This window comes from Geospiza fortis, unplaced genomic scaffold (genome assembly GCF_000277835.1).
Source record: "Geospiza fortis unplaced genomic scaffold, GeoFor_1.0 scaffold394, whole genome shotgun sequence".
Lineage (NCBI taxonomy): Eukaryota > Metazoa > Chordata > Aves > Passeriformes > Thraupidae > Geospiza > Geospiza fortis.
The window spans coordinates 61,318-122,439 of NW_005054509.1; the positions used below are offsets into that span (position 1 = coordinate 61,318).

The 61,122-nt window shown below is 41.1% G+C and overlaps 1 protein-coding gene across 1 annotated transcript; it reads left to right on the forward strand.

Annotated features, from left to right (window-relative positions):
- Window positions 1-28,965: 28,965 nt before the first annotated feature.
- BICD2 (BICD cargo adaptor 2) lies at window positions 28,966-50,030 on the forward strand. Its single transcript, XM_005428853.3, has 8 exons — window positions 28,966-28,971; window positions 29,059-29,271; window positions 32,160-32,312; window positions 35,098-35,550; window positions 36,531-37,550; window positions 38,620-38,771; window positions 44,624-44,834; window positions 47,957-50,030. Exons 1-8 carry the CDS (start codon window positions 28,966-28,968, stop codon window positions 47,960-47,962), a joined length of 2,214 nt encoding a protein of 737 aa, XP_005428910.2. The 3' UTR covers window positions 47,963-50,030.
- Window positions 50,031-61,122: the final 11,092 nt, after the last annotated feature.

Below are 61,122 nucleotides of genomic sequence, written 5' to 3' on the forward strand. Positions count from 1 at the left end.
TGAATATAGGTGGATTTGACCCGTGCAAATCGTATCCAGTCGGACTTAGCTTTAATTTATTCAGTTGGAGATGGATTTGAAGTAAAATCAGAATACAGTATTTCAAAGGAAAAATAAATGCTTGTAAGTGACTGGTACAAAATCAGCTGAATTGGTGAATGCCCTCCCTTCCTGCTTACTATATATCTTTTGGTCTTGTAAAAAAAGCTTTATTTTGCTTTTATTGGATTAAACAAGTATAAGCAAAGAGATTAATTACTTTGAATACATGTCTATAAACTTTTTAACTAATTATGCAAGCTGAACGGATATGCTGCTGTTCCTAAAGCCACTTGAGACCAGCACAGTTACAGCAGCATACCAGAGCAGAAACTTGGAAGGCAAGGGCAGAGGCAGTTGTAGAGTTGAGCTCAAGGGAGAGAGAAGTCAGTAAACCTAGTTGTTTGGTGGAATGTGAGACAGCGTGGAGAGGTTATGGGACTGGCCCAACCTCATTCAGCAAGGCACTGCCTGACACACCAGTGGGAGCCAGGATGCCTCCATCACAGGTAGTGCTTTAGTCACTGGGCTGTGCTATGTGTGTTTGGGCATTACATGTTTTGACTTGCAGATGGAAAAAAGCTTGATGATACTGTCTTTTTATTCGTTTAGGGCTGTAACAATTGAGAAGCTTGTAAAAGCGTTTAAAAAGAAAAAAAAAAGGCAGAATCAGCAATGATTCACTCTTTTTGCTTTTAACATTTTGAAGGATTTGCTTTGTGTGTTCATGTCCTGCTCTAATTAAGTCAAAACCTGGGAAGCAGACAATTCTGGGAACAGCTTGAGGGCTCTGATAGACTACTCAGGGAAAGAGCATTGCTACTCTAGCTTTCTTGTGATGCTGTGCAGGAATCTGGTTTGCTGTAGATCTTGTAAACCTTTAGCAGATGTATGAAGCATGTGCTTGGAGAAGGAATTTATCATTGTTGCTGTTTTATGCAACTTCTTGTTTTTCCCACACTCAGTTAGAGGAACGCTGCATATGAGACTTCCTACGTGTCATGCTCCAACCTAAAGGGACTCCACCTTGGCTTACTTAAGTTGTTCTTGGGGAGTGTGGGAGATTGATGTGAAACCAGAACAGTATTGCTTTCCATCTCTTGCTTCTTAACCGTGACTTCATGCAGCCTTTTAAGGTATAGCCCTTTTAGTCTCTATAGAGCTTACTTTGTTCATCTGTGTTGAGAGAGCTAAGCGGCACAAGGCCATGTTAGGCAGGGTGCGGGGCAAGCATGCGGTGGTTTTCTGTCCTGCTGGGTATTGTAGGTTTGGATATGCTTTAATTAGTTTAATATTATTAATAACTCCTGTATCATGGCCCTATTCATACCATAGGTAAATGGGTTCAGAGCGTAGGAACTTTATGATACAGTTTGTTGAAAGTACAGGCTTTTCTGCTGTAGTCATCAGATCTTTCTGGCCAGATTCTCCTCCTTGCCACCCAGTCCCCAATGTGTCAGAAGTTCAGAGCCTTAACCTCCACTGTTGTATCCCTTTGGTAAGTGTGAATGGCGTTGTCAGAGCGGTATTCCGTTTGGTAAAGGTGTCTGTGTACTCTCAGTATTTGCAATCCAAGTTGTCCTGGTGAAAATGGGGAGCTGCTCTGTCCTTGCCGTGCTGAACCTCCACACCAACCCCTTTTTAACAGGGGTCAGGTTTTCTCTAAGTTTGTTCTTTTACTTGTGTGTGTGCTGACTTGATCTCATATATCTTTTAAGGTACTTTCTGCTGCATTTCTTCTGTCATTTTATTTGACAGAACAAAACTGAAATACAAACTGTCTTCCAAGGAAGACTTACTGTTATTTGCAGTACCACCTTTGCTTTTGTAAAAAGGAATTAATTTCAAACTGTAGTAAAGATTATGATAAATGTTTTCCCTAGTTCAGAGAAATAAGATACTGGTTTTCTTGTAGTAAAATACTACATTGTGTTGTGAACATATAATTTTATTCATTTTTTGCTCCCTCTAGGAGATGAAGTAACTTAAGTTTTTTCTTTAGGCTTTGTTTCAGCTGGTAAGTCACCCTGCAAGCCTTTGTGATATTGCCAATTATATAAATGACAGGGCCGACTACATGCCTGAGCAGAGACTCTTTTCTTACGTGTATGATACATATGAGCACACCTTTGAGCACTCCAGCTCACAAAGTGATTGTCTGAGGATTCAGTTATTGCTTTCCTGATGATTTGTGGGGGAATGTGGCGTGGAAAGTTTGCTTGAAAAAGAAGTTATCGGCTTTGCTCAGTACTTCAGGGTTGCTTTGAGATGTCAGATTCATAACCAGCTACTAGCTCAGTTATGAAACTGGCTGCTGTCCAAAGCTCCTTTCTGATTAAGAGGTTTTCTTGTATTGGGGATTGTAGAATTATGTTTAAACCCTTGGAAAACATGGGTGTTATGATTAATTGTTTCTGTAACAATGCAAAAATTCATAAGTGGACTATGTCTATCCTTAAAGTCTAAAAGCGTATGTTAATGTGTCACAGTTAGCGTAACATAGATGGTTTGTGGTTTTTAAGGGGGGAACAAGCTTACAAGAATACTGACAATGATCTCCACAGGACTCTTAATTTCTTTGTGTGGTAACAGTGGCCCTTGTTTCTGGTTTTTGCTTTTAAGAATCATGTATTGACTTTAATGCCATTTTATGACTTCTCTGTAGGTGATACCTGGTTAATCTTGCAAGCTGACTTTAAAAAAACCACTCAGATAAGACCTTGCTGTTTCATTTCCCATGAAGCCCAGGTGGGGTGTATGATGAAGCTGAGGTGATGTGTCCCAGGCTGTAATATTTCTGCTGTTTGAGTTTATCTTGAGGTGGGCTGTAGAAGATCTCTGATCGCTGACAGAAGTTTTGCTTAATTGACTTACAGATGTACTAGTTAATTTGGTACGTTATATTTCATCCAGGCTGGTTTAACATTTCATTATGTTACATTTTATTAATGTAACGTTTAACTGTGCTTCTTCAGAAGTGAAGGAGAAATCATTACCTTTCCTGTCTACCTCATGTAGTGCTGTGTACCTTGTAGACAGACATTGTAAACTGCTTGCTGAAGTAGCAGTGATTTTCCCCGCTGGATTTATCCAGTGCATTTTGCCAGTTTGTACTGCTGTGCTCATTTTGTGTGTAAGAACATAAAGGCAAAGAGGGAAGAAACAGCTAGGCTAAAGGTACCCAACAAACTCATGACAGGCTGGGATTAGACCCTCTGTGCACATGAATCAATGCTGGATTGACCAAGTCTTTGTATTTAATTGTGGTAAATAATGATGTTCAGTTTCAGTACGTCTAAGCTTCAGGTACACATCTGCAGCCTCTTCCTATTAAATATTCAGGTGATATAATGATTCCTGCTGAAAGGAAAGGATGTTAATATTTTTGAGATTGCCTGTAACTTTGCAGCGCTGTTAAAATCAAAGGATTTAATAAAATAAATGTTTACTTAAATAGGCCAGTTTAGGTGAAATTTAATTCTGGTTATACAGATGTAAATTTGGAGTGGGAAACGTACAACTGCAAATTGAATTTAGGAAACGGAAAGCAAATTTGCACATATTAAGTGAAAATGGTTATGCTTTAGTGAATCTGTCTTGGGGACTTAGTGATGATTGTTACTTGGACTTCAACACCTGCCACGCTTGAAATGTTAGAACACAATTGCTGTCTCTACTGTCAAATCAGACTGAAAGCTATGGGTGGGGTAAGCAAAATATTCCTGTGTAAATTAAGCCTCTTATATTTTGATAAATCATAGTTGCTTTATGTGAAGAATAGCACCCCTGATATTAATCTGATGTTTGCAGTGATATAGACACTTAGTACCATGTTTTGGAAAAGCTACTTTTCTCACATATCCTTATTTAGGAAGAAACCAAAATTTAGGAAGAAACCAAAATGTGAAAAATTAAATGTTCCAATTCTTCCTGGTGTACTAGAAATAGTAACCTGTAATGTTTCATGTTACTAAATTTATTTTCTTTGCTGTTGTTCTTTGAACTGCCTTTCTTAAAAATAAGAAATAATATTTTTGAAATTATGATTTCAGATTATTTTATGAAATTGCTGGATGTTCTTCTTGGTCTTTTCCTGATAAAATTAACTATACCTTATGTATTAGAACAACCATAAGTATTTGGATGAATAGTAAGGAACTTTTAAAACTTATTTTAAAAACCTCCATGTTTCTGCAGAAGTGGTTTTCCCTAAATTGCTCTCAGCTGTAGTCTCAGCTGAGAGCTGGGTCTTGGGGAAAAGTCATGTTTTACTTTTGGTTTGTGGTGCTTGTCTGTGACTTGGCCCAAAATGAGGTCTGTCCCTGACCGCTAGTAGACATTAGATAATTTGTTTCTAAGTTTCTTCATTAAGTTTAACCCGAGGTTTTGATGTTTGTCAGCAGTTGTGCAATTTGCTGCCTGTTTTTTCCCTGGAGGAGTGGCAGCACGGAGTGTTTGCTGTCCGGTGGAGGGGATATAGTAAAACTATGGTGTGGAACTGTGCCAAATTTTCTTTGTTAATTTTCTTTCTTTTGGTTTTGTTCTTAAATTAGGTCAGTACCCCAGTTTGGGTCACAGGCACGTCGTATGTGGCTGTGCAGGTACCACCTCACCTAGAGTGTGTTAAAGCGGCAGCAAACAAGGAATGAGAGGAGCAGCTTCAGCTAGTCTTTCTGCTGGGCTTGGCGGCGAAGCTGCTGCCTTAACACCACAGACAGCAGCTGCACAGTGAGCGGGATCTGTCTGGCCTGGCTGCTGGGAATTAGCAGTCCTGGGGATACTGCAGTGGCAGTGTTGTTCAGGCTGGTGGCTTTGGTTGAGGTCTCTCCTGGGATATAGTCTCTCTTGTAGCATTTCTTGTATTTGCACAAATAAATTGTTCGTTAGAGCCTTGCATTTGGCATCCTTCAATATGCAGTCTGTGAGGATACCTGGGAGCTGGGGCTTGAAGGTGGGATGGGAGGCTGCCTGGGTGTTCAAAGAACAGGGGCAGACCATCTATGCATACGAAACACTAGACCAAATGCTGCACGCTTGTGGCTTCTCTGCACAGGCGCTGCAGGGGAAGATTCCTTCCAAGCAGTATTGCTGAGGACTGGAGTAAACTCAGAGGGCTTCCAACACCCCTGAAGCGGAAGTTTGTGCAACTGCTGATGTGGCAGATGTCCTGCCTGGAAACTGAAAGTCTTAAACCTAGAGTCACTGGTGTTTCATCACATGGGCTGTTGCAGTTTCCTCATTTCAAATCTTGATTCATCCTTTCAAAATCTACGGAAACATGCTTGCTAGTTTCAGGGGTATTAATACCCAATATATCCCTTTGACTTAATACCCAAAATATCCCTTTGACCAGACTTTCTTCTAGTCTGCAAGATAATTCTAATGATTTGGAGAATTGCCTGATTTTACTAGGAGGAGGCTGGAGGGTGGGAACAGCAGTTCTCAAGTCAATGCACTGCCCCCAGACTTAATAAGTTCACAATTTCCTCTTTCACTCTATGGTATGTAAGCTTGTGACTAATCTGTAGCAGCTTCGGACTGTAAAATGGCTTCCAGAGGGTGATGCATACTCCAGGCATTCATTTGCTTGCTTTCTCTGCTTTTGGCAGACTGCAGAGAATTGTTTGTTCAGATTTGGTAACCCAGCAACAGAGGAATATAGTGTGAGTTTGAAATATGGTCTACAAAACCTCAGCAGAGGGAAATGACATAGATCAACTTTGCCATACAAATGAATGGAGGACCCTCCATTTCAGGGAAGAACCAAAGTTTCAGGTATAATAGCTGTAAACTGTGGCTTTTTTTCTTTGTTTCCTCATTCTCCAGCTCATCTTCCTTCCTTCCTTCTACCTCCTACTTTCCTCCCCCTCTCTTCTCAGCTGTTTTCTGGCTGAAATATACACCAGGCAGCGGATGTCAGGCTCACCTCACTTTGCAGTGGGGACTAACCTGAGGAGTCTTCTAAAAGGTGTAGTCTGTGTTGCCCACAGACAGGTTTGCCACTGGGGCTCTGGGCAAGCAGGGATATGGGACTAATTTGGAGTGTTCGGCACCAGTGTAGTTGAAGCTCAGTGTGGGAATGGATATCGATTCTCTGCAGTCCTGTGTCCATGTTTGGAAAGCAGCTGTGCCATACGAGGTCCTATACAGCTCTCGCTGAAACAAGTGGTATGTCTGGTGGGGTGCTGAGTCGTGCTGGATGGCCCAGACTCTGCAGCATGCTGCAGTCCTTGGTCTCCTTAAATGATTTTTTTTCATGCCTCAGTTGTTGCCAATGTGCAGTGTGGGGCTTGGCAAGCTCCCAGCATGGTGCAGAGTGCTGTGCTGTAGGCAGTGAGACAGTATTTGGTAAGTTCATTAGGAAGACCTTCTGCATGTTCAGTGTCAGTGCTGTACAGAACTGGGCCTGTAGCTCAGTTCTGGCTCCAAGGCAGAGAAGTATACTGACCTAATACCATAACTGGGATCCAGCCTGCCCAAATCAAACAAGATTCATTGCTTCCTGTGCACAGAGAATTTGCTATATCTGGTTTTCCAAGGTCAGAATCCACTGTATTTTCTGATGATGAAGAATGGTGTTTGTTTGGAGCTTGTTCTGTTGTATGAATGGGTAATTCTAAACCAGAAGGGATTTTCTCGCATCTTGCTGCACAAGGCTGTGTGTGTTTTGAGGGAGAAATTAGGTTGTGATGCCCAAAGTGGCTGCTGCATGACATATCTGTAGTCCACTCGGCCCTCTAGCTCTTGGAAGCTGTGGGTGAAACTTCTCACCAATGTGATACTAGGGAGGAAATGAAAAATGCATTTTCAAGCAATCAATATATAATTATTTAGTGGTTTTCTACGATGTCATTTGGAGAGAGCATTTGGCCTCTGAAATAGGAATTGGCTATTGTTGGATGAGTGTGACTGTCCCCAACAGGTCACAAGCAGTAACAAGCGTGTCATGTAGCATGTGCCCCCATCTTTGGTATATACTATCAAACACAGAAAGGTCATCTTGCCAAAACATTCTTCTCTAATAAATACAGGTCTCCGATTCAGCAGAAATCATCCAGCAGCAGTCTAGATTTGAATTTTTCTCTGGCTCAGTATAATACAATAGCTTTATGAGACTTGTATCCATGTGAATAAAAGCTTCTGTCTTACTTGTGTCTTGGTTCACTGTGGTCAACAGCTGTGCAAAGCAATTCCACTTGGCTCCCTTTTGGGAATGCTCTCAGGAAGTATATGGTTTTAACTAAGAAATGGCTAGCCAGCCTCACATGAAAGTTTGATTTTGCAGACAGATAAGTCAAGTGTGTCAGTGGTGGAGAGTGGATGTTGGTCTTACACCAGATTTGCCTGTTAATAGCTTGGTGTTCTCTTGCTCAAGGTGGTTTATTGGGGCAAGCATGCTGGGTGCTGTGATGGTGAGCAGCAGAGATGGGATGTTCCCTGGGAAAGTGCCACACTGCAGCATGTAGCTGACTTAGAAAGTGATGAGAGATTGTATTTTTTGAGTGAGATTCATGTTACAGTGCTTGGCATAGATGAAAAGGGTTCAGGATGTGCTGATGAGGAGCATCTGCTGGTAGGAAGGTTCATATGGATGCACTAGACACTTCTGGCTCTTGGTGCAGTTTACAGGGTTGAGTATAACATCTGCTTCCACCTGAAGCTCAGGTTGCCTTTCAGACGCATTTGACTCGGAGACAAAATGCAAAATAGAAGGCATTTTTGCAAGTTTCTTCTTTAGAGGTTATTGATTCCTCATTTTTTTTGCATGTATGTTTTATACTAATTGAGTCCAATTCAGGAAGCTTCTTAAAGGTGGGCTGAAGCCGAGTATCCAAACTATTGCCTGGGAAACAGGACCACTTGCATTTAATGGCTAAATTAGAGCAGTGTTTAGGAAGCAGGATTGTTTTAAAACATTTCCCCCTCCCCACAGTGGATACAAAAAAGTCTTGTTCTGAGATCGTTCAGTAATCATAGAAATATTTTAAGAACAGATTTGAGTCACTTGGAAGAAATCAAGCTGAGGAGTTGTTCAGCTCTAGCCTCCAGTATTATTTGTGTTGCTACAGAGCAGTCCATAAAAACTAAAGACTGAGCACATACATTAGTAACCACAAACACAATGTACCATATGTAACTTATTTTCTATTCTTTGCCCATAGGCTATGTGGCCTTCATCTTGGGAGTCACTGAAATCCCAACTGGACAATGTCCTGAGCATGCTTTTAGTGGTGACCCTGCTTTTAAGCAGGAAGGTTGGAGTATATAACGTTCAAGGGCTCCCTTCCAGTCTTCAGTATCTACAGTTCTGTTACTTTGTTGCTTACATATGTATGTTTTTTACATACTGTACTTTAAAATATGCCCCATAGTTTAATTCTGAAGTTTGAACTAATTTGTATTGTTCATCCCCTCCTGCTCTATTTAGTCAGTGAATACACACTGAAGGATTGAGTAGCTGAATCTGCATCTTACCAAGTGGAGCACGTGAGATATATTAGTTGTGTGTCTGGACTTCAGGAGGGCTGACAGAATGCTGTCTACTGTGATACTTGCGGTATTACCCCTTAGGAAAGGAATGCAGAGAAGAGTTAATCATCTGTCATTGTCAGGTATTTCATGGGTTTTATAGTTTTATTCGTGCATGTAGACTTCTGCAGTGATCCTATTAATCACTCTGATGTTTGGCAGTTTTGAAGCCCTCCCTTCACCTCTGCATGTATTCTGCACCATTAAATTCTCTATACTTGTATACTGCTAATGTAACTCCTTAAACAATGTGAATGAATTGTGCTTACCTTTAACTTCTGTGGGGTTCTGGAGTGGGGAAAATCCTGTATTTCAGGACTAATTTTCATTCATGTGAGCTGTATCACTTTTCTGTCCTTCAGGGTTCACAGTGGAGGTAAGCATAGTAGTGAATTGGAGTAAAACCATAGCTGGGACTCTTCATGGCTTGACTGAGGCTTAAGTACATACCTTATGATCTCTTCTTTCTGAAATCTGGGAGGGTTTTAGGAATTAGAGAGGGCCTCTGAGGGCTGGGTTGTAGACTTTTTGTCAAGGCTGCTGGGATAGTCGACTTGAGCATTGTCTGTCCTGGAAGTGTGGAGGAAAACTTTCCCATTGAAATGTTCTGTTTTACAGGCTCTCATGGAAAGGAAGAGTGCAGCTTTCCTAGCAGTGTTATGTTTCAGACAGCTTTTCCATCTGAGCACTTAATAATAAATCAGCTTACTCTTATTTTCTCTCTGTAGAAGGAGACAGGGAGAAATGCCTACTTATTTCACTTGGGAAACAGGTAGAAGCCAAACAATAAGAGTGCAGTAAAGGAATTTTGTGGGACAGAGCGGCTCTTACATGCAGACTCACACACACACACATATATATATATACACACATAAAAAATAGCTACTCCACTGGTTTGTAGCTGGTTGTTCTAATGTAGCCTGTGTGGCCAAGTGCCCTAAAATATAAATGCCTTATTGGGACTGAAGCAAATGGACCCTTTTAATGTGACACAAAGTCCATTAACATTAAAATTAATCTGATGTTCCCTTTTACCTCCCTATTGTTAGGGTTTTTGGGGAGGATAGTAAGGCATAAATTCCTTTCATGCTCCTCAGTGTGAGAGACTACAGCTGGGGAGCATCTTGGAATCTGGCTCATCCAGGGAGGCTTTTGGGGCTGGTGAAGCCTCTGTGGGGCATCCATTTGTTTTTAAGGTTCTTGGCTCTGGGAGTTGTGAGGACAGGCCTTAAAGAGCATTTATCAGCCCTGTGATCTGCCGCTCTCAATGTAGCTGTGTATGCTCTTTTTCCCATAATAGACCTGAAAGAGCATTAAGGTTGACACTGTATGTGTGCTTTATGAGAAACGTATTTTCTTGTTTTATTATCATTGTTCTCTGTGGCAGGGGTCATCTCCATAGAAAGTGATTAATTTGATGAAAGTATTTTTCTTGCCCTGAGCTCCATTTGTTGCCTGGTACCACGCTGTGCTAGTCATGTGTTAGTTTTGTCTTACTGCACATAACATTAGGCTTTGTAATCAAGAATGTGGCCTTAATCTTCAGTAGGCATTGCTCAACAAGGGAACAGAATCTCCATGAGATGTGGAGTTCATGCAGATCCAAGTTTTATTGCATTGCCTCTTAGTTCAATGAGTCTCTAAAGCTAGATTTTACTTCTAAAGGATTCTAGAGCTATCAGGAACAGCCTAGTACTTGGTGTCTGTGTACCCAGGAATGCTCTCCAGTGTTCAGGCTTAGGTTGTTTAACTCTTGAATTGTTTAACTTCTCGTGTTTTAAGAACTGTCTTAATGCTGCCTTTGGTGCTGCAGCAGAGTGTAGTTTGTAGTGTTTTGCTGTTGGATTACTGATCTAGTGTCTTGAAATTTCAGGTCTGTAGATAATAGGTATATGTCTGTTTCTCTTTGTTTTTGTAGTGCAGAAGACTGCAGTAATAATGGAGAAGTTATGTTTGAGGAATTTGAATAACATCTGTGTGGATGGCTAGGGTTCCTCTTACTCAATCTCTTTCATTTTTTCTTTAACTTTGTGGCCTTCATGTGCCTAAAACTAGTGTCTGTTTATAATGCAACAAATCAACTTGCTGAAATTCAACTCCAAATATGAAATGAACTCCTGGAAAGACAAAATTCTTCCTTGTATTCTTAAAAAGTAACACTGGTCTGCTTCAGTGTGTCATAGAGTACGAGATGCAACTCTCAGTTCTATGTTCTGATCCGAATTTTATTTTGGATTAATTATGCTTTAGACATCAGTCCTGTATGGATGTATCCAGTGTTTCATATGAGAATGAGCAGCAAGGGTAGCAGTGACAGTGAATGCAAAGTGTAATAATGTCCAAGGATAACTAATAATATACTCTTGAGTTTTTTCTGAGGTGTTCTTGAGTGCAATGCTGGGCTACTTGGTGTTGAACTTTCAAAACTTGAAAGTTTTTTAGAAAGAATGCCCTGAGCAAATTACACAATTACTGGTTAGGTTTTCTTCCAGGGTAGGAGACAAACTTCAGCCACAGGCTAAGAAACTGGAAGCAGTTAGGACACAAAGAGGTTGAGGCTGCCCTTTGATATCTGAAGTGGACAAGCAGCTTACAGGCTCATGTCTCTTCCTCCCACTCCTACTTCATCCTGTGCTTGGTTTTGTTCCTCTTCCTTGGTTTCCTGTTGAATTCCATTGCAGCTGCTGATCATCCTGCTGCTGTTACCCTCCTCCTGCTGCTGTTGCCCTGTGCCACTGTCTTGACTGTCATCACTTATCTTTTCCCTTGGACACATTCTCTTTGCCTCTTCCTTACAAGACCTGCTTTCTCCCTTGACACTAGTACTTCTCATGGCTCCTCATCTAATCAGTCACACAGTTTTCTTCTCCAGCTCCCAGCCTCCATGCCGCAGAGCTCTTTCTCCCCTCACTGGTTCCCAGTAAGCTGAGATGGCTCAGCCAGGTGGACAGTGGCTTCATCTTTCAGGCCTGAGGCTGTCAGAAATGCCAGGCACTGCCCAGCATGGGTAAGAAGTGGAGAGGAAAGGAGTTAAACCTTGATTTAAGGCCTTGTCAGTGCATAGAAATTGTTACTTTTCATTGAACCTTTAAAAATAAAGCTGGCCTGAGTTAAACTGCTGTAGGCTTTGGGATGTCCTGTACCAGCCTAATCTTGGATTAATGCAGCACAGATGTAAAACACATGTTACTGCTGCAACAAAATATGTTTGAACAAGTATTATATTTTCCTGGGTGCCAATTTGGAAGAAAATTTAGCTTTGCTCCAAATCAGAAGACATTTGTAACAGGCTCCTGAGCAGCAATGGGCTACTGGGAACCCTTGGCAGGGATCTGGCAACCTTCCACCTGAGGCGTGTCAGGTATCTGCTTTAGCAGAGTTCTCAGTGCCAGAAAATACAGCATGACACCTCTCTCGCCCTGTCACCAGAGAATAGCAGAGCTGAGGTCAGTGGGGATCTTCCTCTGCTGACTGGGCCAGACTGATAGCAGAAGGCAGCAAGTGGGCATATCCCCAGTACTGGATCTTTGCCCAAACCAGCTCAGTCCCACCGGGCAGAGCTCTGGGTGGTACTGGCAGCTGAGCCCTTCTGACAGCTTTGGCTCCTCAGTGCACTGTGGCAGCCCCACATACCCTACCCAATGAATGCCACTGAATGAGGGGTTTGTCTCTGCAGTTGTAATGCAGCTGTGTGGCCCCCGCATTCTGCCCCATCGGTCCAGTGGCCTTGAGCGGCTGGCTGGGGACAGCATGGGCTGGCTCTCTGCTGCTGGCCTGGGAGCTGTCAATGACTGCCTGGAAGCTTTGCAGGATAAAGGCTTTTCATTGCTGCCAGTGTCTGCCAGCTCCTATTGCAATTAAAGGGTAATCTTTTCTAAATGGTGCTAAATTAAGGCTTAATCCCTCCCTCATGCCACATAAGAGGATGAATCCCTGGTTTTCTGAAAACAGCTTATTGTTTGGGCCACTGTCCAACCAACCTGTACAACAATGGTCCTGGGATGGTTTGTGTGTGGAGAGGACTCACGGTTTTTTATTGATCTGCCTGTAGATACAACTCCAAAGTCCCCTATGAGGTGTATGGAGAAGTAGTTATTTACCACTTCCTTGTATGGTCATACCATATGAAACTTGGGAGGTACCTGTTGCTGAAGTCCTGACCCTGGATGCTGTGGTGATGGGAGATGACTTTGCCTGTGACTGTGTGTGTTGGGTCCATGCTGTTGGCTGTCCGCTCACTAGCCACCAGCCATGTGCTGTGTAAGTGTTGCATGAAAGCAAACAGTCCTGGCAGTATGGATTGGTTTGTTTTAATCAAGGCAGCTGTGTGTGTAAAACTGTAGTTTAAATTACTGTTATTACGTGAGGCTACTGCCACAACATAAATCAGTGAAGTGGGGTTAACTTTTCACTGCTCTTGGAATTGCTGAACTGGATTAATAAACAAAAAATTTCACCTTTGGGGACAGGAGGAGACTGCCTTTCGAACCCTTGTTAAGACTAGGCTTTATGCCTCTCCTTGGGGAACTACTGTGTAGAGCAAGATGCAGTCAAAATGTTTATTTGCTCATAAATATGTGGATTTGTTTAAAGAAATGCAGTCAAATAGGATGGAAGGAGGGAGCAGTAATGGGGACAGAAGTTTGTGGGCAGCTTATCAGTGAAACATATCCAGAAGCTTGCTTTAATTCCGTGTTTTTACGCAAGTTCCTTGAGGGGAAAAAAGTAATTTGGAGATTTTCAGTGGGATTCTAGCAATAGGATCTGAAATATACTACTGTATAAAATTCTCTTAAAATCCTTATTATGTAAGACTTTTTCTTCCCATCCTGTTCACTTATGATTCTATATAGCAGTGTCTGTACCATTACTACAAAGATCAGACCCGGTGTGGGCCTTCTTGATCTGCCTGTGGCCTAGGAGTAGATGGCTCCTGAATAGTCTGGTCCTCACTCAAGTGCAAGAGTGAGGGGTGCTGGCAGAGGGGTTCACATGTGTCACCTCCTCAGGTGCGACCTTGGGCAAGTGAACCTTCATAGAGATGTTTAAATTATTAATAGAGGCAACAAAACCTGCATTGCGTTCCTACTGAGCATGAGATCAGAACTTAAGTCAAGATGTGTTTATTTGTTTTAAGATGCATTTTCAGTTAGCAACCACATGAAGGGCCTCTGGCTGGAGGATGGTGACAGACATGAATGAATCTGTCACAGACATTTCCCCATCTAAGAAAACAAAAACATAGGCAAAATAGAAGAGCTGATCAAACAGCTGTTGTGGTGGCAAGTGGCCTTTGAATTAATGTTTGGACCTTACATGTCCAAAATTCCAAATCAGGTTTCCTGTATGCGTTTTTTTAAAAGATGATAATAATATTGATTTCTTTTCAGTGGATCTGGCAGTGAGAGAACTCCTCAGGAATGTAAACATTCCTTCTGCTTCCTGCTATTCAGCTCTGCTTTGCTGCAATGTCTTGCCCTGCTGAAATCAGGAGTGTGATGAAATTATGAGTACAAAATAAAATCAGATCCATTATTTGGAAGAAAAATCCTTCATTTTTATTTTTGAGTAATACTTTATTGTCTCTTCATTAGTACTCCTTATAAAAAGAGAGTCTGAACTTAGCCCTTACCTCTGTGTATGCAGTTCTGTCTTGTGTTGTTGCAATCTGGGATCTGTTCTTCGTGGCTAGGATTTTATGTTTCTCGTGGTGGCTGTATTTATTTCCTACCACACAGACCGCATAGTTCTGCACATCTTTACACAGGAGGTGTGAAATCATATGGGACGTGCATCAGTAGCACTTCATACCTGGATTTGCCGTTGAAAGTGAATAACCGTGGAGTTTCTTGTGTCCTGAGATGATGAAGAACATGTAATTATTTTTAAATTTGTCTGGAGGGGGAAGAAAATAATTCCCTTATGTGTACTTACAAAGTCTCAATATTATTAGTTGTAAATTAATTCTTTAAAGAAATATAATATTTATTTATGGTTTGACTTAGCTGTGTAAAGCTATTTTAGGAGCTCTGTGATCTGCTTTCAAAGTCTCCAAAATTCACAGATTTAATTTACTGCCCTTTAATTCTGAATGTCCAAGGCCTTAGGATAAAATAACATTGTAAATTATTCAAGTTTCTTGTCTTTGACAATTTCCTTTCTAATGGTTTTGGCAGTTTCTCACTATGTGTGAATCCATTGTGCTCTTCCAACTCTTCCTTGTTTTTCACTGGATCCTCTGAAGCACTGCTGTCATTTCAGGTTTCAGACCTTGGCCTTGGACTCCCAAGACAGAGCTTTTTCAAGATGTCCTTTGGAACTTGTAATGATCCATATTTTTGTGAATTTCTAACTGTAGTTAATTGTTCTTTGAGTGTAATTAATGTTTGCTGTGCAATTTTCTGAAGAGTTTGGTAATTCCATCTTTTCTGTGTTGAATCCTGCGAGTTTTTATGCATCTTTTAACTTTGAAGAATTTTTTATATGTTTTTCTTCTCTGACAAGGTGCTATACAGTTCAGCCAATAATTTAAAAATCTACACAACTGTGACAGTGGTCACAAGGGTTCTTGCATGAGGAAAGAGATGAGAACATTGACTCTATGTTCAGAAGGCTTGATTTATTATTTTATGATATATATATATTACATTATAACTCTACTAAAAAGAAAAAGAAGGAAATGTTTTCTCAGAAAAGCTAGCTAAGCTAAGAATAGACAAGAAAGAATGATAACAAAGGCGAGAGCCAGCTCTGCCATAAGTGGTCTCCAGATCTAAACATCTACAAGAAACTAATCACAGATCTACCTGTTACATTCCACAGCAGCAGATAACAGTTGTTTACATCTTGTTGCTGAAACTTCTCAGCTTCAGCAAGAAAAATCCTAAGAAAGGATTTTCACAAAAAAGATGTCTGCGACACACAACTTCTCTTTACAGTCTTGTAATGAACAAAAAAAAAAATCACCCTTTGCCATGTCCAATAATAATCAGGCTCTTGTCCTGTTATTATTAAGTCATTTATTTTAACTAATTCTGCTCCCTTTTCAGTAGCCAGCAATTGTGTTTGATTAATTTGAAATCTGAGGACAGCTTTTTCTTGACCCTTTGCTGTTGCTTGCTTGTTGCTGCATTCCTGGCAAGGACAGAACGCTGTGGGCTTTGTTTGGGTGTTTTCTGAAGCTCCATTTTGGTTTCTGGCGGGGATTTAAATTTTTTTTTTTTTTTTTTTAGTTACAGTTTCTGTGAAAGATTTCTGAAGTCAGGAACAGACTGTGTTCACAAGCTATCTGTGGGTTTCTCAGATTGCATCCAATTTAGAGAATTCCCAAGTTTATCTTGATTTTGGACATTGGGCCTTGCTGAGGTAAGGTTTCCCATTGTAATTGGCAGCTCTGTCTTGCAAGCAATGAGACTCATTGACTTCCCGTGGTACCATCAGGCCTGAACTTTGGAGACTGTGGGTTTGCTCATAAGGTGGAAAACAAAGCTAAACTTAAATAATGAAAAGTATTTGAATGTTTGGAGAGAAGAGGCACTTGCTTTGCAGCTGGTAGTGTCATGGTGATGTAAGGCCTCTCAGATGGCCACAGAGCAGTGACACATCCCAGGATAACCTGCAGTCTCTTTAGGTGTGCTGGATGCTGCTAGAATGGGCTTGAACAAAGGGGCAGGATCCATAACATCTTCAGCATGTATGTGACAGTGTGCAGATCTCTCTGTTGGGCTGTCTGTTTTTGCCAAAACTCCTGCTCTTGCCAGCAAGGACAGTGCCTCTTACTGCTCTGTTTTTGACAGGTATTCTGCTCCAAAATGAGCAGTGATTGCTGTAATCTTTACAGGGCCCTGTAAAAATAGCTGCCAGCGTGCTTGCGCTGTCATGTGCTGAGGGGCTTTCTTCCTTCCTGTGCAGGGCTGCTGGGACCCCTGCAGGGATGGGGCCCTAAGGGAGGCCTTTGTTTCCTGTTTGCCAGTGTTTAAGTCATGCACCAGGGCTTCACTTCCTCCTGTATTTTGTATCTCTTTCCTAATCCTCCCTTTACTTCACAAAGTGTCTCATAGAGTTGAACAGATGGAAATGCACTTGTCCTCCCTTTTTTAAGTGATGGTAAAACCCCGTCCTTGAATTGTTTCTGACACTGACACTACTGTCAGACAGATATCGGAGGGCACTTGGCAGTGCCTCGCCAGCCCCATCAAGTATTGATTGAGCTGTGTGCTCCAGATTAACTGGCGCACACCAGTGACTTGGCCACGTGGCTGTTGCAGCTGGCAGTTGCTCTCTACAGGGTGTTTGTAGAAATTGCATTGCGAGAAGAAGGCCGCGTTTTGTCCCTCTCCTTCCTTGCTTTTTAACCTAAACCTCAAAGTAGAGGCTCAAATATGTCTGCTGTTCCTGGATGTAGGTTGCAAGCAGAACATGTCAGAAGGAATCGAGAGACTCCTCTGGAGTTTGTTGAAAATACTGTGCTAGTAGGACACAACAGATTATGCGGTTGTATTCAGGTTAAACTGTCGGGACCTTTGCTTAGGTTCTAGGGGAGAAATAAATTTGTCATTCAGGTGTAATGAGTTCTTAATGAAAGGGCAATTAGATAACAAGAAAATGTCTGGTTTTGCCATGCAGAACTAGCTACCAATGGTACATTGGATGAAATGCCTTGTGCAGTTGTGCACGTGTACGTGTGCACACCTCTGTGAGAATGATTGAAGACAACTAAAACCAGAAAGCCTGACTAGTAGTTTTGGTTTTTATAAAGCTCTCTGCATAAAAGTGTATGAACAACAGAGCTCATGTGAGCACAGGTAACTTTGACATATGCAGGAAGTGATTCCACACTTAGCATTAGTCTCCTTTAATACTTCAGTAATTGAAAATCTGCTTAGGTATTTTAAATAATTAGTCAGAGATGGTAAAATTTTTTTCCCCCAAAGTGCCTCATGCCCTGGTTCATTCTGATGCCAACAACTAGTAGGTATTTTTATATGTACTGGGCTGTGTTTATGCAGCCATACTTCTGACTCCTTGTGGAGCAGGGTTTGTTCCTGGAAGCTTCTGTTATTGTCAGAACCAGGGGAAGCCACTATGCTGGTAAATAAGCAGCAGTGTAATAAGCTGTACATTACATATGTTTTGCAGGATGCGACTTACTTCCTTATGTTATTTCTAGAGTGGGTGTGCCTGCACGGCAGGCAAGCATTGTTCTTAGGAGGAGTCCTCTTGCAATGAGAGCTGTATGCTATTAGCTATTGTATTAAAAAAAAAAAAAGGAAAACATTTACTTGAATATCACTGGAGGATTTCATGCTTACTGTTATCCATACAGATAAAACATCCTTGGTTGGGAAGCAAAGCCAGTGAAGAGGATGGAAAGTGTTTTCTATCACCACTGTGTGTGTCTGCTCCTTTGGTTACCAGTAATTCAGTGAGTGGAAGCTGTGTTCTCTCATCCTGAACCTCTTAATCTTGCTCCCAGTTAAAACAATTATCTTCTTGGTTTTCTAATTTCAAGTGCTGGGTTGGGGCAGAGGAGGTGAGAGAGAGGTTAAACTTGATTTCTTGGGACTGTCTGCTGAGCCAGGGAGCAGTTCCTTTGGTGCCAACTTAAACTCTTGGTTGACCTTGTAGAAGCCTACACTTTAACATCAGTTGCATAAGTGGATTGTGCTCATATGTAATAAGTAATCTTTCTTGTGTGGGAGCAACAATGTTATATCTTCTGCTTTATTTTTATGTTCCTTTTATAGAAATGTAGTTCATAATCTTGCAGCAGCTTTTTTGAATTCTGGAGTTAATCATTTTGAGGCCCTTTCAGCAGGCTTTTGCAGCCGTAGATGGGTAGGCTGATTCTTCAAATTTCTACAATGTCACTTTGTTTCCTTGCAGTGTCTTACTTTACAGGTACAAGGGGAACTGAGCTCTGCTGTAGGGTTGCGCTGCCGGGACACTCTGGAAGGTATAATCCTTCTCCAGCTCACACCACAACATTTTATGGAAGGCAGTCTAGAATTATTTTTGTGTGTTAACTGGGCTTTCTCCAAAGAAAGTGTAGACCATTATTTTAACAAAATGAAAGCCAGATCAAGGACTGGACTCTTTCCTGGAGTGTGCACAAATCTTCACTGTTACACGACGATTTGGAAGATGCTTGATGTCAGTATGGAGTGGGCTGAATGGTGGGAAGTGATGTAATGTTTTGAAAAGCATCACAACTTCCCTGAAGGTACCAAATCTCCTTCGAGCTGTTGTTTGTGAATCTACACCTGCCGTGTAGTTTATGGTAGTGTTTGGCCCCTGGGGATATTTGTGTGTGGGAGAAAGAGCCTACTCCCAAACTTGTGGAAGTGTGAGAGCTTTTGCGATGGTGAGGAGCAGATGAGGAGCTGAGATCTGTGTGGCTGTACTGGTGCCCAGGTGGTGGCTGGCCACAGGCTGTGTGTTGGCTGGGCTGTGGATGAAGGAGGTAGTGGTGCTGGTCCAGAGATCCAAGGTTGCCAAGAGGAACTCGGTCACACCTGCTACTTGCAAGGCCATACACATTCCCAGTGCGTATGCCTGACAGACTGCAGGCAAAATGTTGTGTTCAAATACAAAAAGAAAGGTTTTTCATGCAAGTCATGTGTGGGGCAGTTAAACTATTTCCGTTTTGGTCTAATATGAAGGACAGAATGCATATACTGGCTTTGTTAAGTATAAGTTGGTTTTAGTAAGTTTATGAGTTATCTTAGGTAGGTATAACTCCTCCTAACTTTAAAAACAGACACATACATGTTTAGAGGACTGAGATCTCATTTGATTTTTCTTTCATGCTGTTGCGGGACTTTTTAGTGGAAATGTTGTGTTTTAACTCCATCCAGCCTCCAAGCCCCACACAGCCACAAGATAGGTTAAGGTGGTACCAAAATTAGCCAGATGGAAAGTCTCTAACGCAGTTTTGAGTATTAGAAAGCAGGCGTTCTTTGCAGCCACGGTCACTTGGAGGATTCCTGCTCTGATTGAGTGCCCTGGTAAACGGAGATTTAATGGTACACTCCGATTATGTATTCATTAGCTGTGCCTGCTCACTTGATGTGTATATGATACTTTCTTTTACATAGTTGCCCTCCTTATTGGAAGTCCTAATGCATTCTTTGGGGTCTTCTTTGGTGGTCTTCAATTTCTGGTGTCCTTTTTAGGTGACTGTTTTTCAACCCTCACTTTTGAGGAAGTGTAATATCATTGTTTTGCATGGCTTCTGCTTTGTCAGCCATATCTATTTCTCCAAGGTTGCATTGTTCCCTTTATTTGACAAGAGTAAAAAAAGTATTGTTCTATTGTTCTTATCAAAGGTGAAGATGAGAAGGAAGGCAAAAGGATGTTGGCAGAGGTACTCCATGATGCATTTGCTCACTTTCCAGTGATTTATTGAGCAGGCACTTACTGAACAGCAGTGGGTATCATTTGATTATTAACACTAGATGAAAGTTTTTTCTTCTAGGAATTATTACAATAAAGGCTGTGTGAGGCACCCTCTGTTGCACCCTCTGAAGGTTCATAACATATCTTCCCAGGACTAATTATGGTCTTTATTGAAATTATTCTTTGAGGTCAGCTGCTAGAGATCTAATGTAATACTTACAGATCACTGCGCCTGGTTTTCAGTTTCTAAAAATTATTTCATTGTAGATAATACCCACATCAAGTTTCTGCACAACTTTGTAATGCAACAATTATTTGTAATGCATGTCCTGACATGTGCTTAGCTCAAGTGCCTGCAGAGGAGAGACAGTCTTAAAAAGACACTACTGTACAGAGTCCATTTGCAGTCACTTCTCCTTTCATATGCAGGAGAAGATGACCCAATGACCTGCTTAACAGGATCAGCCAACGTTGTGAACTGGCCTGTACAAATAAATAATTCCATCAAATTTAGCAGAAGGGTTTAAAAATGAGCAATTGATGATCAAATTTCCTGCAGTGTGACTTCTGGGAAGAGTGGATCTCAGCTATGTTTAGATATCACAGTGGGCAGGTAAAGGGAGCCTTTGCACTTGTAAGTAGAAATCTGTAGTCTCCTCTGCTGTCTAGCTCCTAAATAGTGCTGACATTCAGCAGCATCCTTCTCCTACACATTTCCATCTTTCTTTCCTTTGAGGCTTGGTCTGGAGCTGTGTAGATGTTCCTGGCAGTAGTTCATTGAACTGTTATGATGCACAGCAGAGAAAGATGCCTCAGGATAGCTTGTTTTATGTTCTTCCTTAACCCATCAGACCTAAAATTATCCTGAAAGGAGTACTTTTTTCTGTTGACTTGTGTGTCATTCCACCTCATGCACCCCTCTCGTGCACCTTTTCTTTATTTATAAGAAAGCAGAAATGAATGCTCACCAAAACTTCCACTCCTCTCTGGTTTAAACTCAGTAGAATGCAATTGGGTCCTTTTTAATTCTACTTCCCTGTTACAGTTACAGGATTTTTTCTTAAAAAAAAAAAACAAACAAAACAAACAAATAAATAAACCAAACAACAAAAACAACCAAAACTAAAACCCCAGGCTTTGGCTGAGTGCCCATTGAAGTTGCTGGCGACAGCTGGACTTGCTGGTGGGCTGTGCAGGGGTCTGCTGGTTGTGTGGCTTTCCTGGGAAGTTGATTAATGATGAAGGCAGCAGCAGGTTCTGAGGTGGCCATGGGGACACCATCCTGCCCACTGTCTCCAGAGCAGGACACTGGGGATGATGAAATGCTCCACCATGTCAGGAAATGTACTTTTGATGTCAGTAGTCACATGTGTTTATAAGTGACAGAGACCACATTTTGGGAGGATATGTATTTAGCTAATTTATAGCACAAACTTTGAAACAAAAGTAGCATTCACATCTTCAAGAGCAGCTATGCCCACAGTCTTTCATGGCAGTGATGAATGACAGTGGAGGATGAAATACTTTGTGACTAATGTCCTTGGCTTTTAACTCCAAGCTTTCCAGGAGTTCTGCTTGGAAGTCAGAGCGGACAGAAATGACTCCTGGCAGGGCTGGCTTTATTCCCTTACACCAAAGGGAGAGAGCATGTGTACCTTGATCACAGTTTGGTGCCTGTTGCTGAAGGAGAGGAAGGATGACTGCTAATCTCTGTTAATTGGTAGAAAGCCTCCTGAAAAAAGATTTGAATCTCTCTTGAGTAGTGGTAGAGAGCAACTGAAGGAAAATGTCTTGTTTGATGCCTCATGCTGCTTCATCTGTTGAGGATGGTTAGCATCATATAGCAGTGTTTCACTGCAGAGAAAAGGCTAGTGTGACATTTACTAAGGACTGCCCTTGCTGCTTGACATTTTCAGCATCATGTGTGGCTGGATGCACAGCTTGGAAAATGGGAAAAAATTAGATGCACAGGCAAAGGAGTCTTCATTGGAGAAGAAATGAGCATGGACATCAGTGATGTCCAGAAGTTGATTTGTATTGTGGAGTTCTGTGCTCTTTTAAGATTTTTCTCCCTCTTTATTATTTTTTTCATCTGTGTATAAGCAATTGTCTCTCTCTGCTTCCTCCCTACTCCTTTAAATGGAGAACATAAGTTCAGGTTTAGATGACAAATAAATTTTTAAGCAACTTATTTTATGAAACTCCTTCACTGAAATATTTGTGTTGTTTTCTGTTTGTTTGGGTGTATTTGTGCATGGCACAGGAACCTCCCTGTGATTTTGACTGAGTATGAGTGGGATGTCACTTCCTCTGTTCATCTGTGTCATCTCAAGGCCGGTGGGCTGTGACTTTCCTTGTCAGTATGTCTGCTTTAAGCATCCATGAGACTCTCTTTCTGCCCTTTCCTATGTTTTGATATGTTGCTGTGTTTTGATGTGTGTTAAAAGACAGGTACGGGGTGAAGGTAGTGCCCTAGGAACAGTGCAGGGCAGCCTCCAGAGCCTCTAACAGTCCCTGTGCAGCATCTGGGTTCTGATCAGCTCTTGACAGGCCTTTAGGAACATTGCCTCCTTGCAGAGGTTAGTAGAAGGTTTGAGATCATACAGGGTTTGTTCAGAAAAAGCCCTTTCCAGCATCTCTTTGGGAGGTTTTATTTGATAGTGGCATCCCAGTATTACTCTTGTTTTTAGCAGTCTAGTTCAGGATCCCAGAAAATATGGAAGCATAACCAGCATACTTTGGATGACTTTTGGGCTAAGTAGAGGTCTGGTGTGACAGATTATAGAGGCAAATAAGGCAGAACTGTTCTGATCTTCCTGAAGGCCTGAGAGTCTTGTTTTGAGCATGACTGAGATCAATCTGTGCATCTCCCATATCACAGCAGCTGTTCTGAGAGAAACATTTGGAATTCTCTAAGAAGCGTGTTTCAGAGATTCTTCACATTTCATGTGTTATGTGAACAGCTGCACTGTGATAAAGAACTTCTTTCAAAAGATCATGTTTAAAATTTTAACAATGTTTTTAAAAACTTAGTACGTTAGCAGTATGCTAAACTTCACAGAATTGGGAAAACTTTCTCCTCAAAGCTTGGAGTTTTATATGAAAGCTTCCTTCAGTGTACTGGGTTTCATGCAGAAAACTTATCTGCATCTGCATGATTGGGATCTTGTTCCTCCTGCAACATTAACAGATGAATCTGTATTATCATCAAACCTAGAGGAAGCGTCACCTTTTTTTAAGTCTGTCTTTTGGAAATCAGTACTTTAAACTCAGTCTAAATGTAGCTTGATCCAGGGCTTCATTTGAAGTGAACTGGGTTTGACATTTTATATAACATTGCAGTTTTTGGATGAGTCTGCCTCATCCATTTGCTGTCCAGATTCTTTTTTCCATTCATAATTGTTGTGGAGAGCTTTAAATTCTTGAGATTTAAGACGTTATCATGAAATTTGTAGTAATCTCCTTAATTTAGCAACGATATTTTCTGGGCTATTTAAGAATATGATAGCATGTATTTTCTACATGCCTTGAGTCTGCTGATGTAAGTAATTCTGTAAACATGAAAGTGCATTTAATAGCATTTTCGATACTAATTTTGGTAAACCTTCACCAGCAAATTATGGTAAATTTTCCGTATGTGTCAGGGATGTTGTAATTGGCCTTTGGGCAATGCTGTCTTAGTGTATTTGAAGGAAGAGGGGAGAAGGACCTCACAGACTGGCGTAGCTGGTAGGGGATGGCAGCTTGACCAAAGGAAACCTGACAGGGTTTCAGTTGACCTGCAGCTTTGGCAGCAGGTTATGAGCGAGGACCAAAACTTAGCATCTGAATGATTCGGTGCACTTGCACCACATAACTGCGTGTCCCCACTGGGAAATGTTCCATGTTTGCCTGGTCCAGAGGTGAATGGGTATACAAAATTTGGAGTTGTGTATGACAGAATTTGAGGTTGTGTGTGGGAGGTAGAAGTTCATTTATGTTGGTTTTGTTGAAGGTTGCATGCAAGATGTTTTCCATTACCATCTGTATGGCTGATTACCTTGTCAAGTGAGCAGTTTGCCTTACCTCTCTCTTTGAGTGACCACATTCACACCTTCCTCGGGAGGGGACCTCTGCTGATAACAGGCTATTGAATGTCAGTGCATGACTGATAAGAACGATAACATCCCATTGTGAGATGCTCCGCCCAGAGGGAGGAGCCAAGCATTGCTACTCCGATTGCTACTCTGAGATTGTGGAACAGCAGCACGGTTTTTCTCCACGAGATTCCCCAGAGGAACAGCAGCTGCCTCTTCCTCCACTGGATCTTCAGAAGAAAGACTACATCCTTCTCTACAGATTCCCCTTGCTCCAACAGAACCACACCTGATACTTCAGAGGACTGCAGCCACATTTTCAATCGGACTGCCACCAACACCCTGACCCACAGGGTGTCAGGTTGGGTTCTGACTCTGTCAGTGTTGTTCCAGTGGACTGCATTGTTTATTTTATTCTTTTTTTTTTTCTACCTATTAAAGAACTGTTATTTCCTGCTCCCATATCTTTGCCTGAGAGCCCCTTAATTTAAAATTATAACAAGTCGGAGGGGTGGGAAGGGTTTACATTCTCAGTTTCAGGGGAGGCTCCTGCCTTCCTTAGCAGACTCCTGTCTTTCCAAACCAAGATAGTTTCAGATGGTGTTAAACCCAAGGAGGGCTTTTGATGTGTGTCCCATGCAGCTTTCTGAAGAGATAGTTGTGAGTAAATTGTATCTTTGTCCAGAAAAGTGCTTTCCAGTGCACTGACAAGTACAGCTGAGCAAATAGTAAGACAGCATTTTGGTTCATGAACTTTTTGATTTTGCTTTTGCCCTGATCTTGGGAATCTGGAAGATAAGAATTTTGAAAATCCCTTAACATTAATGTCTCGTAATTCTTGGAGGTAGCTGTTGAGCAGAACATGATGTTTTGCAGCCCTCACATCAGAAACTTTTATTTTGTGAAGAGATCCTCCAAAGTCTGTCAATCCAGTATAACTGTGAAGAGTTTTCTTCCCTAGTAGATGGAAGTAGGGGTTTTGGAAGAGGAGGAAGAGCAGGGTAACTCTTAGTTCTGCTCCTGTGCTTTAGGTAATGTTAAAGCAAAAGTAGATGGGCAGATGCTGGACTCCTGCAGGTATGAAGGTTTAGGGGTTTCGTGCATAGCAGTAAAAAGTCAGTTTCCCTAGTTTGATTTAAGACAGGTCTGGGCTGTAGCTATGGCAGGTAATTGCATTGCCCTGTAATTTTGCACAGTTTTGTTAAAAGTTACATTTCCTGTTCTCCATAGGAGCTATGAAAATAGCCTGTAACAGTGATGTCTGAGGTTGTTTCTAAGTACATATAAGAGAGATAACAAAGCTTGGTTGGAATGGAAGTGCCTTTCAAGCGTTGTCTTAAAAATGCACGCAGCTTGCATTGTTCCAGGCTGTCTGTCCTGATGACTATGACTCTGAAGGAGGTTTCTCGTTTTCTGTGTACGTCAGAGGCTGTTTACACACAGTTCTGTACTCCAGGCAGCAATACTCAAGCTAATGGCAGGGTTTCTGCTGACACTTCACAAGCATGGCGGCTGTTAACAAATAACTGCCTTACTGTGCAGAAATAACTGGAGCCCACAAGGAGCAGCAGCATCCTTTGGAGTGACCATGAGCTTGTTTCTGCAGTTACTGTGTGTGAGCAGCTCCATTTGGCTGGGTCAACCATTTGGGACAAGCCATAATAAAGGCAGTTTCTGAAAAGGGAGTTTGCTGTAGTGAATGGAAAAACCTCTCACACATAAAAGTAGTGATAACTTACTGAACGTCACCTTGCCATCACCAGAGACTAGAGACTTGTGATTTATGCCTCAAGAAATAGTGAGTGATTGACAGCTGACCATGGGATTAACACCACACCTTCAAGCCTGAGCAAAAATATGTGTTCTTTTATGGAAATGTGGGAAACTTGTAAACTGATGAAAAGCTGTTGTTATAGGTAAAAGTTAAGTTAAGTTAAATTAAGGTATAGTTCAATTATATTGTATTAATTATGTTATATTAATTGTATTAGGTTAAGGGGAGGGGGGGCTTATTAGAACGTGCTAGGAGAAGGGTCCGGGCTTTGGTGCAACAGTGGTCTGGTGGGGCAAGGCGAGGTCAAAGAGGGATTGGACGGAAGATCTGACCAATCATTCAAAGCCCTGCAGAAACGATTGGTCCAGAATGAACGGTGTTAAAGACCAATGAGAAGCCTGGAAATGGACCAATCATCATGCAGATCCAAAATGGACCGATCCTGGACTCACAGGGGGCTATAAATGGGGGAAGTTCGGTGGGGTGGGGTTTCTTCTTTTTGGATACTTGTTTTTGGTTGGGATGGGCCCAGTGCACTTGGGGTTAGCTCACTGTTTTGTTTTTGGTTCGCTGTGTGGGTGCCTGGGCTTATCCTGGGTACTCCGTTCCTTGTAGCTATTTTAATAAACGAGAACCTCTTTCTCTGGAGGAAGTTTGGCCTCGTTCATATTCATAACACTGTCATGTAAGAGTAAGATTTTATATATAGAATTCATTGTTGTAGGATTTTAATGAGGCCAAAAATGCATAAACCTCTGAAAAATAAGGAGGTATTTTACATGGGTAACTCAGAGCTAGTAGCTTTCCCAAATTAGGCATTCTCCGTTAAAGTTTAAGGTAATCTCCAGCTTGAAGAGCTTATGTGGTTTCTTGCACCTTTCTCTGAAGCATCTGGCGTTAGCCTCTGTAGAAGACAGAATATTGGATTTTTAAAAAGTCTCATCCTCTATGGCAGTTTCTGTGTTTAAATGCTCCCTGTCAATTGTAACTTGGGCAAAATGATGACATTTTCTTTCCAGATATTAAAGAAACCCATGGCCTAGCATCTGCCTTGGAACTTTCACAAGCAAATTAGTCATTATTTGTTGCAGTCATTATTGTTGCTAATAAAGTCCAGGGTAAGGAAGCAAAAAGGGCCTTTGCATGGTATCCACAGATGTTTAGTTCAGCTGCCTGGTAACATGTTCAGGTCCCAGGCACGTGCACATGGAGGGTCCACGTTTCTCTCTCCAAAGGGACCTCGAGGGTGACCCTGGTCTCTGGGCAGTACAAAGATAAGGGCCCATCACGGAATAGGAGTGGCTCAGGGACATAGGAACAAGGGAAGGAGACAATGGGGTCTTAACAGCTTTTTGAGGGAGGCTTCTTGTGTGTCCCTAAACCAGGGAATGCCCCCCAGGGTCTCCACAATTATTCTTAAGAGTCCTTCCTTTAGTAACATTACTGAGCTCCTTGATGGCGTCATGCCTGGGTTCTGAGGTCTGGCTGATCAGCTGTGGCTTAAAGCATCCTGAACTTCCATTTGCTGTTTTGGCATCCTGCAGCTGAGCAAATGGTGCTACTTCACTGGGCAAAGAGATACCCATTGTCCCTTTCTCTGTGCCAGAGATTTGTCATCCATACTGATCTCTAAAGGTGGATCTTAGTTTATTACAGGGAAAAAATAGTTGTATTTGAGGAGCTAGTGTGCTTTTTGTTATCCCTTTAACATTTACGGAGATCTTGGGTATTAGGCTTTTAAGCTGCTTTGTTGAAATTCATTTGACAAGGACTTGACAGCACCAGATGGTGCTTTTTGTCTGAAATATGGCACTTTTTAGTTTCCCTTAGGTTATCTTGATGAATCTGGCTAGAATTTCTCCAATGGATATTTGTCTCCTATATCTCTGACTTGCTTATTTGAAATAAAATTTAGTCTGATATGAGCAATATCTGTGTGCCTTTAATCATAGGCAGTGTTAGCGTACTTGATCAGCTGTTTCAGCCCTGATATAATCAGTAGTTTCTGTGCTATTAATGTGCCTGCTGCAACACACAGAAGTAATAAAACACTGAAATCTGTTTCTCTTCAAAGCAAATTTTTTTTCTTCTCTGACAGTATTTTTCTGAAGAGCTGGCATCAATTGAAAATGCATGACTAGATAAGGAGTTTCATGAGATGCTTCTCTGTCCTTGACTTGGCCTGATATTAACGTTGACTAGGAAAATCTGCCATGTTTTGGCATCCCGAAAAGATACTGTGGCACCTGAAAGCTCCAAATATGCCTTGGGTTGAATTGTGGTGCAAGCGTGTGCAACACTTAAAGATCACATTTTTAATGTTGTTGAATATGGCCGATCTGCTGGGCCATATGTTACAAATATAACTACTGGAAGTGGCCAGCTCTGCTCTCCAACATGTGCCAGTGACAGCTGCAGGTTGTTCCGTACGTCAGCAGCTGGGGTGTCTGTGTGGCTTGGGGGCACATGTGGAGAACACTACCACAGGGAGCATCACCTGCAAGGGTTTCAAGCAAAATGAAGACCCCCAAAAGAAATGTGAGGAGGCAAAATAATGCCAATGTCAGGACTAGCCAGAGGCAGGCTGTGCCAAGTGGGTTGGACTTCTGACCTGCCTCTGACTACCTTTGCTGGCACACTGCTGGGGATTGATGTCTCGAGCTGGCTGGGGGATTGTCCGCTGACCTACTTCAGCCGGTGTGACCCCACTGGCTTAGCCTGGATCTGGAGCAGCCCTGCTAACGTCTCCAAGCCTGAGGGAGGGGGCTGTAATCTACCAGCCAGGAGCAGCTGCTGGGAGCTCCCAGCCTGGGAAAGGGAACAGGCTGCTAATGCCAGATGTGTTCTCAGTGATTCTGGTTTTGCAGAAGTGAATCTAACCCCACTATAGAGAATATGCATGTGCAGCAGTGTCTGGTCATGCAGTCATCTGGCTGAAAGCCAGTTGTGTTTCAACAGCAGAGTCACTACATTGTTGTTCCCTCCCACAAGGGTTTATATGAGGTTCTATTTAAGCATTCTGCATCAAAAAACACTGTTTAGCTGCTGTGGTTTACTTTCAAGAGTGCAGTGTTGGCCACTTACTAGGATTTGTAAATCTGAGTTGGAGGATGTAGGAAGAGGTTACATTCCTTTGCCTTGAAGAACTATATGAGGGTAAATGTTTTCAACTACTTAACATTGAATTTCCTTATGCAGAATTATAGGTTTATTGATAAAAAATGTGTTTTCTGACTTTCCTAGGCTTTTGGACAGGCCCATACCAACCACAAGAAAGTAGCAGCAGATGGAGAGAGCAGAGAGGAAACCTTAATTCAAGAATCAGCTACCAAAGAAGAGTACTACATGAAGAAGGTTATGGAGTTGCAGACAGAATTGAAACAGATAAGAAATGTCCTTGCCAACACACAGTCTGAAAATGAACGCCTTAATTCTGTTGCGCAGGAACTGAAGGAGGTGAGTGAAGATGCGCAGGGTTTACTGCAGCTTGGATTTGTTACATTTTCTGGTGCTATGTAGCCACAAAAAGGGAAGATTCCTGAGCTGAAAGGCAATTTGACAGACACATTGGCTGCATGTTTGGTCATGCTGGTCCTGTGGGTACTGCACATCAGTTCCCTCAGTTCCAGGATTGCTGCCTTAAAAAGCAGAGGAACCTGTTTAGGCCAAGTACAGAGACCCTTGGATGTACTTTGCTGCTTCATTCCCAATGCAGATTTTCTGGCTGCAAAATATTTGTGGCATAATTTCCCTTTTTATCCCTTTTTCCTCCTTAATTTCTGAAGGTGTGGGATTATAACAAAACACTGAAATGCACAAAGAGAGGGATAGGAAAGTTTATAGTCTTGAGTTTTCTCTCATGAGGCGGTGGCTTTTACTTTTATGTAGCTTGCTTAACATAATAGCTTCGACCTGTTATTGTTTTGCTATTGAAACCACATATTTTTAAGGGGAAATAATTGCTGAGAAGTTACTTAAAGAGTTTGATTACTTACAAAATCTGTAGTTCAGCTGAAGTCTTTGTGGTACTGGTGCAGAAATTATTGTTTTGAGACCTCAAACTATTGCTTCAGTTCAGTCTGGTAAAACTACAGGGACTGTAAACCACAGATGAATGGATAAAACAGCAGTTATTACTCCTGAGCTTTCTTGCACCTTCCTTTGAAGCACTGGGATCTAATCTTGTCTAGTCCTAAGCTAATCAGCTGGCCTCCCCTGCCAGGAGGGAAGGCTATCCAAGAGCCCACATCTGAATCTCAACTTACTCCACGTGACCTCAGCTGCAGGTGTCTCATGTAATTTCTTTAGGACATAGTAACAAATATGGGGATAATATTTGGTGGTAAAATCAATGAGGAAATGTGGGTTACTTTTCTGGAGATGTGGGGATTCACTGGTGCCTCTTGTTGGGATATGACAGAGAAGATTTGTGGTACAAGCGGTCACAAGTGATCAAGCATGCCGGTTAACTTCTCCTTTAACTAGGTGGAACAGAGTTGGAATCAAGCCTTCTCTGTAGACAGGGAAACAGTTCTAGAAACACAGACACAACTTTTTGTCTGTATTTCCCAACCTTTAAGACTAGCTTAATAGAAAAAATGCCCACCCCAGAGGCAGCACAGTGTCTGTGAGGGATTCTGGTCCCTTCTCAAAGTGTGCTGAGCAGCAGATTTCTGGTCTGCTTCCAGTGTCACTGCAGCTGGAGGCGATTTTTCTTTCCAGATACTGCCACATTCCAGTTACCTTTTAAGGAGACATAAAAATGTGAATTCATGTCAGCCCTCAGCTTTCCCTGTGGCCCTAGGTTGGTGCAAAGATAGAGAGGCAACACTTACTCAGGCATGGAATATGGGCTATAGCAACTTGTAATTTGTATTGGTGTACTGTAGTGTCTGATTGCAGCAATTTTGATTTCTTGGTGTGCTCTGAAGTTGTGCTCTCTTTCAGGCTAAAAACAAGCAGACAATTTTATATAGTCTAATCTTTACCTGATGTGTGAGGGAATTGGAATTTAAGTTTATTAGTCTTAACAGTTGCAGGTGATTCAGTGTTTGTATTCAAAACATGCCAGATTCAGTTCTTGGCACATCCTCCAGCTGCAAACATTTCCCTTATCTCAGTGTGCTGTGTGTGCCTGTTGGTACCTGTGTGGTTATTCAGTGGAACCCTGCTGCACACTCTCAAGGGCTGAGACCGTATTTAGTCATCCTCACATGCCTGTGTCTAGCCGGGAGTGGAGAGCTCGGAGGGAATCTGAGTTTGTAGGCCTGAGGCTGAAGCTTTCTTAGGCTGCAGGACCAGTGAGATTAGGCAGCAGGTCCCATGTGCCAGCTGAAATGACAGGCTGCCTCTGTCAGCAGCTAGCAGTGGTTTTGAATTAAAGGTGTTGAAAACTACTCCATCATATAATGGCCACAGCTACAAAAATACTATTTTTTTAGGCAACTGTATTCCCTGTTTGCCTATATCTCAAGCTGATTCTGTTAATGTTTTAGAACATACTTTTTCATTTTGTATGAGTTAAGTGTTTGAAGATAGGACTTGAAGGAAAATAATATTGGAAAAAATAAAAAGTATGTGCAGTGAGCCATTTCTATAGCTCTCTATGTTCCAGCTCAATTTATTCAAGTGTCTGTGTACATTCATGAAAGATCCCAAGGTCATACTACACCAATATATTGGTTTTTACTTCTTATCTTTCAAAACAATGCTAACTTTTTTGTGGAAGTCTTTCATTAAGTCCTGCACAAGTCCTGGGGCTAAGGAAAGGGAGTATTTTATGTCAACTAGTTTCTATTTTTTCTCAACCTGAGATCTTAGACTTCATGGGTTTTAACTCAGTGTCTTTCTCCAAAAGGATTAATTGTATCATGTTTTCAACTTACTGCTCTGGTTATAAAGAAAATGTCTGTTGAAAAGCAGCAGCAAATACATGTCCAAATAAGAACATCTGGACTCATTTGACTATGTCTTTCTCTTGTGAAAAGGCCCTTCTTGTTAAAGTTGAAACAGATTTGGGCACTGACTTCTGGTCTGGAAAACTTTTGCTGGTTGCTAGAGCCAGTGAGACAACACAGGTGTAAATGCTACTTTCCCTGCTTGTTTCTTGACTTTTTTGAGTCGATAGTGAGAATTTGTAAGAAAATCAAGAATACAAAATCTAATTATTGTGTAAATGACTTGCTTTTCTGTAATTTTGGAGGGTGAGGGGAAAATATATAATTTCAATATGTTTCAATATAATTCAATAATCTAGTGCATATAAAAAAGATATAAAATTTTGCAATTTAATTGTAGTTGATCCAGGTGCCACCATTTTTGTTTTGCTTTGTTTGTTTTTCCAGGTCAACCAAAATGTGGAGATCCAAAGGGCCCGCCTGCGAGATGATATTAAGGAATATAAATTCCGAGAAGCACGTTTGCTGCAAGACTATACTGAACTTGAAGAGGAAAACATCTGTCTCCAGAAACAAGTGTCTGTCCTGAAGCAAAGTCAGGCAAGTTTTCCAACCAGTGGCATTGCTTTGGTAGTACCAGTTAATTCCTGTTTTACAGTATGGTTCTGTCTCATTTGAGCGTACACCTACTTATTTTCTATCTTTGTACTACTTTTGAGACTATAAGCTCTATATTTTAGCACCAAGACTTGTTCTTTCTGACTCTATACACAGTCATAATACTTCATTGCTTCTAGTTTGACTTCCAAGTCCTTCTGTTGCCTTCTCTTTCTCTGATGAAAGAAAAGTCTCTTTCTCTCTGCTTTGTTACTTGTTTTAGTCCTTTTGCTGCAGTAGTTTTTCAGTGTCTCTTTACAATTCCATCCATCCATCCATCCATCCATCCATCCATCCATCCATCCATCCATCCATCCAATCTTCCATCCTTCCCCTTCTACAGTATCTGGAAATAGGAGTGTTTCTGAAATATGTTTTAATTGCTACTTTATCCTTATCTTCTCTCTCTGTTTCTGTGCTACTCTTCTAGCTACTTTCAATAAACCTGGAATGCTGTTATAGTTGCTCTGCACTGTCACATCTGTGTGACTGCTTGTCTGAAAGGCCATGTTTAATTGTACAGTTCCAGCTATTTCCAGAGTTTTAGAAAACTGCATTCTTGGAACTTCTTAAGAGCTTCCCTGAGTTATCATTTGTGGACCTAATTAAGATAGATGTGGTCTTTGGCATGGTTCACTTATCTTCATCTATCAGTGAGGGACTTCCTATTTTTATTCTTCAGGTAGCTGTCAGTTCCATTGCATAAATAAAGCTCAGTTGGGAAAGTGAAGGACATAGATGCTGCCAGGGCTGGAGCCCCTCTGCTCTGGAAACAGGTTGGGAGAGCTAGGGGTGTTCCGCCTGAAGAAGAGAAGGCTCCAGGGAGACCTTCCAGTACCTAAAGGGCTCCAAGAAAGCTAGAAAGGGACCTTGGACGAGGGGGAATGACTTCCCACTGCCAGAGGAGTAGAAATTTTTGGCTGTGAGGGTCGTAAGGCCCTGGCACAGGTTGCCCAGAGCAGCTGCAGCTGCCTCATCCCTGGAAATGTTCAAGGCCAGGTTGGGCAGAGCTTGGAGGAGCCTGGTCTAGATGAAGGCATTCCTACCCATGGCAGGGGGAGGAATGAGATTAATTTTAATCCCTCCCTGCCCAAACTATTCTCTGATTCTACAATTCCATGAAAATACTCCTAAAATCAAAATTCTTTAGAAAACTCAATGTTAATACTATCTGTTGTGGTCAGCAGAACTCCTTCAGTGTAATGAATGAAAGCTGCCCTGTCAGGCTAGATATGTCGGATATCGAATGTATTTTATTTATGTCCAAGTGAAACTCTGTGTCTCTGTTTATTACTTTGGGCCTCACTGTGCAAAACAGGATTCCAGGTTGGACCTGTTCTCATCTGCATATATTTGGTTTAATTGTGCAGTTTTGAGCACTCTGACATCCTGTAGTAGGGACAAAAGGGGCTGTTGTGGTCTGGATGCAGGCTGGAAGAGAAGGAACTGGTAAAATCAAACCTATGTAGTTGGTTACTTTTGGATTTTACCTTTTTTTCTCATTCATCATATTCAGAGCAGCAGGTGAAAGTTCTCAGCCCCATGTTCTCATTCTAGAATAACAATACTGGAGAATGCTGCCATTCTGGCCTGAGCTAAATTTAACCTCAGATGCTATCTCAATATTTGCTAGTCGTTATTGACTGCTGTATTTTTATTCTGGAAACTTTGAAAATAGACTACAGTCTGAAGTATTTTATGTTAATGGAAGTATACAGAACCAAGAGCTTGTACTTTTCATGGCAGTGGATTAATTTTCTACCTTGTCCTAATCCTACTTGATAAACTTTTAATTATTCTAGTTTTTAATTATTCTAGTTACTCATGCAACTAGAAACAGCCGTCAAGTTTTCCCAGGCAACACTGAATTAACATACTTGATTCCTGGTTTGTAAGTTGGGTGTGGTCCGCGCTCCCAGGTTGCTCTATGTTGACATCTAAAATTTGTTTAGCAATTGGCAAACAATAAATATGTGAGATATCATATGGTATGAGTTCCTTTCTTTCAGAGTAAAGAAAAATATTCTTTGTTTGCTTCTTCCCTGCTACTCCCAAGTGATTAAAAATTTTACATTAATTGTTTGTGTACATAATTTCAGTGCAAGAGAGATTTAGAAAAGTGCAGTACTAGACGTGATAGCATGCCATCAAACTCATCGATGTGGATCTCAAGTGTAGAATCTGAATTTTAGCCCTTTCAAGATGTGCTGAAATGATGATGAGAGAAATGTTAAAGCATTTCAATTTGAATGTATCAAAGCAGAACTTGATCACAGTTTTAACCCAGTGGTGTGTATTTGAATGGTAGTGAAGCAGAGCGTCAAAATGTACCTTTATCATGCCAGTTTTGGAAATGTGAAGCTTAACTTTGTGGGAAGGCTGGCCAGGGAATTTTTTAATAGAACAAATGTTTGCATGCAGAGATAGGGAAGACTGTTTTTGGATGCTTCTGTATCAGACACACTGTATCTCCCACCTGTCCTGATTGAGCTGGAATAGACGAACTCATTTGACAGTTTGCTTAGTGAATTTATTCTGTAGTCTCTGTGAAGGTGAATTACATAAGCCATTTTTACAGTCATAGTGCTAAAACTAGACTCCAGAAATGAAAAAGTATTCTATTTCTACAATATTTAAATGACATCAAGCATTCAAAAGCAAAATTACTCAGTGCCTTGCAGGCAGACATTTTCATCAGAGATTTCGCCCCCACTTTGTATATCTCCAGGTGGAGTTTGAAGGCTTGAAACATGAAATCAAAAGGCTGGAAGAGGAAACCGAGTTTCTCAATAGCCAGCTGGAAGATGCCATCCGGCTGAAGGAGATCTCTGAGCGCCAGCTTGAGGAGGCCTTGGAAACACTGAAGACAGAGCGGGAGCAGAAGAACAACCTTCGGAAGGAGCTGTCTCACTACATGAACATCAATGATTCCTTGTACAACAGCCACTTAAACATCTCTTTGGATGGGCTGAAGTTCAGCGATGAAGCCACAGAGCCCAATAATGATGAAATCATGAATGGGTTTGAACAAAACTGCCTCAGCAAACTCAGCAATGGCAAAAACAGTACTTCAACGCCCAAGAAAAATGAAAGCTTCCCTCCAGCCCCAAGTCTGGTTTCAGATCTTCTGAGTGAATTAAACATTTCTGAAATCCAGAAGCTGAAACAGCAGCTTGTGCAGGTAAATGGGTTTCCTTAAAAGCTGTGTGCTTTCAAATAGCTCCTAAAGTTCGTTTGGGATGTAATTTCAGTGTTTTTGGTATCTCACGTGGTACTGTTTATACTGTATTGTTAAAGGCTTTAATTGATTTCGAATTTGAGGATGTTAAATGTTTGTTAGTGAAAAAACACAGCTTTTTTTCTTTTCCTTTTTTTTTTAATGCAATGGAGTTGGCAGTGGTGTCCTTTCCTTGGTGGAAAGTTCTAATGCATCTCCTGTGCAATACTTGCTATGTCTACTTCATTATGTCACTACCAAGAACAATAGTGGTTTGTTTCAAAATTGAAAGTTACTCCAATCACCTTCATCAAAAGAAGTTTTGTACTCATATTTTCTGTAATTAGTTCAAAGAGCATAAAGTCTTAGTCAGCACCAAGCATTTCTGTGCTGTATTTGTGCAATTAGAAGGTTGGAGAGTTTAGGACAAGGTGCACTTTTCTGTTTCCTACTAATATTTTGTCAGACGTTTTAAATTATGTTCCGTAAGAAAAAGCCCTTATGCAAAAAGCTGTCAGAATTTTTAAAAATGAGAAATTTAAGAGGAGAAACTTGAAAAGGTTTTGGTATTTCTGAGTCTTTCATGAAGTTCCAAGCTTTCACCATAGAGTAACTCTGTGTTTTCTAGAATTTACTTGATAATTTAGAAGATAGCAATAAACTTTAGCTTGTTGTTAGCTGAAAGGAAGTTTTCACAATGAGACCATCACCTAGGGAATAAATGTGTAAAAATGTGCATTTTGACGAGGAGATAAGAAAGAATTGGCAATGAACACTGTAACTGGAGATAATTTTAGAATACATTGTGGAGACTTTCTATAATGTGCAAGTGATTGAATTTCTGTAACCATATGGACTGTTGGCTAAGTTGCTGTCTCTTAGAGTTAAAACCATTTAAGTAATACAGTTCCCTTAACATAGATGTCTATGTTCCTGCATTTCAGATGGAAAGAGAGAAGGTTAACTTGTTAACAACACTGCAGGAATCTCAGAAGCAGCTGGAAAACACACGGGGGGCCCTCTCAGAGCAGCATGAGAAAATTGGCAGGCTCACTGAAAATCTGAATGCCATGAAGAAGCTCCAGGCCAGTAAGGAGCGTCAGTCTGCCCTTGATAATGAGAAGGACCGAGATAGCCATGAAGATGGAGACTATTATGAAGTTGACATCAATGGGCCAGAGATCCTGGAATGCAAGTACAAAGTGGCTGTGGCAGAAATTACTGACCTGAAGGAAGAGCTCAAAAATTTGAAGACAAAATACAAAGAATGTGAGTCTAAGTATGAGGAAGAGAAGAGTAGATATGAGACTGAGAGCCAAGCTCTCACTGAAAAGATCACCTCACTGGAAAAGTCCAGTAGGCATGATAGAGAACAGATGGCCAGGCTGGAGAAGGAGCTGAAGAAGGTCAGTGATGTTGCTGGAGAAACACAGGGCAGCCTCAGTGTGGCTCAAGATGAACTAGTCACCTTCAGTGAAGAGCTGGCCAATTTGTACCACCATGTCTGCATGTGCAACAATGAAACTCCAAATAGAGTGATGCTGGACTACTACAAGGAAGGTAAAGGTGGACGCAGTAGTCCAGAGGCCAAGGGAAGAAGGTCTCCCATTCTTCTTTCTAAAGGGCTGTTAACTACTGAGATGGGAAAAGGAGAGAATGGAAGTGGTGACAGCAGCCCATCCCCAGTGTCATCTCTGCCATCTCCTGTGTCAGATCCTCGGAAGGAGCCGATGAACATTTACAACTTGATTGCTATAATTCGGGATCAGATCAAGCACCTGCAGGCTGCTGTGGACAGAACAACTGAGCTGTCCAGGCAGCGTGTTGCTACTCAAGAGCTTGGCCCAGTAGTGGACAAAGACAAGGAAGCTCTTATGGAAGAAATCCTGAAGCTGAAGTCCTTGCTGAGCACCAAGAGGGAGCAGATAGCAACTCTGAGAACTGTGCTGAAAGCCAACAAACAGGTGACCAGGTCTTAGAGGTTTGAAGGTTACAATGTTAGGCAACTAGGTCATAAGCAAAAGAAAATTTTTCTTGTAGTTCATTCTGCTATTCCCTCAGTTCTGTGGGGCTTTCATTGCTGTTATTTCGCTAGTCTGAGGCTGAAGCTGGCTGTTCCATTAGAGGCACCCAGCTGTCCCATGTAAAGATGAGCACTGGGGCTGTAACTGACTTCAGCTTCTCACGTACTCCTGAGACTTTTTTAAGGTTAAGGTAGCTTCAATCTACTGTCTGTCTGAATTAGATCAGGTTATATTTAATGTAGGACACCTAAAATTAAGAGGTAATCTTATTTTCTACTTGAAAGAATTCTAGTAGTTACCCTTAAAAGAATTCTGAAATATAAGTATTGTTCTCTCTCAAACTCCAAAATAAAAGAGATCCTTCCAAAATGAGAATGTGATATAAGAATGTGGTCAAAATAACAGAAGTAAAAGATAAAAATAGTCTTTGGGGATTGAACATTCAACAACATTAGCAGTGCAGTAGGTGAAAATAACTGCCATTGAAGCACCACGTGACATGCTTCATCTTCTTCTCTACGCTTAAATTTAAATTGTCTTAAAAAAAAAGGTAGTTTAGTCTACTAAACTACTAGTGGTGTTGTTTAAGAATGAAATAAACACATTAAGTTTTCTTTTGCACATTTTAATAAAGGTGTCCCAAATGTAAGATAAGTAAGATGCTATAAGAGAGAACTGTGCTAGTGATTGACAAATGCATTTAAGTATTGAGATACTAAGTAGATTGTTTTGTTCCTTTATGTTGCTAGCAGATAGGTTTCACTACATCTATATTCTGTAACTTCCTTAATGCTGCTTCGTAATGGGAGTAGGAGATGACTATGTCTGTTCCCAGTGTTCAGAAATGAAATTTTACTTTATCTGTACAAGATAGGTTGACCACAAGTCTAACATTGCAGTACAAAGTAAATGTTTCATAACATGAATAGTGATTAAAAATCTTTTAGCCAGCCATTTGATGAAGAGTTTCATTAAATGTTATGTTTCTGTTCTCCCTGGTAACCAACAGACTGCAGAAGTAGCCCTTGCCAACTTAAAAAGCAAGTATGAGAATGAGAAAGCGATGGTTACAGAGACCATGATGAAGCTGCGAAATGAGCTGAAGGCTTTGAAGGAGGATGCTGCTACCTTCTCTTCCCTGAGAGCTATGTTTGCTACAAGGTAACAAATATAATGAACTCCACAAAATTTAATTCCTTGCTTGTGTGGGGACGAGTTGAACATCCTTCCCATCCACCGTGCGGGGTGAAGCAGTAGGTGCTTCTTCCCAAGATCATTGCTTGCAGTGTGTGTGTGTGTCTGTGATATGCTCCTGTTGATGAGGAACATGTGTGGATATAGTGTGCTACTACAAAACATAAAGCTGTTGTGGCAGTATTTATTCAAGTTGGTTGGGAGATTACCTGTTTTCCCTGGTTCTTGAAGCGATTAGCTCTGAGAAGGAGTGACATTTAACAGTGGAAAATGAGCATTTATTGTACACTGAAGATGGGACTCTGCTTTACCTTGATGATCTAGGAAAAGGTAAAGATGTTGCAAACATCCTGGTATTCTTGGGCTGGCCATCCTGCAATTGGCTTCTGTCGTTTCACTGACCTGTGTCAGATGATTTGATTGCTTTGTCTTTGGAACTTGCTTCTGCTTCTTAGTTGTGCTTTATGGTGTGATACATGGAATCACTAAATCATCAAGTTTGGGAGAGATCTTTAAGATCATCAAGTCCAACTGTCCACCCAGCACTACCAGTTAACCTCTAACCCACATCACCCAGCACTGCATCCAGATGCTTTTTGAACACCTCCAGGAAGGACGACTCCACCACCTTCCTGGGCAGCCTATTCCAATGCCTGGCCACTTGAACTCTGAATCTCCCCTGTCTCAGCTCAAGGCCATTTCCTGTGATCCTCTCACTGCCTCTCCAGCAGTTGCAGAGAGCAGTGAGATCCCCCCAAGCCTCCTCTTGACAAGACTAAATAAACCCAGCTCCCTCAGCTGTTCGTCATTAATATTCAGGAAAGCTAGACACAGAAGATGTGACTTTGAGCATTTCCAGAAAGGGGTTCCCAGATGGAAATAACAGCATTTACCTCCTATTCCTGGTGCTAGATCTGGAGGTGATGAATGGCATCTAGAGACTAATAAAGGTCTGGGCTGTCAGCATCCCTGTGAAAGCAAGGAGATGTCCAGGCAGGGCAAAGGCATTTCACTATCCAATGGGCATGCTACAAAACCCCATAAATAATGTTGTGCACACACTCACATTTACAGCACTGAGGTGCCTGCTCTAGACTCTGTGTCTGACAACTAAAATGTAGTGCTGCATATGTTGACATTGAGCCTTGGTGAAGGTGCCTCTTGTAGATAGGCCCTGGACCTGGGTTGTAACAGTCTTCTTCGAGAGATTTGTTGAAGTGTCTATGTTGACACCACCTTCCCATGTTCCTGGTGCTCTGCTTGAACACTGCTGCTAAGAGAGTGAACCACAGGATGCATTCCTGTGCAATAATAATGGTGCAGAGAGCTCCTCACAGTACACTGTGCCAGCTCTTGTTTGGTAGTTTGTCTGCCTTTTTGGTTTTAATCAAAGTGGAAAGTGAGTTGCTTTAAAATACAGGAGATTACTGCAGCAACAATTATTTGTCTCCGTGGTTTAGATTCACAAGTCCTGGTTATGTTTGACAATTCATGGAAAGTGTCAGTGCTTGTATGATGTAAAAAGCAAAGCACATGCACGGCTTGGGTGGCCTGGGGTGGGGAGAGCTGAAGAGCTTGGAATTAGAGCCTGGGGTAAGGAAAAGGTGGGGAGAAGGTGTTAAAAATCTGTCTTTACTATTAATTTCTAATACAAAGATTGAGTTAGAAGTAGCAGATGGCTGATCTCTTACAGCTGAATGCAGTCAGTGCTCATTTTCATCTCATTTTAACTGTGTCTCTGCTAATATGTTTCCCAGTTTTTTATAAAGCTGAGAAATTGTGATTTTAATCCTGCATGTTTGAATTTCCTTAGTGGGTTGACAGTTTAATCTCTCAAGGTAGAAGTAGTTGATGCTTCTCTCTAGTGCCTCCTTCAGTCACTATTGAGTCACCTGTCTTGTTTCCTTGGAAGTTGTCATGTGGTCTTCATTGATTACAGGGAAGAGGGGAGAAATATGAGTATGCCCAGGTGCATTTGGTTACATCACTTTTTCTTTTCTTTTTTTTCTTTTTTTTTTTTTTCTGGAACAGGGCTTGATTTACTAATGAATTTACATATAAATGGTATTAAAACTATTACATGCTGACCCTTGCATAAACTGGTCTATAGAACTAAGGTCAGACCAATGTTTGTGGGAAGCAGTGGTATGCGGCTTTGGAAAATGCCGAGTTAGGTTTTTCAATAGTTTGGCTTCAGACAGTTTTACAAGATTTAGTTTTTATTTCTCATCATTATATTTAACACTCAGGATGTTCATTTTCGCAGTGTATATATTTGTATATAGCTGGTGTTGTTTTTAAAAATCTAGTTGATGTTTCCTTAAGCTTCTTTTTTTGTTGTTGTTAATTACCAGTACTAAGAAAATGGGCAGAATCAGAGCCTTGTGTTCACTATCTACTTAAAGCTGCAATGTGTGAAAGTACAGCAGGCTGATACTAATTTCACATTCTTCCTAAAAGTGTGAAAGCCAAATGATCTTCTTTCAAAGGTGTTTTTAAAAGAAAGACATCTTCTATTCCGATTTTATTGAATATATAGCTGGGAAGTAGCCTAGCACATGACAAAGGGAATGGTAAAAGGGAAGGAGCCTTTATTGTTCTGTCAAAGCAGTAAAAATACACAGGGCACAAAGATATGCTGCCATAGCTGCTGCTGCCACCAACTAAAGCAGGTCCAGAGCCTGTGTCATCCTAGATGGTTAGGGAGGCAACATTGCTGGGTTTTGGTTTGGGTTTCTTTGGGAAAATGAAATTGAGAGCCAGTGAGTAGCATGAAGGAAGAAAGTAGTGCAGATCCCAGTCCACCTCTGTGTGCAACATCTACAGCCACTTCTAGGAAAACTTCTTATCCCCTTGTTCCAGTAAATGATTGCTGTGCTTTGTGCAGTGTGATGTTCCTTGACCCAGGACAGCCATGCTTGCACCAGGACAAGGTTTGAGTTTGAGGCTATATGATTCCTTTGGGATTAAAGAATCAGGAAAGCAGGTTCAGGGTGCAGGATGGTGTGTAGGCAGAGTAGTTAATGCTCCTGCTTCTCTCCAGTCGTCTCTTCTATAGAAGAAAACGGTCGCTCAGGTACAGTTACAAACTGCAGCTACACATATGCTACTGACAACACTTCCCTTTTTGTGGGGAAGAAAGGAAAAACTCCCCGAATAGAGTTCTATGGAAAACAAAAAAACCAAACAATTTAGGTATTCGAAATAGTGAATACTTTGTAATTTCTAGGGACAGTAAGTTGATGTTGTAAACTTCTGTGCTAACAGGAAGCTCTGTGAGATTATGACTTGCTACAATAATCTTTTGGAGTCAAAATCCTGGCTTTAATTACAGCTTGGCTCACGTGGGAAAGACTTCACTGCTTTCTAGGCTAGATGCCAGGCCTAGAAAGGCCAGTCAGCCATTGGCTTTGGCACAAGTGGCTGTACTTGGTCAAGAGGCAGGAGTGATACCAGAACATAAGTAAGATGGTGTGGGAAGTCCCTGCTCTGCTTTACTGCAATGGTTTGGTTTTCTCTTCCTTATCTCTTTTTGTTCCAAATGGGATGGTAGTGAAGAGTTCTCTTCCCCTTGTTTTAGCTTGCCTGGATTAACACGTCTCTGCTGCATGACAAATCAAGACAGCAGCAATCTTGGTGCTGTTTTATTGAGCTGCAAGTTTTGGGGCTACATTAACTTTGTGTTCTGTACAAAAATGTGGATATGTTTTGATTCACAAGAAAGAGGCTGGAAGAGAGTGGGGGGAACCTCTGCATATTTTTTACGTGTCCCAAATCTTTTGGGACTATAATACTGAGCATGAACAAGGGACAGGTCACTCCAGTGCCAGATCATATTTTCCTGAAGCAATCACATTTCATTTCTCAAGGAATTGGTAACGCTATTTTGGACATCCCCCTGGTTTGCAATAGTGGAGCTTGGAAGGAATCAGGTTCAAGGTGTGCACAGAAAAGATAGCAGAAAGGTCACTTCTAATATAACCAGACCTTGCTTTTCACCTCAGATGTCATGAGTGGGTTTGAAAGCTAGGGTGAAACCCCACAGCCTCTCTGTCCTCCCAGAAATCTTTAGCCTGTGTCTTGCTCTCACCCCCAGGGGAAGAAAACACCTCTCTGACACTCTGGAGCAGCAGGGCCCAGGGTCAGTGGGATGCTGGGAGCTGCTCAGTTTTGTGGCCACACCCTCCTTCTGGAGCTGGTGGAGCCTTCCCTCAGAGGGGAAGACTCTTACACTTTCAAGATTATTTTAGTCTTTTCAGACTTCCCAGGGCTGTTTCAATCTTACTTCGTCTCTAGAGCTGAAATGGGTCAATGGGACGAGATCTGGCCCAGAGTCTGGCTTCCACTCCCTGGAGTGTAGCAGTTGATATAAGTCCATCTGACCCCACTGAGAAGGGCAGGTTTGGTGTTCCAACAAGTTTAAGGTTCCTGGGTTTGGTGGGTGTTTTTTTTTGTTTTTGTTTTTTTTTTTTAAAGAAAGACGCCTCACATACTGGTTTCTCCTGGGCTGCACAGTGTGGGAGAGGCTGTGAGGAACTCCAGAGCAGGATGCCCAGAGAGGCGAGGGGACAGATTCCTGTGCATGTGGGGGCCCCAAACTCACCCAAACTTCCTGGTCTGTAAAGCTGCAGTGCAGTTATAGTTCATGCATATGAACTATATGTTCATATTACTAAGTTGCTATTTAACATCTCTATGTATTCAAAAATAAAAATCTGGGTTTTCTTTTTCCTATTTATATTCCCAAGCAAATATAATTAGGCATATAGGCCTAATTCTGCTATTTAAAGTCAGGGAGACTAGAGTTTGATAGCATAAGCACAGCTGATGAATCTGTATATCAATGCGGTTTTGTTTTGTGGTGGGTTTTTTTCCAGTCTGCTTTATATTACCTAATGATAACTGTCCCTTTAAGTCAGGGGCTTTTCCATTTCAAAATTTAAAGGAACTTCTCTGCTGATATTTCTGCTTTTATGAAGAAGTTGTACTTTGCAGATGGTAAATTCCAGCTGGTACCTATGAATATTTACTTCTCTATCCATATGCATAAATGTTGTCTCTATATGGACCTACAGGTAGACTTTAATTTTTTAAGTTAAGCAGCTTCCAGACTCAGTGACAATGACTGTAGATGAAACAGCTTGAGGCATTCATATAGCTTTACCACAGCCTTCCCACTAACACAGTTCCTTTAATTGTTCTAAAATTGATTTTGATGGTGAGAACAATTAAATAAAGGCCACTTGCTATTGAGAAGACAGCCACTACTTACAGCATAATCAGAGTAGGTTAAAGTAGAATTCTGAAGCATGCTTGTTTTTAATAGTGCTGTTCAGTCACCTCTGAAGATTTCTTACTTGGACTTTGTGTAAAGTAACAAACAGCACAGTTCAGGTGGCCATTTCACAATGCTCCTGTTGCTGCCCTCAGACCCTTTCCAGCCTGAAGCTTAGAACCACTCTGTAAGCACAGAGAAAAGTAGTATGACTGCACGGGGTCTACTTGCTATGGGAGGACATCTCACTGACATTCAGAGATGAGTACAGATACATCAGGCTCCACACTTCCTCTCTCCAAGGAGGCTGTTAATTATACACCATCTTGAAAACCACAAACATGAAGTGCTGAGTGTGGGATTCTTAGAACCCCAGTGAGAAGTAGTTGTGGTTTTCGACAAGTTTAGCTGAAGTTCCTGTTTAAGAGTGTGTATATAAGCAGCTGCAAAGCTATCACTGCTGTATAGGCTGGACACAAGGGCTTATGTTGGAAGGTGTTTATAATGGAACCGTATTGCTAAAGATTGATGTATTTCATTGCAGATGTGATGAGTATGTCACACAGCTGGATGAAATGCAGCGGCAGCTTGCAGCAGCCGAGGATGAGAAGAAGACTCTGAACTCCTTGCTTCGGATGGCTATCCAACAGAAACTGGCCTTGACCCAGCGCCTGGAACATTTGGAACTGGACCATGAGCAGTCCAAAAGGGTGCGCACAAAGTCTGCCTCCAAAGCCAAGGGCAGTAACCCCAGTGTAAGTCCCATTCGGTCCTGTGGGGACAGGTCTGAAGGATCTGTCCTGAACAACCAGGTGTTTTGTAGTGAGAAATATAAAATCTGTTGTGACTAGGACACATGTCTAGAAAAACCATATTCTGCATCTTATTTTATGCTGTAACTGTCAGCGTAAATCCCCGATATCTAACGTCACAATGAGTTGACTCATACTAGTATGTTGTTGAACTGGGTAATACAAATGTATTACAGTGGTCCTAACTGTAACTAATGCATAAGTATGGGGATGCTATTAACAAGTTAATAGTGGAAACCTGTTAGCTTTTTCCACAATTAACATGTCTGGGGTTTGCTGTTTATGGTAAGTGTTAAGAGTACACCTGATAGAGTATGTATCTGGTGTTACTTACTGTAGTTTGTATAGCACAAATGTGATCCCTTCTCCAGGGTTGCAGCATACTTCAATAAATGCTTTCATAGGCAGAAACAAATGGAAAACCTTCTTTGTTACTGTGGCTTAAGTGGTGAAAAACAAAGGTTAAAATTAGAGCTGTCTCCAGAATTCAGAGCATTTGGAAACTGGAGTCAAACTTAATTTGCCTGTGGTAGTGGATGTTAAATACTTGCTGTTGTATCACCACTAACCAAAGTCCTAAAGCTTTTATAGGCTATAAAAGCTAAAACAAAACCAGGTACATTAGGGACACTCTGCATCTCTCTCTTCAGAGGGATAATCAGAAGAAACTTGCACATGTATATTAAAAATATGCAATATTAACTCCATCTGATAAAAAATTTAAAATATTAAGAATTGGAATTCTACCTGGTAGACAGTTCCACTTTAAGAAGTTATGTCCTGAAAGGTTCTGTGTGGTCTTATGTTGCTCCTTGCAAACATAACACTTTGGAAAGAACCCATCTGAGATACCCTTTACAGGAAAGTAGCCACACAATATGTATGTGTAGAATTAATGTGACTATGGTCTAGCATTGTTGGTCACAAACAGTTTTTCTCAGCTCTCAGTATTAACGTAAATAGGTAGCATTTCAGAGCTCTGATCATTTTTTTAAGTACACGGAAGATACTGCATTCCATATGCAAGCCATGTGTTTCACAGGGCTCTACATTAGAGGCACAGGAAATTGATCCAGATCATCCTGCTAATAGTGATTTATGAAATAGCTTAGTGCACATATTAATCTTTAAAAATGAATAAACCTTTGTCTGATATTGAACTTCTAAGGGGCCTTTCTACCCACTTAATTACAATAAGTTTGACAGTATAGAAGTGTACTTTCTAATTGGTGCCTACATAACAGAAGAAGATTGAAAATGTTGCTTCTAAAATTGTGGAAAATTTGTGGAGCACAGAAAGGCACAGTTCTTTGTTTAACCCGGAGTTTGAAGTGCCTAGCCTCAGACTTTATTTTAATGTAAAGCCCTGTTCATTTTGTACTCTTTCAAATACTTTTGTATGCCTGTAGTGTTACTAAAAGAAATGTGAGCCTGTGCTGGTGAGTGCTCGATAGCATGGTTCCCAAAGCCATTCTAACCCTGTGCTGTGCTTGTGCTCCCCTGCCTGTCCCTGTCCTTGCTCCCAGCTTGCTCCATGTGCTGCTCATGCACATGCAGGAGATATCCAGTGCTAACAGAAGCTAATAAGAGCATGGCTGGTTTTCCCACTGAGGAGAAACCATGGGAAATTTTGGCTTCCCAGATATTTTTAGGCATGTTGGGGGAAAGTCTAAATTACTACAGTGAGATTTAAAACAAATGGAACTTTGCTACAAAGCTGGGAACCATGGAAATACTGCAGCCCAGAGCCAGAATTTCATCTAATGATCTTGAGAAGAATCAAAAAACCTCAAGTGATTAAATTCTAATACATTTCTAAAACATGACTGCTTGGGGCTTAAATAAATTTCAGTTCTGGTTTTAGAAACTGGGCCCTGTGTGTCTGTTACTACTTCTTTTAGAAAATACTGAATTCTCCTGAATTTGAGCTTTAATATTGCTAAATAGCAGGCTTGATATTTTAGAAGAGATCCTTTTATAATTTTCAATCCTGCTTTTCTCTTTGCTGCACAATCTTCCGAAAGGCCTTCATTCTTCTCACTCCTACATTAAGTACAATTTAAAAATACATCGTGAAAGCAGGCTTTTGAGTGCTAACTTTCTCTGCTCTAATAGACTCAGTTACAATTCTGCTTCCACCATAGTAGGGAGCTTTAACACAGTTTTCACTGCTTCCATGTCTTTAGTGACAGTGCTTTTGCAAAATACTGATCGCAAAAAGGTAAACTGGAGAAACGAATTGAATGCATTGTTAGGTTTTTCTCTGAATTAGTTGGAATTTTCTGTAACAATTCTGGTGTTACCAGACAGTAACTATTGCTTTCAGGCTTGGCTCCTTCTGTCAGTTCCAAGTGTGAGCAGTTTTGCTATTAGCCCAATAGCCTTAGTGATCATTTCCATCTTCAGTCATTTCTGCAAATATTTAAAAAACCTTAACAGCCAGCCTGCTGTTTGAGTCTATCACTGTTATGGTTTATCCTGTCAGAAGAAGAACTGAGGAATGGTGTAATAAAATGGTGACTTGATCCTGCCGTTTGTATTTTTAGGTAATATTTAAGACTGTCTTTTAATTCTTGATTAACAATTTCTTGAGATGTTCATTTACTGTAAGTCTTTCATATCAGTCTCAATGGGTTGGGGTAAAGCATGGAAAATTCCTTAAGCCATCACCTACCTCTGCAAGCAGGCTCTTCTGAATGATTCTCTGCATAGGCCTGCATGATATTCTGACCTGCATGTTTCTGGAGAACCTAAAGCTTCACTGAAAACATTTCTTGCACACTCACTGCTTTTAACTTATGCTTGAATAGCAAAGCTGTATTCAGTACTTGTAAGAATCCTTCTTTCTGCAAAGCTGTTACTTCCAGGCTGAGCCCACAAAGCCTTGTTCACCCACTGGAAAGGCATCTGTGAGCTGGAGTGGCTGCTGCTCCCCCAGCCAGATAACAGACCCTCAGCCAACTAACCTGCCTGTGCAGCACATGGATGGGGTTAAGTTTTCAGTTTGTTGAGAAATAAACACTGATTTTTTTTTCCTAATGCTATTTTATTTTTCCATTTTTCAGCTGTAGAGTAGTCCCTGGAGAAGGCCTTTCCAACAGTGCAACACATTTCTTAGCCCTCCTCACTCTGGTTCAAAGTGGTGGCCCATTGCACACAGAATGGAAACCACTGACCTGATCCTAACTTTTGAAAACACCTTTTCCTATATACTACCTGAAACCTTCCCTTTCTGCCTGAAGCTATAAAACAAACAAGCTTTACCTATAAGTGCTGCTGCAGTAAGAAACCTTACAAGTGCTGAAGAAATCTACTTCAAATGTAATCCTCACCATATTAGTCTGTGCTGTCCTAGAAATCTTGGATGGGGGAATTTAATTCATTGCAGATGCTAATTTTTTACCTGATTGTTAAACCTGTGCACTTTTCATATTTTTCTTTAGCTTCTTTAATTCCTTGTGTAGAAGGTTTATATAAATGCAGTGGTTTGTGCTCATAGTCTCTCTCCAATTTGAAACTTGTGACTTATATATCAGCATGTGGCAGAGATTTGGCGGGGGGGGGCTCTAGATTGTGATTAGAAAAGAGTTTCAACAAAAAGCAGGAGCTCTGCTGAACTATGTGCTGTGCTTCAGCATCTTTTTTTTTTATTAAAATGTTATGCTTTATATGTTTAAATTACTGATTTTTTTAACTGCCATGTTCATTAAGAAATCCAGGGTATGCCAATTCTGGTGTTTTTTTCATATTGTATTATTATTCTTAGGAATAGTTCAATGTAACAAGAAGAAAACTTGACTTTGCTCTGGTTAAAACAGTAATAGGCACTTGAAAAATATTAAATAAGTAGTATTACATATAAATTCCAGAATTCCTGGGTTTTAGGAAGTTGAAGTATTATCGATTAACAGAATTTTGTACAACTATACCAGTTAAATTCCAAATTGGAATTGTTTTGTTACTTTTTCATTTTATTGTGCCAAATTATGGTACATTTAGAAAGAAAAATTCTAAAGTGGTCAGTGATAGGGTGTTATCTGTCAGCGCCTTTCTGTCACTCATTATTGCCAGTAGTGCCTTTGATAATTTGAAAGGAGACTCTTAGAGTAGTGTAGGCTAAGTCCTGTCACTTAGGAGGAATGGAATGGCTGGTTTGGAATTTGTTAAAGATGTGGAGCAATAAGTGCAAGTGAACTCCCATTTCGCACATTTTTAATGGTAGGCTTACTATAGAGTTTATATATTCAAGGAATTGTAAAAAATTCTGTTAGTCAATGATATTTCATCATGCAAATCCTTGCAAATTCGGGGTATAGATGGGAAAAAATCAAAACCACAAACCTGAACAAACATGACTACACTTTGGGAGCCAGATGGACTCATCTTGAGCAGATGAGCAGTATATGGCCACATTTATGGTATCAGTCTGGGAATGTGTCAGGAATGTTTCTGACTGTGGGTGGTGGTGGGGGCAGGAGCCATGGCACTGTGTGCATATGTGAACCACAGCACATTGGGATCTCCTTTGCATGTTGTATCTAATTGTGATTTCAGCAAACAGAAAGAGAGAAGCTCATCAACAAGCCATGCCAGGTTCTCAATGGCTTGGTGAGGCTCATGTGGATGATTTAATTGGTACTTGCTGGAGGAGAGCCCTCCCACTTCTCAAAAAAAGTGCAAATTGAATTAATATTGAAAGTGCAGAGAAGATTTCTGTTTGCTGGAAAAAGCATTATTATTCCTAGATGTGGGGACTTATATTTCCATCTTCTGTTACACTATTGATTCATTAGGAATATTGTTGCATTTAAAATTACTACATTTGTATGTGGGTATTTATTTGAAATTATGTTGAAGTACTGTATTATGTTCCATGTGCATTACCTTTTAGTGGTGGGTTGGTCTCCATTTAACGTCCTGTGCATGTACTCTTGCCAAGTAACCTTTACACAGACCTGAGAAACAAAAAAGTTATGCTTCTTAAAATGATAACCATGTTAATTGGATAACCTTAGGAGGAGGGGTGGAGGTCAAAACACTGCTTCCAGATTAATAAAACGGTTTTTAATCTAGGAAAGCAATGTGCCTGCATAAAGGTAGTCACATTGGCAGGAGCAATAAAAGACAAAAGGAATTGTGTGTTCTGCCTGTTGGTTTTGTGGTTTAAGAACGTGCTGGTTTAAGTAGTTGGCTGAGGGGATTTTCAGCCAGGGCCAAACAAATACTAATTTTTATCTGAAAGAAACTGAATACATCACATGAAGTTTTCTGCAGAACTAGAAAATTAATTATTTGTGCTCACGTTCAGGAAGCACCATCCTCTCCTATTCCGTGACATCTTCATGGGTTAGTTTTGGCCTGGATCCGACTGATTTAATGTGTGTCACTGAACACCCTTGCAAACACTTGTACAGGGAAACTAAGGGTAGGACTATGGTATCAGTGTTGGCAATTCATCCTGAAATTGCATCTTAATTTCTCATATACTCTCCAGAATACTCACATATTGTTAGGGCCCCGTCCAGCCTGGCCCTGAACACTTCCCTGGAAGTATTTCCTGGCTTGGCAGTGTTCCCTGAGCACCCTGGTCTAGTGGGAGATGTCCCTGCTCATGGTGGGGGGGAGAAACAAGATGGTCTTTAAAATCCCTTCCAACCAGTCAGAGATTCAGTGAAAATCCATTAAGTTGATGTTTGTCCAGTAGAATTAGCAAACAAACTCACAAAAAGCCCCTGAAAGAGAGTGCCAAAATTCTGAGGGCAAGGCTGAGATTTGCCCCATCAATACAAAGATATTCCTGGAGCAGTGACTTCATGTTGTCCCCTAGAAACATTCAATATAGTTTTATACACTAGTTTAACAACTCTTGTGCCCCCAGGTAGGATTCTCAGAACCATTCTGCTGGTTGTTTCTCTATCTGGTAGCAGTCAGCTGCATGACACCAGCTCATCAACATAAATTATAGGTGGAGCACAAGATGCCAGTTTTTCCTTGGGCATTGAAAACACTTGTTCGGGGGTATGCGATGAACTAGCAAAGCATGTGTGCTGGGACACTTGCCCTGATTTTAGAGGTCTGCATTTTCTATAACAGGAGCTTTACCTGCAGGATAATCTGCAGAAGAAACATGTAAATCCATCTGCATGCATGTGAGAACAGACCTGTGAAACAGTAAAACAGGATTCAAGAATGCTTTAGTAAGAAAGAAAATGAGAAAACTGTCAAATGAAAGTATTTACATTAAAAGGTTGTCTAGTGAATGGCTATTAATGAAAACATTCATTTCTTTGACTCTCTTCTGTGTAGAAAAATCCCCTCCCTATGCCCTGTGGGAAATGTTGCCTCTGCAGAGATGGAGGGTGGGTTCAGCATTCCAGCTGCAGATGTGGCTGGAGTTAAGTCTCTGGGAGAGGAATCTGCCAGCAAATGTCACACTCTTGGTTGCTGTGGAGTCAGTAATCCAGCAGTGATTCTTTGTTTCTTGCAAGTGAGGCTTGAAAACAAGTTGCTCTCTTCCCAAAAGAGGAACAGGGCAGATTTCTGGATGTACTGAGATGCCTAAAGATCAGAGACCTGGAAGTTCCCAGGTACCTGGTTTTGTGGGATGAAGATTAAGACTGAGGTGCTTTTTGGAGATCCCACTAGGTAACATGGGAAAATTCAGCTAGACAAATAATTACAGTAGTTAGAGTTTAAAAAATATATTCACATTCTTGTGATTTTTAGAGGCTGATGTAGTAGATGGACCTACTGGATCAGGAAAAGGTGTTTTTGCATCCAAGAACTCTGAAGAAACAATTAAAAACAAAAGTGATCACCTCAGGGAGCTCATAACTAAGCAAAGTACTAGCTAATGTGATTATTCTGAGTGTGTTGTTATTTTTGAGTGTTATTTTGAATGTTTATCTATAAAAGTTTCAAGCAAACATTCATTAGTCATTGTTGGGAAAATCACTAAAACCAGTCAAAAGGTAGCGTCATCTGTCCTTTCCCAGGAAAGGAGGGGAGGATACTGCTTCCCAGTGCAAATGCAAGTTTCCCCAAGAAGGAAGTAATCACAGCTGAGGAGGGGATGCTTTTCCTTATCCTTACTGGTATCTCAGAGGTAACCTGAGAGCTGATCTGCCCCTTACCTTACCCAGCCATGTCACTTTGGGACACACTGCTCCTGAACTAAGCCATCAGGTTTGAGAAGTTATCAAGTGAAAGGGTTGTAAAATGCCCTAGGTCCAGCAACCATTTAAAAAACTCAAAAAGCCCAAGAAAGCCAACTAACAAGCTGGATCTGATTCTAGAGTACTTCTGAAGCAAAGGTAATACACTGAGTGGGAGCAGCGTAATGAAAGCTGATTTTTGTGACTGTGCTGGAGAAAACCTAAGAAAAATTTTAAAATTTAGACCAAATCTATACGGATATCTAACCAGGACAATGTGTGCAATGTGTTGCTTGCAGTTGAAAGTTACATACATGAGCAAAGCTTGAGTTAGCTAGATGTAAATGAGGTGAGTTTAAGGCAGGCTGAAGTGAGTTAGTGCATGTCCAGACCTCCCACCAGCCTCATGAGAATAAGAATTTAACTGAGCTGAAAATTACTTTCAGGGTAGAACCCCCAAATACTGTGGCTTTTGACTGAATCGTGTCATATTAGGTGTATACCATATGTAGCCAAATATCTACCCTTGTGACTATCTTTATGTTGCAAGAATTTTGAACAATTTTATATGTTTGAAGCATCTTTGATGTTACTTTTAAAAGAAATATCAGCAGGTGGACATTTGGGCTCTGAATGTGCTAGGCTAAAATACTGTAGCAGGCTTAACAGGCAAGAGAAACTTCCATACTGATGATTTAGTATATGGTTTTAAAGCAATCATAAGAGGTAGAAAAAATGTTAAAAGAGTGAAACTTGTAAAAATAAATTATCACCAGCAATCACACGATCCGTTCTCAGTAGCATTTAAGGTTTTTTTTGAAACTGATCATTTCTGCTTTTCAAACAGCAATCTATTTGAGGAATTACAATCCTTCATTTTTAAGGAGAGAATAAGAAACAATTCATTTAACTATATGCTTCTTCATATTGCTTGACATAATTTCTTTTATATCTTCTCCACAAAACCTTACTCCCTATTTTTTACACAGAAATTTTCAGTTCAACATTGTCTCAGCATTCAGACGCATGCTAACTCACATTTAGCGAAAAAACTCAATTTGGCAGTTCTGTAATAACAAACAATTTCCACTTAATTTCAGGTGGTGAGACTGCTACTAACTATGGCAGTTATTTCTAATTATATTGACTAAACATTCAGGCAGCTTCTACCAATCTCAAATGTTGCTTAGCTTTTTTTCCTCTGTGGCTTCTCCCCTGGAATTCAAATTAATGCACCTCAAAGCTTTATCAAGGGATAAAGAATTAAATATTTGATCCAGCAGTGAATCATCAGCTTCCTTCTGTTGCCAGATGAACAACAAACGTTTATTGAGCCATGTATCAGAGCCCTGGAGCTGGTGCAGAAACCTGTCTCCTGTTTAGCAGTCAGATGTCTCCACCAAGAAGCAGTGCTGACATGCCATGCACAGTGTTGGAGGGAGGTTTTATCATGTGATCTTACCTGGCTCTAAGGAGTATCCTAAAATTACCCTGCCTTATTAAGATGGGAAAAGCATTAATTCTTTTTAGCTGGTAATCAAGAGGTTGCTTAGTAACAAGTCTCAAAAATAAGATTCAGTTTGTAAAAGTAAGTTCCTTGTGGTTATTATTATTACCCAGTTGCTGAATGTCCAGAGCAACTCCGTTTGGAAGCCAGCTTGGAGAAATAACATTGACTGTGTTCTACATGAAGGGAGGAGAATCCATGCTGGGAATTGAAAAATAGTAAGAAACATAAAAGGGATATGGCCCTTATGCCTGAACAGGCAAAATATAATTATTGGCAGCTGTGTGGAATCAGGAAGCAGTTCTGGCAAAGAAAACGAGATGGCAGTGCCAGACAGGGCCAGAGAGAGACTCAGAGAGCCAGACAGGGCCAGGCAGGGCCTGACAGAGCCAGACAGGTCCAGAGAGAGCCAGGCAGAGCCAGGCAGCACCAGCCAGCAGGACTCATCAATTCACAGGACCCACTGCTGCTTCAAGGAAAATGGGAGCTGAGAGCAGATAAAGCTGGTTACACTTCTACAGTAAGAGATTTGACTTTTGTCTCAAGAATTCTCCCCTTCACCCCTGTCCTTCTCGCTTTTGTTCAGGTTTGCCGTGGTTACCTGTGGTTGTGTACAACTCACCTTAGATATATTGCTTGCCCTTTGAGTGAGTCACTGGCTTGGCAGCTCAGGTGTATGAAGCTTTATGGATGGATACCAGTACTGCAGGTGATTACCCCGAGTCACGTGAGAGACAATAAATGAAACCACAATTGTGAAGAAGTTTTTATTTTCTCTTTTTTTTTTTTTTTAATTGCTCTGGTAACCCAGTTCACTTCCTGAGTATTCACCATTTGTCCGTGTCTCACATAACTGTTCTGGGCTTGTGCAGGATCTGTTGGGCATAGAACACTGCAGAAATTAACTGCTTGTTAATTTCAATGCCTAGCAGGAAAGGGTTGGGGCAGTAAAAGTTCTCTTCAGCTGTGTTTTAGGTCACAGGTTTGACAGAGTGGTTGGCAACCACTGAGAGTTCGGTCTGCACCTTCTCCTTTGCCCATCCATAACCCCAAGTCTGAGAGCACTGCTTCAATCAGCATGGCCAAGGTTTGATCCCAGCTGAGTCCAGCAGCCAGCGGCCAGGCTGGGAGATGTGGCTACCTGTAAGTGAGCACTTCCACATATTCTCAGCTCACCACTCACTGGCATTGCCAGCTTGCAGGGGGACTTTGTGAAAGGTAAGAAACCAGGTGGGCAATGCTGAGGGTCCTGAAGCAGACATCATCCTATTGTACAGAGAGGAACAAAGCTAAAATTACTGAAATCAATCAAAAATCTCATTATGTAATAGCGTGGCCACATACACACTGCATACATGCCTAGTTTCATTAGTTTAGGCAGTTTCGCTGCCAAGATCTGATGTGGAAACTACAATATGTCCCAGTGGCATAGCTGCGAAAATTGGTGTAATTTCTCACTAGCAGATAAACCTGCTACATGAAAAGAAGTAAATAATTCTATTATTTAACCAACAATTAAAGGCTAATAGCACTCCTAAAAAGATTTGATTTCTCTCAGAGATTTGAAGGAACTCCACCAGAAACTCCACTCTTGGATCTTCAGTTCATCTCCAATTGTATTTTTTGACTTGTGAGTGAAGTCATATGGTGGAACAGTTGCTGCTGGCGGAAAGGTATTCAAGCCTCACAAATGGATTGCTAGTGAAGACCACACTACTTAAAGGCTGCCTTTGCTCATCATAGTGAGAGCTAAGAAAATACAGGTGTGAAGACAAACAGTCTAACATCTCCTGTCTATTAAGTATATCCAAAATGTCTACACAAGGTAAAAACTAAATCTGGTATATATTTTGGGAGATAAATATCTAGAAATAAAAGTGCTTTGGCTAAAAATCCACAGATTGTAACTTTCAAGGAAGTTCATGTTTATATAAGTTATATCTCCATGTGACAGAAAACAGGCATGTCATTGCAGGGCAGGAGCTGTATGTAGACCTTTCCCTCCGCCTCTGCTTTATGACTCTGCCAAGCCCAGCCCAGGCTGGGCAGGACTGTGGTGATCACCCTGGGATGCTTGAATAGCTCATGACACTATTGAAATCACCAAGATCCTGGTAACACATAGACCAGCCAGGTCTGTGAGAAGAGCAATTGATGATGGCTGGTGTGAAACTTCATGAGAACCTTTATGTAGTTTCATGAAGAGTCATAGAGAATCTGTTTTCAAAAAGCATACATCTGTATTCTGGATAATTTAATAACAGATTACAAAAATATTGTACTAACAACCATTTTGCTTTGGGTTTTTTTCAGAGTTAAGTTTTACTAAATATTTTGGCTTCAACTAATTTGCTGGGTCACCCTTCAGTAATGGAGTGATTCCATAACTGATGAATTGTACGTAGAGTAACAAAAAAAAAGAGATGAGAACTCTTTTATCAGAATTCAAAATGAGTCAGTGTTTGTTTCTGAACCCAGATTAATAGTGACTAGGGTGACAAAAATCAAGTGCTGAAATTCCCTCTTTCTGTTTAAAAGCTATACCTTATGTCTGCCAGACCACTGTGGCATGTATTAGAAATCAACATTTCTGGAGTAAATTTCTAATCTAGTGGTGCCCAGGAAAAAACAGTATTTACCTCTCCTGTTTGACAGAGATTCCAGTTTTACTACCTTTCCAATCAAAGCAGCAATCTGACAGAACCTCAGTTTGGCTGATTTCAGGGTGCTGAAAATCTTGGGCAAAATCTGCAATGCTCTTTAGATTATTTAATTTCTGAAAGGGCTTAACTCTAATTCACTCATTGTTAAAAGCACTTAGATACCTCTGTGCTTTTTCCTTTTGAATAATGAGATTTGTGTTCCTTAAAGTCATTGACTTCAAAACACATCACCATTGATGCATGATTCAATTCTTAAAGCACATCTTGTTTTTGAAGGTAATGCAAAAGTCAGTGTTGTTTAAAAGTTTTTAATTGAATGGTGACAAGCTATAGCTCCTCGTTTACTTTATAATGTGATACAAGAATAAATTATGAGCATGGACCTGAAAGGATCTTCTGGGTCACTGAGTTCACCCCCACTGCTGCAAATTAATGTGCACATCTGACAAGTCTACAGCTTTAAGTAATCCAAAATGTGATGCAAACCCATAGTAAACAGAACTTAATCTATACACAGAAGTTTCTATAACACTACTGTGCTCTGTCATGAGTTCAGCCCTGGTATTCTGGTAACAGCCAATAAACGGATAGACACCGACTGAACAGGTGAGGATTCTGGTGTCTGTCACACATATTGGCTGTTAGCCAGTGGTCAGCAACACCTCCTCATCCTCATCATCCTCTCCGGTGAGGACAGTCACACATCAAGTGTAGCCTTTCTGGTCAGCATATTATGAGTCCCCTAATGATCCACCCTCATTTTATACCCCAGAGACAGAAGTGAATGAATCCACCACCCTTGTATTGTAGCTCGTTTTTTTGTCAAGCAATGGCAACAGGATTACTGTTTTCCCCAGCCCAGCATTTAAAAGGTGAAGAATGGCTGTTGTGCCCTCCTTGGACATAGAGGACATTTTCAGTTGTGAAGATCAGGCTCCAAAAACAGGTGGTGCACTGATCATTCATTACCTGTTGTATGAACCTAATTCTGCTTTCAGAGAGCCCAAATAACAACTCGAAGGTGTATTACCTTAGAAATATCTGAATCAATTTAAATGAAAAAAAAGACCAAACTGTGAAGCCAGTGTATAAAGAATACTAGTAATATTAGAAAGTCCAGGATTGGAAATGCCTCATTGCTAAGAAAAATTAACATGCAAGCCCCAGTAAATATTTACGTTCAACTACTTCATGATGTGCGGCTAAAATATTATTCCACTCTGCTATAAAAATCTCATGCCAGAGTTTAAAGGCTGCCACAGGACCTGTGTCCCAAATGGAGGCCTGCTTTACTTTTATCTGCAGTTCCTTATTTCTGTATATTGTTCTGTGGATTTTTTCTTCTGGATTCTTGGCTGCTGTGGTAAGAGGGGTTGGTGAATAAGGAATAGACTTGCTATTGCCTAAGATATCATTAAAACAAAACCCAAACCCTACCACAGTAGCGTTTTGGCTTAAATAAATTTTCCCTTGAAAACTAGCTTTGATCAATCATTTCTTTCAAACTTTTTTCTTTTGAAATTTAAAAGCAACAGAATAAGTTTCAGTGCTCCCATAAAAATTATTTGGTTTTTTTGCATTTTCTGATTTTGTCTTGTAAATGAGAAATAAAGCAGTTCTGCTTTGTCTGCAAGTGCAAAGGCCCAGCCTCAAATTCATGAGAATGAGATTGCACAAATACTCAAAAGACATCACAGTAATCTTCAAATCTTAATTTTCACATGAAAAATAGTCTTTTCAGAAAGAGAAGAAACTCCAATCAAAATCCCAAGATTTTTAAATAAGGACTCTGCACAAAGGAACTCTGTGTTTGCCGTAGAGTGTCATGTGCAAAAGCACATGAAGGTCACCCCAAGGATTATGTGATCCGGAACAAAACAGAACATGCATCTCCTACAGGAAAAGCGTGGCAGAAAAACCCCATGTATCTGCAAAGCCTTGGCTTTTTGGTCTCCAATGTCTTTTTAAATCTAGAAGAGGTTATTCTTTCCCTCATTAAATCTATCTTTCCTGGACATGCAGTGGTAATCCTCACTGAACTGCAAAGCCTACCATAAAGAAGATTTACTTTGTATTGAGACAGGTCATCTTGTAACAGAATTTTAATGCAATATGGCAGGCAAGTTTTTTATTTTTGGAGAGAAAGAATATCTGTATGAACTTTGCTAACTGCTCACACTGCATTTATTGGCCCTTTACTCTTACGCTTACACACATGTGCATTAGATACCAAGGGATTGAAAACAATTAAAACCGGCCCAAGATAAGGACCACATTCAAGGACATTGCCCAGTGCTTCAAAGCTTAAAGAATGTTTAAGCCCATTGTACTGGGCCCAAAGTAGAATTCACTGCTAAAATTCAATAAAACAGAGACCTTCAGGTCCTCAGCAAGGTCCAGGTCACTGCAGGAGTTTCCAACCAGTTTCTAATCTATTTAAGAGGATCTTCAACTTCTTTGAGACTAACACCGTGAATGGCAGAAGTGACAGAAATGTTGACAAGGCAAACTTGTTTCTATTATGATTTCCTTCATAAGACATGAAGGAAAACAGCTCACGTAACTTCTAACCTGAGACAGGTTAGAAGAAAAGGGCTTTATAGAGCTGAATATATATCTACTGCCTGCAACTCAGCGAAAGGTGGCATCCCATGCTTGTTACTCAAGAGTCACAGTTACAAACTGTGCTGTAAATGATCCCAGGAACATTTTGCTCCTCACAGTTTTAAAAGATTGCATGCCTTTCAATTCAGGTGGGAAGAAAGTTGAAGATTCAGGGGAGGTGTCCCAGCAATTTCTTTTGTCTTCCTAAATCTGCTTTATTTTGCTCTTTTTCTGGCAGTGTCAGACCACCTTTTTCTTAGCTTTTATTCCTTTCAATCCCTAGCAGAGCTGCAAAACAGAGCCCTTCTTTATTACTTTTCTGCTGAAACTTCTCTCTGAGACCATACGATTTACCTTGGTTGGAGACATGGCTTATTTCCCAGATGTATAGAAACTGACACTGGCCCTCTGTTACAAATTTGCTGCTCAAAAGTGATGGCTACAACTTGCTTAAATTGTTAACTCATTCCTGAATAATTTAACTGATTCTGGTCAGAGAAACAAATCCTGCAGATCGCCCAGACTGTAGATACTGAGTGCCTAAAATGAAAAATGGTCCAATTCTCAAGAAAAAAAACAAATCAAAATGCTGGCTAGGGTGGGGAAAGAATTGGACAGGATAGAAATAGGTAATTTTAAGGGATGCTGGTTATTTGGTGTTCTGGTGCTATATCTAACAAGTTTAAATGCTTAAAATAAAGCTTGTCTCAGCTTCACACTTTCTAGCATGGACCTTGCTTCCATGAGAGCAAAGAACCTGGGAAATTTCCAACAATTTGTAAGTTTGTTTCTGCTGCTGTATCTCCATTATTCCTGATAACCATGCAGCAATGACTGGCCAGCTTGGCTCTGTTCTGGTGGAAATGCTATAGAGAAGACCCATCTCATTGTCCTAAAGGACAGGACCAATCTAAGAGATCCATATCCATTTAATAATGGATATTAATATTAAAAATATTAATTTTCTGAAATAATTTGTTGTGTATTAAATTTGTGTATGTATATTAATGCTTTAAGGTAGGATTTGGAAAGTAACAGGTTGGATTTTCAAAGTGACAAAAATCCAGATTGGTTCACCACTGATGAATCTGCTTTCTTACTCTGGTTTATCTAGACCCTATTTATAGAGTTGATCTAGAACAGCTACTTTTGTTCTGGAATGATTAGTCCACGGAAATTATTTTTGGGAATGTCACTGCAAAACTGTGTTTCCATTCCACCACACTGTTGAAGTGCTCGACAGTATATTTCCACACTAATGCCTGCATCAACACTGGCTGTTTCAGGAGGAAGGTAAAGAGCAATGATGAACTACTGGGTAATAAAAAATAGACTGAAGCCCAACACAGATAACTTTTCATTTTATTGTTTTGCTGTTTTTTCCTGAAGGTAAATGCCTTTGTGAAGATCATTTTACATGTTGTTTGTTTTCAGAGATAGTTTGCTTGATAGATACTTTTGTTTTTCTCTGTATTATTTACTCCTTGTGATGAGAAGCTGGGAAATCTCAGAAAGCTCTCCTTTAAATATGTGCCTCACCTGAAGAGGCAGGGTTTTACCTCTGTGGAAGGAGCACTTCATCAGGGCTACAAAACAAAGCATCACCCTCCAACTCTGCTGCTCCCTCCTACTTACAGCATCCTACTCCCTGTCCAGGCACAGAGTAGTGTGTCAGGTGGGCTTTCGGGTCTGACTATTTCAGAAGCTCTTGTTTTTTGGAATGGTTCTGGGAGCTGGGCAGAGGCTGGAAGGGTTTGGTTCCCTCAGAAAAAATTCGTATCTGAATTGCTCTCTGATGCGTACATGGAATAACAGGTCAGCCAGAGAAGCCATGCACAGCCTGGGGTCTCTCCTGGGCCTCGGCATGTGTCCCACAGCCGCCCCCAGCAGCTGCACCGAGAAGCTTTTGGCTCCAAGGGCAACAGCCGGTGTAGAGCCTGTAGCCCTTAGGTTTCCCTTTCTAATCTCTGTGACGTGATTTTGAGCTTCGCCCTGGGTTCGTCCACTAAGGGGCCCATAAACACCCCTGTGGCATGCGAATGATGAGGAGCTTGAGCGCCTCTTGCTCCCTGCAGCTGCATCCCGGAGCCCACCGGTTCACTCGTGGGGGACTGGGATGCCTCCGGTTAGCCCAGGACGAGTCTGGCTCAGCGGGAGCTCCTCGCAAGGGGCGCAAGCGGCACGCGTTGCTCCCCCAGGGTCGGGCGGGAAGGGGGCAGGAAAGGGTGTTTTCCCCCTCCCCTTGGCCCCCGCTCCCGGCCCTAGGGAGGGGCCAGCCCCGGCGGGTGCGCCCTTTCGCCGCC

What these genes read in the sequence shown, in the direction of transcription:
- BICD2 (XM_005428853.3), top strand. An exon ending in TTGCGCAGGAACTGAAGGAG is followed by an intron (nt 29,272 to 32,159) that starts GTGAGTGAAGAT and finishes TTGTTTTTCCAG; the next exon opens with GTCAACCAAAATGTGGAGAT. An exon ending in TGCTGAAAGCCAACAAACAG is followed by an intron (nt 37,551 to 38,619) that starts GTGACCAGGTCT and finishes GGTAACCAACAG; the next exon opens with ACTGCAGAAGTAGCCCTTGC.